The sequence below is a fragment of the Myxocyprinus asiaticus genome, chromosome 3 (assembly GCF_019703515.2).
Source record: "Myxocyprinus asiaticus isolate MX2 ecotype Aquarium Trade chromosome 3, UBuf_Myxa_2, whole genome shotgun sequence".
NCBI classification, from domain to species: domain Eukaryota; kingdom Metazoa; phylum Chordata; class Actinopteri; order Cypriniformes; family Catostomidae; genus Myxocyprinus; species Myxocyprinus asiaticus.
Window position 1 is genome coordinate 6,293,666 of NC_059346.1, and position 72,089 is coordinate 6,365,754.

At 38.7% G+C, this 72,089-nt stretch overlaps 3 protein-coding genes and 1 long non-coding RNA gene across 14 annotated transcripts in view; 2 read left to right on the plus strand and 2 right to left on the minus strand.

The window, feature by feature from the left end:
- Nucleotides 1-6,322, plus strand: part of LOC127430572 (RING finger and CHY zinc finger domain-containing protein 1-like) — a 13,504-nt gene extending 7,182 nt beyond the window's left edge. The window contains exons 6-8 of one of the 2 annotated variants that reach the window (XM_051680420.1): nt 3,498-3,527; nt 3,792-3,927; nt 5,407-6,322. In XM_051680420.1, coding sequence (XP_051536380.1) covers nt 3,498-3,527; nt 3,792-3,927; nt 5,407-5,592 — 352 coding nt within the window. In that variant the 3' untranslated portion in view covers nt 5,593-6,322. The remainder of the gene's footprint in view (nt 1-3,497; nt 3,528-3,791; nt 3,928-5,406) is intronic. The other variant, XM_051680429.1, reaches the window with a different exon arrangement.
- A 5,654-nt stretch (nt 6,323-11,976) lies between these two features.
- LOC127430711 (uncharacterized) lies at nt 11,977-13,348 on the minus strand. The gene is made up of 3 exons (XR_007895480.1): nt 13,265-13,348; nt 13,095-13,167; nt 11,977-12,572 (listed from the first exon to the last, which is right to left on the minus strand). It is a non-coding gene; the product is annotated as an uncharacterized LOC127430711 (long non-coding RNA).
- Nucleotides 13,349-13,668: 320 nt separating this feature from the next.
- On the minus strand, nt 13,669-46,490 carry LOC127431073 (low-density lipoprotein receptor-related protein 2-like). The gene is made up of 21 exons (XM_051681314.1): nt 46,361-46,490; nt 45,708-45,881; nt 44,253-44,465; nt 41,668-41,886; nt 40,135-40,347; nt 34,853-35,082; nt 34,621-34,750; nt 33,168-33,355; nt 30,096-30,279; nt 29,731-29,943; nt 26,640-26,823; nt 26,286-26,487; nt 24,331-24,495; nt 19,556-19,756; nt 18,769-19,312; nt 18,548-18,667; nt 17,127-17,234; nt 16,593-16,826; nt 14,341-14,665; nt 14,110-14,218; nt 13,669-13,867 (listed from the first exon to the last, which is right to left on the minus strand). The coding sequence occupies exons 1-21, from the start codon at nt 46,488-46,490 to the stop codon at nt 13,841-13,843; spliced, it is 4,113 nt and encodes a 1,370-aa protein (XP_051537274.1). The 3' UTR covers nt 13,669-13,840.
- Nucleotides 46,491-65,884: 19,394 nt separating this feature from the next.
- LOC127430142 (sushi domain-containing protein 1-like) overlaps nt 65,885-72,089 on the plus strand; it is a 23,053-nt gene continuing 16,848 nt past the window's right edge. The window contains exons 1-6 of one of the 10 annotated variants that reach the window (XM_051679683.1): nt 65,885-66,161; nt 66,273-66,304; nt 66,724-66,887; nt 67,714-67,848; nt 67,949-68,098; nt 71,782-71,958. In XM_051679683.1, the coding sequence (XP_051535643.1) occupies nt 66,806-66,887; nt 67,714-67,848; nt 67,949-68,098; nt 71,782-71,958 (544 nt within the window). In that variant the 5' untranslated portion in view covers nt 65,885-66,161; nt 66,273-66,304; nt 66,724-66,805. Of the gene's footprint in view, nt 66,162-66,272; nt 66,305-66,505; nt 66,888-67,713; nt 67,849-67,948; nt 68,099-71,781; nt 71,959-72,089 lie in introns of those variants that run through there. The other 9 variants (XM_051679674.1, XM_051679716.1, XM_051679706.1 and 6 more) reach the window with 9 other exon arrangements.

The window sequence follows — 72,089 nt, forward strand, 5'->3', positions numbered from 1 at the left end:
GGCCGAGGGTTATGAAAATGACTATACACAAGCAGGGTGTCAACTTGAAGCGGCATATCAGATTTTGTGACAATCGGCCACACGGTGGGGTTATAATTAGCTAATTTGCATTTTTGCTCATAACTCCGGAACTGTATAGGCTACAATACAAATTTGTAGCTTCTCTGAATCCCCAGTATATGGTCACTTGAATTTCCATTTCCGCAAGAAACTTTTTTTACAATTTCGATTTATTCGAAAAACCTACTTTTTCAAACTCGTCCTAGGCCGTTTGCTCGAGTCTCATGAAACTTGGTATATATCATCTACAGACCCTCCTGACAAAAATGTATCAAAAGAATTTTGATTTGTCGAATCATTCCAAAGATATAAGCAAATATGTTTTGGCCATGGCTTATAATGACTAATTATCCTGTATCTTGTGAGCGCAATTTTCAAACTTAACAAAATTTTTACACATGGGCAAGAGAACACTCTGAGGTAACATGACGAGTTTCATTCATTTTTGATGCTAGGGGGCGCTATACCTTAAGAAAATCCTATTTTTGCAACTGTGCTCAATGCAGGTGAAATGTCACACCAAAATAGCTGTCAACAGCATCCACAGGATCTTTTCTGTCAAATTTGATTATTTTGGTCATCTCGCCATATGTGCTTGGCCCCCGACAATAGCCGCTTGCGGCTATATTTATCATTATTCTGTTCAAGGTTTTCGGTATTTTTGGGGTACTTCACATGCATGAAAACACTTGAAATTTTGCCATTAGGGCTGGGCAAAGTTTCAGGGAGGGGCGTGCAGTTCTGTAGCGCCCCCTTTAAAATGGGCATGTAAGACGGCCTCTGTAGCACCCCCATTTTCACCTACAGTCACCAAAATTGGTACATATATAGTTCTCATCAAGCCGGACAACTTTCATAATTATAGTTATTAGCTCCGCCCAACAGGAAGTCGGACATTTTAGATTTTTTTGAATATTGCAGTCTCTGAATTTTTAAATGTTCCTCCTAGGGGATTCATGAGACTGTCACCACATTTAGACAACATTATGCCAAGACATTGAAGATGCTAAATTGTAGACAGATTTTTGATATATCGAATGGTGTTGCCATGATGAGGCATTAAATTAATAATGAAATATGGGAAACAGGAAGTGTCTCATATCTGTGTACAATGTGTGATTTAGTTAAAAATTGAGATGTATGTTTAGTCTTGGGAGCTAATCACATGGATGTGACTATTTTGGGCCACGGTCATAGCGCCACCACTTGGCAGCAGGAAGTGTGGCTTTTACAACAGACTTTAAAATAGTCCTCTTATATTTACCCAAATTGCTTCAAAATTGTTTAGAATAATGTCAAATGCCAAATGCATGTGTCCACCTTGCATTGTTTTCTGAAACCCACCAGGTGGAAATGGACCCATGGTGCTTGGGCCCGTCATCTCTGCTTGCAGCTATATTTATCTTTGTTTCTCAAGTTCTCCGTGTGTCTGAAGATGTTGGTCATGTAAGAAGATGCCAGAAAAAAGACACACTTTACAAATTATGGACGGATGCATGTTTTTCTCAAGCATTTAAAGCAATTAAGTACACCAGCATGTAATTTTGTGATTTGAACAGAGTGAAGGGGAGAAGTTGTGTTTTTATGTGTTGTTCGGACACTGCAGCCTCTCGTTTTGGAACATATTTTCGGAAAGGTCATAAAGAAAATACATAATGTGAATGGATTGTCCATATTTTTAATTCAAGAGTTTAATATAGGATTACAGGCTCACTAATGTCACCAGTTGTGTTGTATTTAGTTAGGTATTGGTGTTCAAATCAGTTTTTTCTAATAATCCCATATCAACTACAGCATATGTTCAATTTTAATATTTCTTGTTAATTAATCAGCACAGCTATACATTTTCTGATAGGTTATTTACGTGTGATTTCAGTGTGTAAATGCAGCGAGTTTACGCACCCATCTCTGGGATCTCTACAGACATCCCTTATCCTGTGCGAATTGAAAGTAAACATTACAGAGGTCCGCAGTAATAATTAAGCTACAGTCAGACATTTGTCCAGAAAACTAAACACATCCAAATAAGGCTTTACTTAAAAGCATCATCTACTGTAACTGTTGGATATGTATACATTCAGTCTCATTAGAAACAGATAAAATGTATCCCCTCCAGAGATAAAAAATTAATGGCCAGAAGGGGGGATATCAAAAGCAGAGGCAGGGGAATCCCCCACATCCCGGCAAATCGCACCCTGCATACGACTCCACTGGTTAAATTAATGTCTTCTAAATTGAAATGATTGCTTTTGGTGCGAAAAAGATCAATATTTAAGTACTGTTTAACTATAAATCATCGTCAGCAGCAGTACGCGCGTGTGATATAATCGGGTTGGCATGTTCATGCGAGAACAGATGGACGTGCAACACACCTGGAAGAGCAGCACTGTTTACAACTGAGCTGGAGGAACGTTGTACAAAAGCTTAGTTGGTTTTGGTTTAGATGGATTTGGTTTGTGTGCTCATCCTGGATGTCTCAACGGAGAGAAAAACGTGAGATTACGTCTGTAACATGCCAACGCAAATACGTCACATGACAGACTGCGTGAACTCTACTGCTGCTGACCGGAAGCGATGATTTATCGTTAAAAAGTACTTTAATATTGATCTTTTTTGCACCAAAAGCAATCGTTTCACTTTAGAAGACATTCATTTAACCAGTGGAGTCGTATGGATGACGTTTATGCTGACTGTTTGTGATTTTTGGAGCTTCAAAGGTCTGATCACCATCCACTTGCATTTTTAGGAGCTTAGATATTTTTCTATTTTTCTTCAAATGTGTTCTGCAGAAGAAAGAAAGTTATACACATCTGGGATGGCATGAGGGTGAGTAAAATAATTTTTATTTCTGGGTGAACTATCTGTTTAAATACACAATCCAGAAATTATGATAGCCACAATATGTAGAAGGGTTGGCACTCCTAAGAACATGTAATATTTAATTTGTATTCTTTCTCGTTCTTATGTTAATATGACAAAAACGCCATAAATAGACGTGACAGTTGTGAAAACGACACTTACCTATAGACTACATGATGGGGGAAACCATCCAAAACTCTTTGAAACCAGCAGATTTTGACTTCTGAGATATCGGTATGATATCCATTAATTCTGCATGATTGATTGAATTAAGACTGAAATCGCAATATGGCCTTGCGTGACTGCTAAACTTTTTTTTTTTTTACGTTTGTGCTTCAGTCAGCGCTGTGTGAGCAAGCAGCGCCCTCTAGTGGTCTTGACGGCATTATTCATTAACTATTATACCAATATCTGTTATACCATACTTCAAAGACTTTTCTTTGCAAATAATCAACATTTCCATTAAAAAAAGTCTAGTCTAGTTGTCTAGTAAGTCCGTCAGCTTTGACCGCTGTGATTTTACACATTGTAAAATTACACCTTTTTTGTTGTTGTTTTTTTTCCTTTCTTACTTGCAGAACATGCCTTGAAGATTTGTTCCAAACTGGGTAAGGGTCAGCTTTTTTGTTACAAGTTTTTTGTTTCTTCAGTTGGCATTGTTGAATTTTTGCTCATGTCTACATAGATTCAAACAGACATTTTGAATATTAAGACCCTACACTCCTATGATTGTACAATGACAGCACCTCTATGCTACATTAAAATGTCTCATACCTTTGGATGTTCCTGAACCAGTTTAAAGCTTAAATAACAATGTAATTTTCCATATGTGAGAAAGGTACTCAGAGTACAACAGTGTTAATATTTAGTAGTTTTCTGTTCTGCAGTGCTTACCGCTGTCCACTGTGTAAGCACTCGGCCTTGGACATGGAGCAGCACTGGGAACAGATGGATAACGATATTGCCCAGTCATCCATGCCCACAGAGTACCAGGACTCAACAGTTAAGGTAATGCAGCAAAGAAAAGACACCTAACATTTACATTTAGCTGATGCTTTCATCCAAATTGACCAAAATGACAAATGAGGAACTATACAAATGTGAACATTTGTTTGAGAGTCTGTAAGATTGTAAAATGTAACCTTAGTTTTAAAATGCTAAATGTTCAACGCAGATATTTTAGGTCATTAACAGGATATGTCAACATTTATATATGAACTTACTGTTTTTCCTGCTATTTATAGCATGAATATCATGTCAGTATCATATTTCACCTAATATATAAATATATTACAGTATATAAATTTATTCTAAACTTAAAATACAAAACATCTTAATGGTCCTCAAAATAGGCTTAATTTTCTTTATATATATATATATATATATATATATATATATATATATATATATATATATATATATATATAATTAAGCTGTCTATCTATCTACTGTATCTACAGAACTTACAAAACTCATTTAAACTCATTTATATGTGAACTGTTTTTTCTGCTATTTATGGTTTGAATATCATATTTGACCTATATACACACACACACACACACACACACACACACACACACATATATATATATATATATATTACATATATATATTATAACATATTCTTACTGTTGTAATGCAAAAAATGTCATTTTTTTATTATTATTTAAAAAAAATTATTATCCCCTTTTCTCCCATTTTGAATGCCCAATTCCCACTACTCAGTAGGTCCTCATGGTGGCACAGTTACTCACCCCAATCCGGGTGGCGGAGGACATGTCCCAGTTGCCTCTGCTTCTGAGACTGTCAATCCGCGCATCTTTACACGTGGCTTGTTGTGCATGACACCGTGGAGACTCACAGCATGTGGATGCTCATGCTACTCTCTGTGATCCACGCACAATTTACCATGCGCCCCATTGAGAGCGAGAACCACTAATTGTGACCACGAGGAGGTTACCCTATGTGACTCTACCCTCCCTAGCAACCGGGCCAATTTGGTTGCTTAGGAGACCTGGCTGGAGTCACTCAGCACACCCTGGATTCAAACTCACGACTCCAGGGCTGGTAGTCAACGTCAATACTCGCTGAGCTACCCAGGCCCCCCAAAAAATGTCATTCTAATTACTGTAATGATATATAAATAATGATATTTAAATTGTAACAAAGTATTTAATTGTGGTACTATTTGAGGTTCCACCTTGAATGTATGCCTATTTTAAAAAAGCAATGAGAGTCTAGTGAGATTGAGAATAATGTCTAATAGTCTAAGGACTATTGAGAATTCATTGTCATGAGAAATGCCATAATGCAAATAATCTTAATGTTCCTAAAATAATCTTTATTTTCTTTATGCAAATATAATTTATTTTGATTAGGGATGAAATATGACCAGGATATGTTTTTGTGAGATTCACCTTAAGTAATTTATGCCAAAAGGGCAGGTTAAATAATCTCTTTTTTTGTGTGTGGTTGTAATTTTTGCAGATAATATGCAATGACTGCCAGGCTCATTGTACTGTCGCCTTCCATGTGTTGGGGATGAAATGCAGCAGCTGTGGCTCCTATAACACCACCCAGGACGGGGGGCTGATCATGCCTCCTGTTGTAGACACACAACATACTGCAGAACAGCCAACTGAAGAAGAGCATGATGCTGAGCAACATGAGTGACGTTAAGACTCTAATAACTAATTTAATAAAAGCTTTCATCTATCTACCATGTCTATACAACAATTCTGTGTTATTGCTTCATTAAAATGAATGAGAAATTGAGAACATTTGGGTTGAGGCTTCTTTAATCAGATGATGGACACTGTCAGATCTTCTCTTGATTCCCTAGTCAGACCTCTAATTGTCTGGGACACGCATGACAAAAATTTCCATATTCACTTTCTCATAAAGAATGACCGCATTTGGTTGCACATCATTTTCTGATTAAGGTCTATATTCGAGTGGTGGTGGCGTAGTGGGCTAAAGCACATAATTTGTAATCAGAAGGTTGCTGGTTCGATCCCTACAGCCACCACCATTGTGTCCTTGAGCAAGGCACTCCAGATTGCTCCAGGGGGATTGTCCCTGTAATAAGTGCACTGCAAGTTGCTTTGGATAAAAGTGTCTGCCAAATGCATAAATGTAAGTATTCTGGTTAAGCTTTTATTCTAAATAAAAGTTTACTTGCTTAACAGTTGGTAGAATATTCTTGTTTATGAAAACCCCTTTATTCATTGATTTTTCTTGTAACACCATTTTTGGGCAGTTCAAGTTTGTGGAAAAAATCTCATATTAAACTGGCAACTCTTTTAAATGTTATTTATTGTTCTAGTAAACCAGAAACACTGTTATATAAAAGCAAAATATTAAATATGATTACATGAATATAAGATGATCATATTATGTATTATAGTACTATCATTTAATTTTAAAATGAGAGTTTCCTCAATGTAGGTTGTTAATGTATTTGATGCAAGATCAGTACAGTCAGTCACATGATTAAAGGATGTTTCTCAATAATACTGTCATTTTTTATGTCTTGCATTCATATAATTTTGCAGATGTTCTTAACTAAAGTCATCTTTTCGGAATTCCCTGGGAATTGAACCCTAGCGTTGCTGGCACCTTGTTGTTGGACAGGAACTATATCCAATGTTCATGTTGTACTTTTTTTTTCTTTTCAGTTTTGTGACCCCAGATGCATCTTTGTACGACTGAAGGAGCCTGATATAATCAGAGACAGACTTTTTAGATTTTTATAAGGACATATTTTTTACCTTGCTTTATGAAATATTTCATTCTGATTTGTCATTTTGTTGATCATGCTGACAAGTATTTCACCAAATGTCCACTAAACATACCAGTCCTACATTCATGCCTCTCATGCCTCTCATTCGTACCAACGCAAGTTTGAACGGCTCATTGGATGTAGTAAAAACAATTTCAGAAGACATCAGTAATCATTTTATGGTGAGCAGAAACATTTTGATAGTTGGCTTGAAGCTCAAGAGTCCCTGTATTTTGTTTTAGGAGCAAGAAAAGGAAAACATTGCTCGGAAGAACAAGGAACAACTGCTAAGTGGCAAAGAGGCGAAGACAGTGTGGCTAAATATGTCAGCAGTCTAGTCCATAGAGAAGTAACTTGGCTTGAAAATTAACAGACTAATATTTTGATTTATTTTGCCTGCTTACATAGCCATTTAGCTGATTGTTTTTATCCAAATATTTGTATCTGAAGTGACTAATACACTCATTGAAAAATGCCTCTGAGGTGGAGTGACCTGAGGTGTATCTTGCTCATAGTAACAGTGGTGATACTAGTTCATAGAACATCCCCTGCAGGGTTCTGGTTACCACCTTGTCTGCACCACCCCGTTGAGGTTTGCCATCTTCTGACTTTTCCAGGGAGTGGTGCGGTTGTGCTTGTGGATTGTTTGTGATCTCTGCATGTGTTTGGTCTTTTGTTTTGCCAAGAGCAGTGAATGGTGAGGGCAGGAGCCCGTAGAGGACAAAGCGGGAATTTTTTCGGAAATAGTTTTGTGTGCCCTCGCAACAGAGATAGTTCACCCCAAAAATGAAAATTCTCTCATTTACTCCATTACTTTATGCCATCCCAGATGTGTATGACTTTTTGTCTTCTGCAGAACACAAACGGAGAATATTTCAGCTCTCTGGGTCCATACAAAAACAAGTCAATGGGTACCACAATTTTGAAGCTCCAAAAAGCACATAAAGGCAGCATAAAATTAATCAGTTTAACTACAGTGGTTAAATCCATGTCTTCAGAAGTGACATGATAGGTGTGGGTGAGAAATAGATCAATATTTAAGACTTTTTTACTATACATTCTCCTCCCTGCTCAGTAGTTGGCGATATGTATGAAGAATGTGAATCATCAAAAAAAAAAATTGTGAAAGTGGAGATTTATAGTAAAAAAGGACTTAAATATTTATCTTTTCTCACCCACACCCATCATATCTCTTCAAAAGATATGGATTTAACCACTGGAATGGTATGCATTACTTTTATGCTGACTTTGTGCCTTTGGAGCTTCAAAATTATGGTCACCATTCACTCGCATTGTATGGACCTACAGAGCTGAAATACTCTTCTAAAAATCTGTGTTCAGCAGAAGACAAAGTCATACACATCTGGGATGGCATGAGGGCGAGTAAATTTACATTTTTCGGTGAACTAGTGAAACAAGTTTTGTGTTCCCTCACAATCAATTTACCATGGTTTTACTATAGTAACCATATTTTAACCTTGTTATTCATAGTAAAACCATAGTAAAAATACAGGAAAATAAATTATGGCTATAAAAATAATTTTGGTTATTACAGTTTTACTACAAATAACATTAGTACCCCATTTCACTGAATTTTGGTGCTTACGTAATTCAGATGCCCTAACAAGATGTCTATTTTCTCTCAGGATTTTTTATGGTCCTTGAGGTTACTTTGATGCTTAATTTACAGAGCTGTTGTTCTCAATTGAATGCAATTTAAAATCTCTGAAAACAGAACTTGTGTCTCTTTTGTATTGTGGTGAGGTAGGTGGCCAAAACAAAAGTGAACAGCAGATAGACTAATGTAAAGTCATTGTAAATGTTTCCAGTAAAACGAGAGATGCAGTACGTTTAAATGAACTTTTCAACATATACTGTTCATTTCTCACAAGGCTTTAGTCATATATAAATGTATATATGTCAGGACATTTAATCTCCGGGCGAAGAAAAACAAAATTGCTTCACTTCGCTTTGTCGCTGCGCGATTTGTTGCGAATTTTCACTCCAGGTAAGAATGGTTTCCTAACAAGCCATTGTTTTGATTCAAAATGTTGCCTGCAGCGAGAAATCGCGGTGAAAATTCGCATTCGGTTTGCAAAGGCCTTTGCCTCAGAACTTGTCAATGGTAGAATGAAGTCTGAAGTTCATTGTATAATCAGTCCTATTTTTATTTGTGGTTTGTTTGAATAAACAGAAGTTACATGTAACATTACTTGCAATAATGTTAACAATGGTGTACAAGAAAACAATGCCAACTTCCCACACAAATTGATCACTGTCTTTTACATGAACATAACCAATCCCGTGCTTTATGTAACGTTATTACAAATTCCATTTTCAAACTTAAAATTCAGCTAGTTTTTTTTTTTTTTTTTTTTTTTTTTTTTAAAAAAGAAATGTTTATCAAGTTTACTTCTAGGCTAAATATAGTCAAAAGTTCAAGTGAATAAAAAGCCTTCTACTCAAATTTACCACAGTCAAGGACAGACAGGATAGGCCAACCCATCATCAAGGTAACTATCACAAACACAAATACATTTACTGAAACGTGTAACTTGTAAAATTGAGTGTTTGTAGATTGTCGCTAGTGTATTGGGTAATTAAATGTTATCTCCTCTGGCAGGTTCTGGCTGAGGATTGGTGAACAGCACCGTGAAACACTGTGGTTCCCGGGTGATAACATCTGGAACTGTAGCCTTTGGAGTTTCAGCATCTGGTTTACCAGTTACTGCAACCTCTACTGGTAGAGGACCAGGGCTTGCCGTCATGTCTACCTCTACAACAGTTTTCTCCGTGATGGTAGGATGAGATGTAGTTTGCTCAAGGACAGGATGTGGACTTTGGTCAGTGGGTTGGTGCAGGTTGTTCTCTGTGCCCTGTGATAATGATTCCTCAATGTTCGGTTGCATGGTGTCCAGCTCAATTGGTTGTGCTGTTGTTTTCATTAAAGTGACCTCCTCAGAAGACTCGCTGGACTCCGATGATTCAGAACTGGATAATGCCTGCTGGTTGTGATACAAGCTGACCTGTCAGGAAAATGATGGACACACACACACACACACACACACACACACACACACACACACACAAACCATTTAACTGATAATGACCATGACATGAATAACTTTTGAGCAAGACAAGTTCTATTTAAAGCACATTTCATACACAGTGGTATTTGAACGTGTTTTACATAACCAGCTGAAAACAGCTTAAACCAGCCCAATTTATTTATTTTATTTTTTTGCAGAAAATGCCAGTTTTAATTGGTCTTCCAGTCTGACTGGCTGAAAGGGTCTGCATCCACAAAACCATTTTAAAACTAGCAACCAGGCTGGGAGACCAGCTAGGACCAGCAAACAAGGCTGGTTTAATTATCGGTTTCTTTCCATAGGGGAGGCTTAAAAAAAAAAAAAGAGACATAAAATTCTACTTTACACAGTTACTTAAATTAAAAATGATCAAGGACAGAAAATTAATAAATGGTGATTAAATATGGATTAAAATGTGCAAATAAAAGGACAAACTGAATGAAATCGCATGCAAAGATGTTAAAATGCAGCACAGCACTTCATTTGAGAAAGCACAGGTAAACATGTTTTTAGTCTGGAATTAAATAAGATGCAATATACTTACTGGCTTAGACACTGTTAATGTCACTAAAAAGAATCCAAATAGTGCTGGTCCCAAACTGTCCATCTTTTATTAAATGTCTCTCCCCGTGAGAAAGTGAAAATGGTCCTTAAAATAAATAAAAATACATAAAATAGCTTGTTAACGTGAAAAACACAGCTTTAAAAATGCATATTTTATGATATAAACTGGAAAAACATTACCTTTTCAGCGGCCTCCTAAAGTAACGAAAAATAAGTATTTAACATGTTGAAAAACATACAGCCTTAGAGTGGAACAAAACGGTGCCTATTTATTTGAGAGTCAACTTTTCACACATGTACAAATTAATGTTTAGTGGTATGTTTTATGTTCCCTTTCTCTGTAATATAGTTCGACCTACCAGCTCAAGTTTTAAATGATGTAAATCAGTGCTGAAGTTACACAGACCACCACTGAAGCTCGCTATAAAAGATCCTATGATAAAAAAACAACCTCAAAAAAAAAAAGTTTACTTGTTAATTTCACGGTTGTGTTTTAAGCAATAAAACCATGTCTCTGTGGCTGCTCATCTTAAAGTGTAAACACAAGGACAGAAGCCATCTTTTTATAGACCAGCAGTTTAACTCATAGTGAAAATGGATTAATCTAAAAACCCGTCATAACACATCAATCATGGTCGTTGCGAAAACATGAATAAACCAGCCACAGCGTGGCAGAAACAGCCTCCAGCTTAGTTTCCAGTCAAAGGATAAAATCACACAAAAAACAACAAAGTAATTAGTCTTCAAGAGTCGGAAATAAAACCACAAACAAGAGCCATAACTCTAATTCTCTAACGTCTCTACATTTTTGGGTCTGGCAAGTCTTTCAACCCAGTTTGGAAGAAGCCGATTATGTAAGAAAGCGATTAATTTTGGTAAGTTTTGCTGATTGTTGACCACTAATCTGAATTGTTGCATAGGAAAAGAAATTTCCCATATGTAATTGAGAAAACTCCCTTTAGAACTGAAGGGATAGTTTATTAAAAAAAATGATAATTTTAGCATTTACACTCACTCATGCTGTTCCAAAGCTACACTGATCAGCCACAACATTAAAACCCACCTGCCTAATATTGTGAAGGTCCCCCTCGTGCTGCCAAAACAGCGCCAACCCGCATCTCAGAATAGTATTCTGAGATTATATTCTTATCACCAACAATCATGCCACGATTGGCTGATTAGATAATCACATGGATGATTGTTGGTGCCAGATGGGCTGGTTTGAGTATTTCTGTAACTACTGATCTCCTGGGATATTCACACAACAGTCTCTAGAATTTACTCCATATGGTGCCAAAAACAAAAAACATCCAGTGAGCGGCAGTTCTGTGGACAGAAACGCCTTGTTGATGAGAGAGGTCAGAGAATGGCTAGACTGGATAGAACTGACAAAGTCTATGGTAACTCAGATAACTGCTCTGTACAATTGTGGTGAGAAGAATATCATCATATCAGAATGCTATTCTGAGATGCAGGTTGACGCTGTTTTGGTGGCACGAGCGGGACCTACACAATATTAGGCAGGTGATTTTAATGTTGTGGCTGATCGGCATATATGACTTTGTCTTCCATGGAACACGAATGGAGATATTAGAATGTTACTTTTGTTTAGCATGGAATCAAGTCAGTCAAGGGGATTTTAAACATCAGTGTTGATTCAAACATCAGAATTATGATTTTTGGGTGATCTATCTTTTAAATGTTAATTTAACAACCTTTCTGTTTCCTGTCAGATTCAGAAGCCTTCAAAGCCCCCACAGCTTTGAGCTCATCAATATTTTGCGATGGAATTTGGGGAACTTGGCTGCTCTCAGATGCAGGGTGGAACACACCAGGTATGAGGACAAAAGCTGGCTGAAGAACATTGGATCCAGGTTGACCAATAGCAGATGTGTCCACACCCATCGAGCTCCAGTCTTTGGGGTCAGCGTAGAAGAAAATGGGAAGAGGGTAGGTTTTTACATCACCTCTGGATGGAGGACAGGGGTCATCGGTCTGGGAGCCATCGAAAGTGACTGACCGCACCATTGAGGTAGTGGTTGGCCTGGGGTGACTGGTTTGGGAGCAGGTGGCCTGGGAATAGAAGGTTTTGGGGGATCGCGGATGTATATTTCAGGAATGAAGACGTCCTGATGATCAGGCTGAAGGAATGGATGATAGAATGGATAAGCGTGCATGTGTCCATAACCAAAACCCAGCTGACATCTTCGCCTCTCTCTCTACATCATATTTAAGAAAAAAAAAAAAAAAACAGGTTGAAATTCAATTAGATTACAGTTTAAGGAGATTTTTTTTTGATAGGACAGAAAATACAATTCTTTAAATCCAATTTTAAAACTAATAAATATTATAAATTAAAATTAATAGAAAAGTAAAAATATTATTAAATTAAATACACAAGTACGATTAGAACATATTTTTGTATTATATATATATATATATATATGTGTGTGTGTGTGTGTGTGTGTGTGTGGTTTTCTGTGACAATACAAGTTCATTAAATCAAACCTAAAATCCTAATAAATATTTCAGAAATGTAATGCATAATCCAAATAAAATAAAGTAAAATTACATTACAGAAAATAAAATATAATTAAAAATAAATATATACAAATAAAATCATTAAAATGATATAAATACACTTAAATCAAATATAAAATTTTATAAATTAAGAAAAAAGTATAAAGATCTCATGAGAAACACGGGAGAGGACAGGCAACTATCTATAACATGAAACTCACCTTATCTAATGGTGGCCCCACAGGGAAGCCAAGGGTGATGCTTAACAGACCCAGAAAAATTATCAGCTTCATCCTGTTTGAAAAAAACTCATTTTAGTTGACAATTTTTGCACTTAATTTGTAATATCTGCATCACAAAATGTTTAAGAGGTCAAACTATGAATTGTTACCTTGAGATGTCACAGATGTTCTCATGATATACCTTTCTTTGCAGTCTTTAAATTGCACTTTAAAATATGCATCAAACCTCTTTGCTTTACTGAAGTAATATTGTGGGTTTAGCCAAAGTTTTCCAAGCAGCCCTGCGCTTTAACTTCCCTCCCAAACCTTTGTATGCAAGAGGATAATTTTACAACCGTTTCCTTTAAAATCAACTTTAATCAATCATTTTGACATGCAAACAAGTCTTGGCAATTCATAATTTATGAGGCTGTGGCAAAACATTAATATCTGCTTTACCTATGTGGTAAACCAAGATATCAACATCATAAGTTTCACCACAGTTATTTTCATTTTAATTTGTGTTCTTATACAATAAGTCTAATCAAATGCAAACTATAGTGATGTGGTAAAAATTAACAAGGTAAGTTCAAAGTCCTCAGAGAAGGATAGTTATTAAACATTTAGTTATGATTACAGGTTGCTAAGTTAATTGGAGAAACTAGACTGTGAATTTAAGTTGAGTTTTCAAAATGCAACGTGACTTTCATAGAAACCAAGATGCTACAGTCAGCATGGTGATGAAGCTAGTCCACAGATGTTGCCCCATTATCCTGAAAAACAGACCATTTAAAAGTCTTAGAAATGTTGAACATCCAAAATTCAAAATCCAAACTTTCACCTTCAAGGCATTAAAAAGTCACATGGGTCTGGAACAACGTAAATATCGGTGTGTGCATACTTACAAATGTGAATTTCACTCAAAATTACTTTGTCATTACTCTAAACGCAATGTCTAAATTATTTTCTAACTTGTATTCCTTTAATATTAGCTTCCTAGACCTAGCTTTCATACCTCTGAGCACTCGGTGTCTTTCCCGTTTGGTTTTGCAGAAGATGGCTCATGTCTTCTCTCAATTTCCTTCATACCAGTTTCCTGAGCAACCACACCCTGTGCTGCTTGCCTAAACACAAACAAATAACTTTAATTGACTGAAAGGTGTGTTTTGCTTGAGCTAGATCACCAGATAGATCAACAGTGTTTCAATGAGTAAATACTGTAAATGCAAAGTAGATAACCGCATACCTCCTCTGATTTGCTGCTTTTGTCTTCTGAATTATTCCAATGGTTACCCCCAGAACAACTACAGCGGTACACATTCCAACTGCTCCATACACAACAGGTCCCTGTGTAAGCCCACCCAGCGGTTCCTGGCAATGTTCTCCACCATAACCCACCTCACACACACACACTGTCTCTCCATTCTCAGTCACGCATTTTCCGTTCCCGTTACAGAGGTTTACGGCACATGCCTCAGACTCCACGTTCTCTCGTATGACATTCTCGCTCAAGCCTGGAGCAAACGCTTTGGGTCTGACCCGAATGTTTGTATCTTGTGCATCTTGGAGACCTGCAAAGTAAAATCAGAGGAAAAAAGTTGAATGTTTCCAATGTTAGATCAGCATTTGGTGACAACCAGACCTGACCAGCTGTGTGAAACGTGTGTGATTTGAATGGATCCATTTAATAATCTGTCAATCTCATGAAAACTGGATCATATTTCACCACAGAATCTAGGAGGACAAAAAACTAAATTATATATTGTATAAATAAAATGAAGCCTATTTTAGGTCCATCAGATTGGTTTGTAAAATTTTCATGACAATTAAGCACATTTTCAACCCAAATACTCATCCAAATGTTTACTTTGGTGATTTTTAGAATTCTCATTATTCTTAAGGAAAATTCTGATTAGCTTCTCAATAATGTAATATTAATTTGTACTGTATTCTCCTCATGGTCACTATAATGTGGTTCGCTCTCGGTGGGGCACGTGGTGAATTGTGCGTGGATGCCGCGGAGAATAACGTGAAGCCTCCACACGCGCTATGTCTCCGCGGTAACGCGCTCAAGCCACGTGATAAATGTGCGGATTGACCGTCTCGGACGTGGAGGCAACTGAGATTCGTCCTCCGCCACCTGGATTGAGTCACTACACCATCACGAGGACTTGGGAGCGCATTGGGAAAATTGGGGAGAAAAGAGGAAAGAGGTAGCCATGAAAAATTATTCAATTGCTATTTTCCACGTATTATGGCCCACATACGTTTTTTTTTTTTTTTTCCTCAAAAATGTTGCTTTTATTTTAAATTTTACAGCTTGTAGAAATCATGGAAATAACATGGAAAAGATAGGAACACTTCCCTCGCTGTCAGCTGCCTTCTCAAAAAAAAAAATGCTGCCATGTTTTAAATAAAGATTGTGAGCTGATGTCTTTATACAAAGTCACACATCCTCAGTATTTACAGGGACCCCTTTTAACACACATTTTGCAGACTCAATGCTCCTCTCCTTAGCCTCTTAAAGGGATATTCACCCCAAAAATAAAACTTCTCTCATTTACTCTCCCTCATGCCAGCCCAGATGTGTATGTCTGTCTTCTGCTGAACACAAAATAAATTTTTTAGAATATTTAGGTCCATGTAATGCATGTCAACAGGGTCCAAAACTTTGAAGCTCAAAAAGCACATAAAGGCAGCATAAAAGTAATTCATACGACTCCAGTGGTTAAATCCATGTCTTCAGAAGTGATGATAGGTGTGGGTGAGAAAACAGATCAATATAGAAGTCCTTTTTCTCCTCCATTCTCCTTCCTGCACAGTAGGTGGCGAAATGAGAATGAGAATAGCCACAAGTGTAGATTTATAGTAAAAAAGGACTTAAACATTGATCTGTTTCTCACCCACACCTATCATATCACTTCTGAAGACATGGATTAAACCACTGGAGTAGTATGAATTACTTTTATGCTGCCTTTGTGCTTTTTTGACCTTCAAAGTTCTGACCACCATTCACTTGCATTGTATGGAACAACAGAGCTGAAATATTCTCCTAAAAATCTTGTTCTGCAGAAGAAAGTCAAACATCTGGGATGGCATGAGGGTGAGTAAATAATGAGAATTTTCATTTTTGGGGTAAACTTTTTTTTTAAATATTTGCATCCCCCAGGATATAAAAACCTTTTTAGGGGTTAATGATCCTAAAAACAGGCTTCATTTTCTTTAAGGAAAATGTAATTACCTTTTTTACTTATCCTTTTGATTTTGGTGTGAATTATGATCCAGGGATATTCTTGTTAGGTTTCGTAAGCTTTATCAGTGTACATTATAAAATTTTTTCCTATTTAATGACAACTACCTGCAGAAAATCTAGAGTGCACTGCATATTGTCAACATTATATAATTTTGTAGGTAATAAAGTAAACTTTTTCTTCCATACAATAAGCAGATTTCAGGAATGTAAACAAAAATTCAGATTGGTTTGGGCAGTTCTCTCACAGTTCTCATCCGAATGATCAGGGCACTCTGCGACACCATTGCAGAACTGCTTCAGGGGTAAACAGATGTCTTCACTCAAGCAAGGTCTTTTGCCTTCAGGGCAGCGGGGATCTGACGTGCAATCTTTGCCGTTAACCAGGCGATGATCATGGCCACAATGGCACGTCATTCCTCCAGGGGCCGCTAGACAGAGATGGCTGCAGCCTCCGTTAGCATTTGAACAGAGGTTAGTGCCTGAAATACAAAGTTGAAAAGACTGAGCTTTAATGCTTGACCATTTTTGTTTTCAATGGCTTTTTATTGGCTTTAATGGACAGGACAGTTGAAAAAGGAAAGTGGTGAAAGGAGAATGGAATCAGAAAATGGCACAGGTTGGACTTAAACCTGCAGCCTGCTGGAGCACAATAATTCCACAAGCATGTGCGCTACCATTGCGCCACAACTCCATCAAACCTTAATAATTGAGCACATTAACTGCAGTTTAAGTGGTAAAGTTACTATAGTTTGCAGTTTGTGGAATTGTTTCTTGCTCACCTTTTTGCCTCGACTTAGTGAACGCTTTCAGACTGACGACCTCTGTGTTTAGTTCAAACCACAGTTTCCCCATCTGCTGATCATCACTGAACCAACACTTAGTGGAATCTAAACAACATCAGACATGTGTATCACCAGGAAGAATGTCTCACTTTTTCAGTAAGTATGCATTTATAAGGAATATTTTAGAGTAAATATTTTTCAAGCCGAAGGGTGCAATTTCTGTTCCACTAATGTCACTAAACTCAATTGTAAAAATCACTGTTCAAAAATATTCCTGAAAACTCATCTTCCATTGGCTGTAGATAGTCCCGCCTCAAGTCATATCATTAGTTAAGCCAGTGTTGGTGGGTCAGGCACTTTTAGGTTAAATCAACCTACAAATAGCTTAGTTACATTGAAAAATTACATGCATCAGCTTTAAGCCCAGCTGGAAAATCCAGATGAAACCATCTTATGGCACTAGCTGGTTTTACATGGTTTCCAGCTGGCCAGGAATGCTAATTTATGGCCATTAGCTGGTTCAAGCTGGTCTAGAGCATTGATCAGCTGGACTACCTGCTGGTGGACCTAGTTTAAGACTGGTAGATCTTCTTGGTCTAGGTGATTGAAGATGGTAGACCACCTTGGACCAGCAAAAACACAAAACAAAAATGAAAAGTCTCATCATTTACTCCCCTTCATGCCATGCCAGATGTGTGACTTTCTTCTGCAGAAGAGAAACAGATTTTTAGGAGAATTTCAGCTCTGTAGGTCCATACAATTTAAGTGAATGGTGACCAGAACTTTGAAGCTCCAAAAAGCACATAAAGGCAGCATAAAAGTAATCTATATGACTCCATTGGTTTAATCCATGTGTTCTGAAGCGATGTAATCGATTTTGGGTGAGAACAGACCAAAATGTAACTCCCTATTCATTGTACAAATTGCCATTGCACATCTTGCCACTGCAGTCTCTAGGCACAATCATGACTTGATGCTTGATTAAACTTCCTCATTTTTGGCACATGCGTAGAACACTAGATGGCGCTAGGAAGTATAATAGAGCTTGAAATCATGATTGCCAAGGAGACTGCTGATGTCTAGATTTATAGTGAAAAAGTAGTTATATCTTGGTCATTTCTTCCCATAACGATTTCATTGCATCAGAAGAGATGGATTAAACCACAGGAGTCTTATGGATTCATTCTATCCTGTCTTTGTTATTTTTGGAGCCTGAAAATTTGGTCAACATTCACTCACTCACATTGTATGGACAAACAGACATATCTTCATTAAAATATCTTTGTGTTCTGCAGAACAAAGTCATACTTGTTTGAGGTGACATAAGGGTGAGTAAATGAGAGAATTATCATTTTCCATTAAGAATATTGGAAAGACTTCCAACAGGTATACACAAACTTGCCCATACAAATGTTTACCCCTTTTTGTAATCCAGATAAGCACTTTGTTAACCAAGGCAAAAACCCTCAAGCCTTCCTCTGTCTTAATTTCTTTGTATCCAGAACCATCTATGCCAACCGAAGCAATAACTGCAAGACCTAGGGGAAAACATTTCCAGTCGCATTACTCTGTATTAATGAATATAGATCATTGTAAAAGAATAAACAAAAAAACAAAACCAACATAAAACTAAAAATACCTGTGTCAGCCCAGTTGAGTTTATTTCCTTCATCGGTCAAGAGCAGTGAAGTTGGTCGGACCGAGTTACTCCACACCACTGTCCTATTCTGCCCATTCATGTGTGCACACTCTACCCTGGTCATTTGGGCTTCCTGGACTTTGTTTGAAAAGCAGAGGCGTCCACTGAGCGGGTGCAAAGCAATAGATTCAATAGCTCCAACACCATCTTGGATTAACACACTAGTGTGCTTGCCATCTGACGAGGTGACCTGCAGGCCAGGCAGCTTCTCGCTGCTCCAATATACATTTAGGGTGATCCAGTCCACTGAAAACGCACTCATAGAGTCCTTATGTAGTCTGAGCAGCTTCTCACCAGGCACCAACACAGTGTCCTTCATCTTGAACAGCCCCAAAATGGGCTGGCTGGCATCGGACACATACAAGGTGAGGTCACGCAGCACCAAGTCAAACATTGCTGGCTTGATCATGTTTGGGAGGGCGAATTGGCGGTGTTCAGGCCATTGTTGTAAGCCAGTGCCACTGTGTCTGTTCTGCAAATATATCTGTGAAAAACAGAGAGGGAAAAGCCGTTAAATCTTAATTTCTGTCCAGGTGTGTCACCAAATGGAATTGCAAAAAGAAATACTTTCATGGAGAGTTTTACTATTATTAATACTTGGGATACAATAAGACTCATGTGCTTTAGCAAGCACAACTGAATTACAAAAACTGCACGAATAAGAATACTCAACACAACAGAAATGATTACTTTGGTAGAACATGTAGTGAGGCCAGTGGTTGTTTACCTGTGTGATGGCAGTAGGAGAGAGAAACAGTAGAAAGGATGAGTCTTTGGGTTTTGAGCAGGCGAGTTCATCTTCATCCAACAGAAGCCGAGATGGACACTTGCAGACACCCTTCAGCCCTGGTGCTAAAACACACAGGTGAGAGCAGCGCTTGGATGCACAGGGGTTAGAGACATTCACTTGCAACAGAGGGTGAATAACCTGCAAACACACATAAGCACCTGTCATTGAAGAAATACATGATCTCTTGTACCAGTTTCATTTACCTGACTTGGCTAAATACGCATCGTGCACCTGAGTAGCATCAAACAGAATTGCAGAAACAAAGGCCGAGTTTCATGCAAAATACAAAGTATTGTTACGCTCAGTCAAGCTTGTATAACTTCAGATGCATGAAGTGTGCGGACAGCAATTTCAGACTAGAAAGGTCCGGCAAAAAGACTTTATATTTTTAAATGTGCAAAGTGAAAAGTTGAAATGTGAGCACTGAAGAAAGCTTTATACTAAAATGTTTGCTTGTGTAGGCCTGACTTTTCATTCAGTGCATCCCAGGGAAGAAGAAATGTCAAAGAGTGTCTTGGGCATCAAAAAAGCCAACGCCAGTGGACACGGAGTTTCAAGGAGACAATAATCGACATTTCTTCTAAAGTACTGTCTGATGATCAGATCCAAGTTGTCAAAAGGACTATCATTTGTTCCTACATGTGGCGTAAATGCTTTTGGCCTTAAAGTAGACTTGTTCAAATGTTTCAGGCAAATTAAATTGACATTTCAAAATGTTTTTCAACCAGGGCCGTAACCACCATAGACAGTGAGGACCATGTCTTCCCCCCGTCCATATTCATAATAGTGGTCTACAGATGTTTTTTTTTTTTTCCCCATGGTTGATTATTAAATTACATTTGGTCCACCCAATCCTGAATATGTGGTTACATCCTTGGTTTCAACTAATGTTTTCCAACCTACCACACCTTTTAGACCTAAAAGCAAATTTTTTCCAAATGTCTCTAACCATTCCATTTGTACTTTGTCAAATGGTGGAACAAGATGTCATGAAAACACCTTAACATTCTAAAAAAAAAAATCTGACGAATGACCCCGATATCGATTTTATTAAACCTGCGGATAAAAATGTGCACTAAACCATTATCTTTCTGGCCGAGATGTGATTCCACCTTCATAATTTCTAATAAATTTGGCTTCACATGTTTTGAAATATAGTTCTGATGATTTTTTTTTTTACAACTGAATGAGACGGTAATGGGATTGATTTTTGCCCCTAATTATGCTAATTTGTTTTTGGTTTTTTTATTGTATTTTTTAGCATTGTTGTGGGTATAACAGCAATGTTAATCCTTTCCTTTCATACATCTTGAAATGGTATAGATACATTGATGTATTTTGTATTTTTGTGGGGGATCTTACTAAAAGTTCATTATTTTGTAAAACTTCTAAATGGTTTTGTGGAGAATTTGGAATTCAATTTGGAAGCGAGTTCGGTACGTGTCCATTTTCTTGACATGTGGGTTGAGAAAAATGAAGGGAGTCTCATTACTATTTTATTTACAAAAGACACTGACCGGAATACTCTTTTGCTTGCTTCCAGTTTTCACCCTACTCCCCTGCAAAAGGGTCTCCCTAAAAGTCAGTTTTAAAGATTGAGGAGGATATGTCACTCTGATTCAGATTTTAGTGATAAGTTCAAGATAATGAAAAATAAATTTCTTCAACAGGGTTACCCGCCTGATTGGATTGAAGAAGTGTTTAGGAAACACGTTCTGGCATTTTCTAACATCTGTTCAAGAGCTAAATGCTTTATTCCAGCACCCTTCTCTTATTGTGTTTAAGTGGGCTAAAAATGTAAAAGATCGTTTAGTCCATGCCCAATTCCACATTAAGGTTTCCACACTGTCTCAGAGACTCCGCTTTGCGTTTTTGTGGCATCGAGAATGTTAAGATGCCACCAAGTAACATTGAATTGATTTGACAGATGTGAGATTTATAGGATCTACACATTTCAAACCCTTTAATGTGATGCTGTAGATATACTGTATGTATAATTAGAGTTATATATATGAAAGAAAAGATATGCATATAATGTCGTAAGTCAGTTGTAATTTATTATATGTATATATGCGATGTATACATTTCTCTTTTCTGTATTTATAGGTGTTTTCTAGAGGTCCTCTATTTAACTGATTGTCATTGTTTATGCTACGTCACGGTCATCAGATGCTTCGTTTTCAATTTCCGGTCTCCAGTGTTATCACTGGCGTCGGCATATATTCTTTGCGGTAATGTAATCTAAGGTATTACATTTGTAAAAATGGTCAAAAAACATGTGGCTGTATAGTGCCAATACTTTAGAGTCAAGATGACCGTCTTTAATGACACACCTGAGTGTGAAGATTTCATGAAGCGAGTGTCCGAGGTTAGTTACGTTGATTGATATTGATTACTTTGAGTTATTACAGCCAACAATTGCACAAATACATTTTTGCTTCACAAAAACTTAAATTGTTGTTGTTCTTCGTCTGGATAGCTTGTTTTGATAGTTTATAAAGTGCGTCTTGAGACTAGAAACCGAAAACTGGCATCTAAAATCATGGCGCCACTCAGTAGTTGCTCAGGAAAATGTCTCCGGTTACTCTTGTAACCTCTGTTCCCTAAGATGAAGGGAATGAGACATTGCTGAATGCTTAGAAGAAATTCCTAGTTGGTGTTTGAGCCCCGCCCTTTAAGGCGTGCATTTGCCCTATATAAGCGGGCACTCACACAAAATTCTGACTGAGGACAAGAACGCATCACTCGTACCTCGAAACTCTGTAGTAATAGTGCGGCCAAGTTTGCAAATGTCTCGTTCCCTTCATCTCAGGGAACCGAGGTTACAAGTGTAACCGGAGACGTTCCCTATGGATTCAGTTCACGAGACATTGCTGAAAGCTTTGGGAAATGAGTCCCATCATGCTGTGTTACGTAACACCCTTGGATGCACCAGGGTATAAAACACGTAGAACATGTATATACAGTAGGTTGACTTCTGCTTTGCCGAACAGTTCCCAAATCCTCATAACCGTTCGACGATGAAGTCTCCATTCCCCTTCCATCTGCCCCTGCCGTGACAGCATGTCCGCTCCGCAGTTCAAACGGCCTGGGACATATGTCGCACGCAGGGAGAGATGGTGCACGCTCCACATGAGGCAGCGTTGCACCAGGCTCAACATTGGTTGATTCGCACAATTCAAGCGTCTCAGATTTAGGATCGGCCAAAGCCCACCATATTTCTTTGGAAAGAAAGGGTAGCAGCTGTAAAACCCTTTGCGTTTAAACTGACTCATTCACAGCAAGAATAGTGGAGAAGGGCGAGTCAAAACATATGCATGAGTTCTAGATTCCTATAAACGCTATACTTCCAGGGGGATTCTTCCTGCTGGGGACTGAAAGCACTATTTGCGTCACAGTACAAAGATGCTGAAATATGCCTAAGGATGGCAGCCCCTCTGATCTGGGCACACTCCATGTGAACCTCAGGGAAGAATGACACTGCTTTCCGAACCATGGTCTTTTGACGGCGGAGGGTGTGCAGGAATAATTCATTCAGACGAGAATTTTCCGGCTTGACAGGAGGCGACCCCTCATGGCCAAGCTCCTTGACCGCCCGCGCAATGACACGAAGTAGCTCATATCAATGGCCAGTGCACGCTCCTCACCTTCGTTGGGGGGAGGGGCTGCAGCATCCTCCATGGACCATTCTTCCGATGCTGCGAGGGACACGCATCATCATCGTCAACGCCGTGCTCATTCATAGAGGGCCAGAGGTCAACATGTGCGTACTGACGCAAAGACGCTGCGTGGGAAGATCGAGGGGCTCGTGGGGCTTGTGCTGGCGTGAGATCCTTCTCCGTTTCTTCCAGCTCTACCTCGCAGGGAGGGCACGAGGCGGAATCGACCCTCAGAACGAGGGCGACCCTAGAGCGGAGCGTCTCGAGACTCATGTCCTCACAGTGAGGGCAGTCTGTCCCTATGAGAGCTGCTTCGGCGTGGGTGGCCCCGACAGCGAACGCAACTCATGTTGGTCTGACGGAACGATGCGTAGCTCACAGGAACACTTGCGATACGACATCTTTAAAAAGACACGTACACACATGCGGCTCTTATGAGTTTTTATATGTCACTTGGATGCAATATTACAAAATATTATATATATGAAAGGCTACATCTCCTGCCTGGATGCTGTGGGAAGCGGGTAGATGTCTCGCTGAGCGAAGAACCCGATCCGGCGGCGAGGCGGAAAAGGAATTTCCCCAAAGTGTTCAGCAATGTCTCATGAACAGAATCGATAGGGAACTGCGGATTGCACTCCCTGTTTGTAAATGCCTGATTTTGTAATACTCTTTGCAAGCTAAGATAGTGTGCAGGATTTTTTCTTTATTAACTTTGCTACCGCTTGTGTCCTACGCCCCTATCTATTACTTTTCAGGTGTGCGAGCTTAGTTGTTCACTATGCAAATGTAAAAATAAAATAAAAATTTGCCAAACACCCCCTCTGTCTTCTATTGTATGGGATAAACGTTGTTGCAACGTTTTACGTCCATATGTCCAAACGTCTTATTGTCATGCAAACAGATTGCAATAGTGTTTGCTGCCACTAGTGGTGATAGTTGTATATTTCATCTAACAGTTGCATGCGTTAAAACCATGTACTGTAAACATACACTAAATAAAAGTCTGCTGGCATTAACATGATTTTTAATTACAACGTTCAGAACACTTGCTTTCAAACCAAATGGCTGTCCAGGACGCTTTAGCAGGACCTGGTGCTTTTTGCCAGTCATTTTGTGAGCTCTTTGAATAGTTCCTCTTTTGGTGTCAGACCAGTACACCATATCATTGAATACAGATACTGAGAATGGACTGGGAGTCTCCATCAGCTGCAAGATCTAGGGAACAATGAAAAATGTGGGGAAAAGTAATTGAACAACATTATTAAAAGATCTAGATCAAGGCTATTCAATGTCATAGACAAGTGGGCCAGATGGGAAAAAAAAAATCTTAAAAGGCATGCAGGCCAAGCCAGAATATTTTGTTAACTAAAAGCTTCTATCGGATATTGTGTTACAGTAGGCCTATAATTTTTATCCACTATATCAATAAAACAAGAGAAAAATGTCCAGTAAGGAAAAAAAAGTGCAATAAAATTGGTCCATAACTGAGAAAGTAAATCAGATTGCTACTAAAAATTTTACTGAACAATAAAATTTGTCAGTCGTCCATGATTTTAGTTAATCTTCCCAATTTGTCAGAATTATGGATAATGGGCCCTGGCTAGCTCAGCGAGTATTGACGCTGACTACCAGCCCTGGAGTCACGAGTTCGAATCCAGGGTGAGTGCTGAGTGACTCCAGCCAGATCTCCCAAGCAACCAAATTGGCCCGGTTGCTAAGGAGGGTAGTGTCACATGGGGTAACCTCCTCGTGGTCACGATGTGGTTCTCACTCTCAGCGGGGCATGTGGCAAGTTGTGCGTGGATCGCGGAGAGTAGCATGAGCCTCCACATGCTGGGAGTCTCCGCAGTGTCATGCACAACGAGCCATGTGATAAGATGCGCAAATTGACTGTCTCAGAAGCGGAGGCAACCAAGACTTGTCTTCCGCCACCTGGATTGAGGTGAGTAACTGCGCCGTCACAAGGACCTACTAAGTAGTGGGAATTGGGCATTCCAAACTGGGGGGGAAAGGGTCCAAAAAAAAAAAATCAATAAAATTATGGATCATTATTATTTGCAGCGCAACCTCTTACTGACTAAAAGCACTGCACTCCTACACGAGACACTGTAAAAACATCGGGACCTGGCATGACTTCTGTCCAACGCAAGTTTACATAGGAAAACAATTGAGCGATCAGACACAAAATGCATTTGGTGTGAACAGCCCCTTAGACAACGGACAGCCTCAAGCGGGCCACTGAAAATTTTTAATTGGGCCAGATTTAGCCCAAGTGCTGCCAGTTGAATAGGCCTGATCTAGATGATCAGTTTTCAGCTCTCCTATTAAACAGTAGACTGTGTAAACTATGACTATTATTGTTCAAGGCCCAAACCCAGCCCTAAGCCTAACCTGAGCATCTGATTTGTTGATAGGAATGTTTTTCCATTGATCCAGGAACACGTTCTATTTGGAGAATTCAAGGTAAACAGCTGCAAACTTTTCCAAATTGTAGACCACAATGGATAGAATGTATGTTAGAAGTGTTGTCATTGGCAATTTCTTTCCCCCTCCCCAATTTGGCATGCCCAATTCCCAATGTGCTCCAAATCCTTGTGGTGGCGTAGTGACTCGCCTCAATCCAGGCGGCAGAGGACTAATCTCAGTTGCCTCTGGGTCTGAGACAGTCAATCCATGCATCTCATTACCTGGCTTGAGCACGTTACCATGGAGATATAGCATGTGTGGAGGCTCACGCTATTCTCCGCAGCATCTACACACAACTCACCACGTGCCCCACCGAGAGCGAGAACCACATTATAGCAACCAAGAGGTTAACCCAACGTGACTCTACCCACCCTAGCAACCGGGCCAATTGGTTGCTTAGGAAGTGGCGAGAATTAAAAGATATAGTTCTTCTTTGACCTTCTGCAGGTTGTTTCCAACTACCTGCTGGACTGTAGCTTCTCGGACTTTGTTTGAATTTTGTCCCAAGCACCTCTCCAGTGAGTGAACATATCAACTACCTTAATGTCTCCTCCATCAAGATTGGCAGATCCAATGCACTTGAGTTTCTCATCTGTCCAGTAGATTCTGTTATGAATGGAGTCCACGGTCAGACTGACCGGCCAGCGGAGAGACTGACTGACCAACACTCGTCTGTCTGATCCATCCATTCCTGCACATTCTATCTGAGCATCATCCCCTGTTTCTGACCAGAACATTAGACTGAAAAGAGAAACAGAATAAGCAATGACTGCAGCTCAGATTTATTTTTACTTGTCCAGAAGAATCATAAATGCACAGCTTCAAGCAGATCCTTGTTAACATTGAGATAAATGTTCTACAAAACCTCTAGACAAAGAAATTATTATTCTAACCCTTTTTGTGGCAGCAGAGCCAAGGAACGAAGCTGTCCCAGGTCTTTGTCCAGAATCACCACATGATCTACAGTTTTGGTTGTATTGCTGTCCAGTCCTACAGCATTGATCTGGCTGTTCACACTATCAGCCCAGTAGAGGTTCTTCGCCACCCAGTCTACAGCCAGGCTGTCTGCATTTATACCTTTGACAAAGAGATGTACATACTTGAATACTTGCTTTTCACACACACTTAACCTTGTTTTGTCATTACTAGTGGTTAAACCAATATAGGTTTCTCAATGGGCAATGCTGATATCCAAGAACACAACTTTTTATATAATATTTACAAAAAAATAGGAAGCAGGGACCTCATGTATAGAACTTGGTGTAGATTTCATCCTATAAGTGTGCGTACGTACATAAATCAGATTTTGCGTGTGCACAATTTTACAGATTAATAAAAACCAAACGTATGCCAGTACCTGTGCAAAGTTCCCTTTATAAATCCCAGTTTGCGGAAGATTGTGCATACATGCACATGCTTTATTCCCCACCCTGTCTCCTCCGCAAAATAACCATATATGGAGCTTACACGCCTGTTTGTACTATGCATAACCTCATCTGCGTATAACCATATGCATATTGCCATCCAGACACGTGATATTACCGCGTTTAATGGTAGCAAGAAGCGACAGAAGATAATACACACTGAAGCCTACATGTTGCATGTGAATAGACACTGCTCCTAAAAATGTTAGTGTATCTATACATCCAATAAACAAGACCAAATTATCTAAGAAGCATAATTATATATTAAGACTTGTTTACAGAGAATATATTTTATAGGCCTAAGTGTCTTAGGGCCCTATTTTAAAAGTGCAAGCATTAAGCACAGCGCAATGCCTTAAGTCATAAGCGCAAAGTCTGTGGGAATGGCCATTAAGTTTTTGTATTTTCGTGCAAACGTGATGAGTCTTGGCGCAAAAGGGTTTTTGGCGAAATCACGCGAGCAACGTATGCAATGAATTAAAAGAATTTATAGATAGTCTTACGTTCTTTTGAATGCCAGGCATATTTCTTTGACAGTGACATGCTCCTTTTATATGCATAGAAAATGTGATTCTCATCAGAATTTGGATGCATGATCCATTAAATTATATAGAATCTAATTATGTTAATCATTTTCATCTACTGACGGACAAATCATGACTAATATTAACAGCGATTGTATCGGAATGCACTTCACTTCTACGGGTCAATTTTGAAAAAATCAAAATTCATTTATTGAAACATGAAAAAATTAAACCAAATATATTCCTAAATTCAAATTACATTTCAAACAAAACTAAAATATAATAAAAATAATAAACTGGTAAAAAAAAAAAAAATCCAAACATTTTACTCTGCTTCCACCGGCCCCTTTTGTAGTGATTTAAAAATCACTCTACAACAACAGGTGGAAAATTAAGTCAAATTTAAAATCAAATACTATTGTAAATATAAACATTATGATAACTGAAAAATAAGCCATGACCTTTAGATAGTTTAACACAATCTAAAAAAAATTCTCAAAACAGCTACAAGAGTGATTATCAGGGACTTAATTTAATGTTCCACTATATTTTAAGAGTTTGGACATGAACTTAATTACCAACTGCTGGTGGAATCTCCAAACTGCAAATGCAGGAACTGAGTTTAGACTTTGTGCTAAGATAAGGTGGTACTGAAATGTCTTGGCGCAACAACCAATTTCTCAGGAATATAGCAAATTGCACTTTGTGCCACTTCATTTAAATACAAGACACCCACAGTAGCGCAAACACTCCCACCCACTCCCACTGGCACTAAAATTACACTTAGAATTCACGCACACGAAAACTGGATAAGATGTTGCGCACTGTCGTAGCGTGTAGCTACTCACAAAAACAGCCCGTATTCCTACAATATTGGGAAATTATTTTTGATTGTATTAAGCATAAACCTAACTTATGCAATTTTGCTTCAGGTAATGTATTAAAATTGTTCTTAAGATGTTTTTATAGATCCTTAAGTTAGATTTTTTTTTCTGAAAGCAAAACAAAAATAGTGATTAAAGAAAAATAATTTAGCAGTGTAAAAAACTGATATTAGATTGAAGCTTTTTTTAAAAAAAATATATAAATAAATATATTATATATATATATATATATATATATATATATATATATATTATATATATATATATAATATATATATATATATATATATATATATATAAATAAAGGAGCAATGTGTAAGCTTATCTTGATGTTTGGAATCAATGTCACAAGCCAAGAAATCCTCGCCGTCATTAAATGTACGTTCCCTCAGTATAATGCCAGGGAAAAGTCTTCCAAAAGCAGCACATCCATTACTATTATTTTCTTTAAACAGCCTAGATTTTAAGAACTATTACTTCTAAATCAAGTGCTTTATGCAAAAGTACATTTTTTATAAATCCCGATGTGTGCAGTAGTAATTGCTCACGTACATTTCAATGCTCATTTTGCACGTACGCAATATTTAAACATCAGGCCCCAGGTGTTTAAGCAGTGACAAGACGGGAGCTAGTATTTTTTATTGGACAACGGTGATTTCAAACTGGCCAATATCAGCCAATTAAAGGTGCTGTAAGCGATGTTTTTCATGGAAAAGTATGCAAAAAAAAAAAGTTCCTACTCCCTGAAAAATATTAATAAAATAAGTGTCGTGAGAAATCTCACCGGTCTCTGACATCTCTAGACTTTGTAAACGGCAAATGAAAATGTGTCCGCGGGCCACGTTCTGACACTTTTTGCCTGTCAATCATTTGCGCGTTCTCATAATATTGTAGTTGCAGCAAATTGAGGCTTAATGCCATTTTTATGCCATGTTATTCATAACAGTTGCCGGTTGAGGGCGCCATTTTGCTGCCTTTTTTTTTTTACATCCGTTTCTGCATGATGCCGGTCTCAAAGCTCATTTGGTATCTTTGGAGTGCGGGGTTTTGGAAAGAGGGGCGTGGCTAATTCAGCGGCTCAGGTCTCGTGGAAGTAGAATGGCTAAAATCACTTAAAGCACCTTTAATAGATCAAATACTAGTCCTGCTCACCTTTAATGATGGTTCCTTTGCTTTTCTGATCCAGTGACAGCCATTTTATGTTGTCAGTGTTGAGGTTGATCCAGTACACTCTCTCTTTCTGCCAGTCATAGTCAAGTGAGAGGACAAACTGTTTCTCTGCCGAGACAAGAACGTCCATACTGGAGCTCCTCAGGCCCAGCAGGAAGACCTCAGATTGCACAGATGCCAGCAGGTATGGCTCACCTGTGACGGGTACAGATTTTTTGACAAGGACTCAAAGAAAATGTAAAAACAGTAACTTGAGGTCCATACAAAAAAAAAAAAAAAAAAAAAAAAAAAAAAAAACCCAACAGGATTACAAAAATATATAATTATGAACTTTTGATTGGAGATACCTGTAATTTTGCAGGAGCGGCCATCGGGTTCCAGCACATAACCGTGGCTACAAGAGCACTCATATGAGCCTTGAGTGTTGTTACAGTAGTGTGAACAGATGGCTGGACTGTCCAAACACTCATCAACATCAACACACACTAGACCGTCATCTACAGGCTTGTAGCCAATCCTGCACCAACAGTGCTGTAGGAAGACAAGAAAAATAAAAATAAAAAAAAAAATTCAGCAATGAATGAAAGTAAAATCACAAGAGAGTAAAAGCCTCAAAGTAGTCATTAGGGGCCAAGCACCAAAAGTGCATAAGCCCCTGTATTTGTTAGTGCTGTTCTTCTTCTTGCTGAGAGTCTATTGCAGCCCATAATGTGATATTTGGCACACTGACTGGTGAGGGTCCAAATGGACCAATTTTGGGGTCAGGGCCCAGTTGCAAGAAGCCCAGTTAAGAAAACCCTTTGTTATGTTGGCTTGACAAAGCTTCTACAAACTTTCAGTTTTTTTTTTTCAAAACCTTTATACAAAGACCAACATTTCTAGTACTAACTCCTCCTAGAGCTTTGAAGCCACATTCACCAAACTTGGTACAAACGTGGACCATCAGACTGTTCTGGAATAGTGTGTGAAGTCTTTTCTAACTGATCGTACTAACACTCTGTCTACACCGGAAGCGAGCATCCAGTTCCATTTTGCGCTACGTGTGCTGGCGCTACTACTGCCAAAAACACAAATAAATGGTTTGGAACTTTGCGTCGGTGTAGAAAGGATGTAATGTTTTTTTGCACAGAGGATGATCAAAAAATGGGAAAAATACCATAGACTTATATTGACGGAATGCTCGTTAATTCAAACTCCAACTATCAAAAATTCTAAATGTAAACAAACCCACAAAGGGCCTTTAATCTGCTTCAAATTAATATTCCAGATTCAATTGACGTCTTTTTCATTTCAGTGACGTCACTTTATCCACAGCCGCCATATTTGTGACCATCAATGGGAGAAAACAATGGCGATGAATGGAAAAACACCCATAAAACGCTAACAAGAAAAACCTCAAAAAGTGCTTTTGATCCATGCCAAGCCCCAGGAAAGGTGTATACAGGTCTGTGGTCAGCACAAATATTGCCAAATTTGAATTTTGCAGACATTTAAATATTTTATAATATCACAATACATCTGTGATGGTCCCGTCTGTATGAATGTAAGAGCTGCTTTTAACTCGTGAAGAATACACAGAAAGCAACCAAGGCTTAGTGAATAAGACTAATACAGTATGTTTACATTGTAGTCTGGTGGTGTGAATAAAGTCTGCGCTTCATGATCTTGTGTGTTATTGACTAACATTAGTATATACACATTAAATATACTATATATATTCACATTATAGCACTTTATTATAGCATGTTACAATTATCGCATACCTTTATATAGTCTGGGTGTTATGAAAAACATTGTCCTATTTGCATTTCCAGTTTAATTGTATCCGAATCGATGGTGTTATAAATATAACTGACACGTATACAGATAACTGACATGTCTGAATAAATGAGCAAAAGACCCACAAGCGTTTTATCGCTGCTCGACTTTGGGGAAAATGAAGCTGTGTCACTTAAAAGATAAAACTTAATTGAAAGAAAAATTACATTTTGGTTCTGGTAATTAAACAGCATTATCACCTTTTCAAGATTTATAAATAGAAACACAAATTTCGCTGACTTTTACCACATCCCACAGCACAAAGAAGAAATATGGAATTTTGGTCACAAACATGGTGGCGCGGTCATACAGTGACGTCACATGAAACGGGTCAAAACAAGTTAAGCTCAATCGACAGCATATGTGGCATAATGTTGATTACCACAAAAATGTATTTCGACTCGTCCCTCTCACTGGGTTAAAGTGAGGCACTTATAAAGGAAGTGAATGGGGCCAGTTTTGAAGGGTTTTAAGGCAGAAATGTGAAGCTTACTTTATAAAAGCACTTACATTAATTCTTTTGTTAAAACTCATGTATTATGAGCTGTAAAGTTGTTTAAAACTTTATTTTGATGGCTGTTTCAGCATTTGTGTTTACGCCGTTAAGTCGTCATGGCAAAGTTGTAAAATTGGATACAACTTTACACAGAAAAGGTTAGTACGCAATTTCACACTAAAATCACGTGATCTCGTTTATCTTGTGGCTATACTTTTGAAACAGTGAATATTTTAACATTTATGGATTGGCCCCCATTCACTTCCATTGCAAGTGCCTCAATGTGACCCAGAGTTTTGCTTTTTTTTTTTTTTTTTTTTAAAAAGGAGGGACAAATCAAAATACATTTTTTAGTAATCAATATTATGCCACAAATGCTGTCGATTGAGCTTAATTTGTATTGAACCTGGAATATTCCTTTAAGTTCTCTGTCTGACAGTTTTTCTGACTATGTGACAGTCTATCTAGCTATCTGGATGTTTGTCTTACTGTAATGTCCGTTTAACCATAAACCTTAAAACTATTGTAGTTTAAACTTTCAGACAAGGCTTGTCAAGCCAGCATAAAAGTTTGTCTTGACAAACTATCTATTTTGAACTAAGGCTTTTGTCATTAAGGGTTTTCATAATTTATAACCAAGGCTAATAATTTATCAGATTAATTAGACACATAAAATGGCCTCAAAATTGAAGTTTTGGTGGTATCATATTCTTCGAGTCATGTTTAAGTTGGTTGTGTGTGCTAATGCTGACATGCTTTGCTTTATAATTGATGCTTGCAGCCATTTTTCAGCATGTGCTTTTGACCAAAGTGACAATGCTTTTAATACAGGTTCAGTCCCCCTGGAATAACCTAGTGTCTTGAAGGCACAAAGGTCATATTTTCAAGGATTGCCTCTTGTGATGTTCCATCTACAAACATTCATTTACCATCCCAGATTTTTTAAACACTGCACCCTAACACAATTAATTACATTTGTACGCTGCAAAAATTAAAATATCCAAGAATCAAAAGACCAGGAAACTAATCCTCCATATATTATCCATGAGGCCAGTAGCTCTAATTTTCAAAGCAGATATTTGTTAAAAGGAGGGAGAAGCCATACTGTCCCTGTAGGTGTGCTGTGGCAATCCTGTGCACACTTTGACTTTTCAGAACATTTATCTATCTGACAGGCTCCACCCTCATCAGAACCGTCCAGACAGTTAGTGACTCCATTACAGAGCTGAGACAGATCCACACACTCAGAACTCCCACACTGGAACTGATGAGGAGGACAGGACACACGTGGGCCTGTTAAAACACAAATGACATACCCAGGTACTGTAGAGATTTCAAGAAAAGGCAATCTTGGTCAAACTACCATTAGAGTATTACTTTTGCATTTTAAGCGGTAAACATGACTTGTACTATAATCAAAGAAAGGCAAAAAATTGTCAAGTCAGCAAAGAACACCGATCAATTCAGATATCTATTCAGTTTGTTTTAATTTCAAATAAAACTATGGAAATTGTGCTGCGGTGTGACTATTCAACATGAACTGTAATTATAAAAACAAATATCAAATTTAACAATGTCATAGGTACAATTTAAATACAGTGGCATTATCTAACTGGGGTGTATATATATATATATATATTTATTTATATTATATATTTATTTTATTTATTTTTTTAAATGACTAGTAATGAATTAAAGGAATAGTTCATCCAAAAATAAAAAATAAAAATTCTCTCATTTACTTATCCTCATGTCATATCAGATGTGTGACACAAAACAAAAGATTTTTAGAAGAATATCTGAGCTCTGTTGGTCCTTACAATGCAAGTGAATGGTGACCAGACCTTTGAAGCTCCTTAAAGACTTAAATATTGATCTGTTTCTCACCCATACTTGTCATATCACTTCAGTAGACATATATTAAACCATTGTAGTCATATGGGTTACTTTTATGTGGCCTTTGTGTGATTTTTGGAGCTTCAAAAGGTCTGGTCACCATTCACTTGCATTGTAAGGACCAACACAGTGGAGATATTCTTCTAAACACATCTAGGATGGCATGAGGGCGAGTACACCATGAGAATTTTAATTTTTGGGTGAACTATTCCTTGATTTTGTCATCAATTATCAAGACCTGTGGAGTGACTCAGAAAATCCATTTCTAAACAGGCAATCTCTTGGGATCCTTGAAAGTGTTGCTAATCAGCTCCCCGACAGGATATAAAGACGACATTTAAGCTAGAAAGTTTAAGTCAATATGAAATGCTATTCGCACCCCCCCCCCCCTTTACCACCATAATGTGACCCATTTCTGAGTGAAAAATACAGGATGGAACTTCATTTTATCCATCGCAAATTGATAGGATCTTAAAGTGGTCACTTTGACAAATGGTTGCAGGAAAGGGGTTGAAAATTAAGAGTGCTTGTTGACCACAGCCGAAATAGATTTTTTTTTTTCCCCCAGAAGCAGAGCAAGCTGGATTAAAACTCTGTTCATATCGTGCAATGTTTCTAACACCTGGGTTCAGTCCAAGTCTGAAGAATCAATGTAAACTCACAGCCAGACTCATCGCTTCCTTCCTTGCAGTCTTCAGTGCCATCACAGCGCCAGGCTTGTGGAACACACAAAGTCTTTGAGGAGCACTGCCACTGGAACTCACCGCACTGCACAGGAGACTCCTTACAGTTCTGTCTCATTTGAAACACATGACCAATGAAGCTTCACCACACATTCATTTATCAAATTTTTAGTAATTTGAAACATGGTAAACAGACTACAAAACAGCACACTTTCTCATCAGTTCCATCTTTGCAGTCAGTCTCTCCATCACATATCCACTCCTCTATCAGACACTCGTGGCTTTGCGGACAGTGGCGTTGCGTGCTGCAGGGTGGGGGTTCAGCACAGTCCTCCTCATCTGAATGATCTCTGCAGTCTGCGAGACCATCGCAGCGCATGCTGGCGGAAACGCACTGACCACTGCTGCAACGCCATTCTGCACTGCTGCAGCTCTCCGCATCTACCACAGGAAAACACAAAACATACACCTTAAGATGGTTTAAATACAGGGTTTCTACAACTTTTAAACCCATGGTACTCAACAGGTGTCAGGACCGCAAACCGTCTTTTTGTGGCCCCCGTGATGCTATCACATAAAATTATTGAATGTGTATGAATTTGGAGGTGTCAATTTTCTAGAGGGCCTTTATGGTAAATCTCAGTATTGATAAAGTGCTGAACCGCTATAGAGGAAAAGAAACAGCAAACAGATAAAAAAATAATGAAGTAAACAACAAATCCCAGAATAAAAATCTTATAATAAGACACATTATATAATATGAGTGCAGGGTCAGTCTGCACATGCACATTGATAACAATTTGTGCACGCTCAGTCACTTTAAACGTGCTCGTTACTGCCATAGTGCGAATCAGAGCATCTGGGGACAAACCAACTCAACAGGAAAAAAAAAAAAATAATAATAGTTCCGCAATAACGGAGTTGAGAGCTTATAGAGTTAGTATTGGATATAAATGTCTTGTTTTGAGGGCACTAAGTGGCCAGTGTGTCATGACGATCTTTGACAGTGACAACAGAACAGATCATCTTTCTATATATGCTAAAACATTCAAACATCTCAATTTACATTTTAATTGTACATTGTATGTGGTCTACTTGTAAAAGTGTGGAACTTTTAAAACAAACAAACAAAAACATATTGGCCTATATATGATCATTATATCACAGTTTTTATTTTTTAAAAGAACCACACTTTTACAAGAATTTTACTATACATCTATATGTAATGTTTTATTTTACTTGTTAATTACGTGTGTCCATGATGTATTAAATAGCATATAGCTTAGTCCGCTCACCTTATTAATATTACTAATTAAAATGCATTTTTATAAATAAAATAAAAAGTTGTGTACCCCTGTTTTAAACAATCAATTTCCACTTAATTACTTAAATTAACACTTAATAATTGCACTCACAAACAGGTTAAGATAACTAGAAATATTTGTGCTACAGAAATGTCCATCGCCTTTTGCAATTTTATTAATTTCTTTGCCTTTCCAGGCCTGAAAATCACCATTATCAAAATCACAAGTTCCTTGATATTTTTAGGTTCCCCCCCCAAGACAAACTCCCAGATTTACATAATATATTTTGTGAATCCATAAAAGTTGATATTATAGCTCTGAACTGATCTATGGTTCCCCCATACTTTTTGTATAATGTATCTGAATGATTATACTTTCAGTGTACAAGTCTCTAAAAACATCCTAAAAAGACAGACTGATGTTTCACACATGGCTTGTGGGTGAGTTTTACATAGGATACAATAGGGCTAAAGGCACACCTTGAGGAAATGTAACTTTTTCTGGTCACAAAATGCATCAACATCAAAAATTTTATTTGAGTATTGATGGAGAAACAATGTGTGAAAAGAAATAACAGGTTGTTTTGATTAAAATGTTTTAAAAAAAAGGTGAATTTTTAAGTGTTATTTTTAAGGTAAATTTCACTAAATTTAATAGTAACATTTTTCATTACTTATTTAATTTCACTTCTTAAAAATTTAGTTATGGCAGTGTGCCTGAAAGAACAACTCGTTCGGATGTATTACGATTTACACACGGTCGGAAGCAGGTGTAAATTTTGTTCGTACCAACTAACGTTTTGAACATTCGAAAACTTTCATGAATCTGAGAATTTACGTCAGAACGGCTTTACGAATTATGTACGCAAATTCATTGTTTCATGAGTGAGGCCCAGAGACTTAAATGTCAAGTGACGTAGCCAAGTAAAAAGGTATTAAAATGCTTTTCTTGCACCTTGAATACATGAGTATACACAACAAAACTCAGTTTTATACAACATCTTTAAGGTAATTTTTTTTATTTATTTTTTTTTTTATAAATAGCCTATAAATTTGAGACAAATATGAAGAAGTTTTCTTAGGGTTACTCCATCTGACCTGAACAAAATGTGCCTTTTCATACAAACAAAATGGTCAAAATATCTGATTTTAGGGTCTAACAGGGTCCTCTCTGTTTTATGGTTGTCTTGTAACATGACAACAGAATAGCTACCTGCATGTTGGTTAAACCACCTAACTTTGGTTTGGTGGACAAGTTTTTCAAATATTTTAACTCTAAGCTCAGATGGGCCAAAAGTCAAAATACCAACTACAGTCTTGACCAAAGCTTAGAAGCTCTACAGTCCAGTGCATGCAAGCGTTATGACCAAAGCTGAACAAGTACTTTGAAACTTAGACAAGTCAGAAGTGCTCCATTTTGATTATAGAAAAAGTTGCACTGTACATTTTATTGCAATCAGTATAAATATCAAACTCCTCAAATAGCCATGTGTCATATGTTGTTGGAAAGCTCACTTCACACACACACACACACAAAAAAATATATATATATATATTTAAAACTTTTAGATGGTGATTTTCAAATGAGCCCCCACACAAGGTAATCAAATGCAGAAATCATTAGATAATCCACACGAAGCACAATGTTACATACGGCCACCAGGAGATGGTGCCAAGTAAATGACTCCGAATCAAATGGCACTCATTCAGTGAAATCTCATTACTAAAATCATGTCTGCATTCTATGCAAACCTTTAGTCATTGTGTTTGGATGTGTAATTAGTTCTTATGTACAGTTATGTTTTTGTTTGGAGAGGCTTTTGGACACATGGAGATGTTTTAGGACACTATGATCAATTATTTTTGTAATGCTATACGTTTTGATTGCTTTTTTGTATCAACAATTTTTTTCAGATACAGTTGACATGACTGGGAACAAAACCAAAGCAGTTTTTCAGTGCCACCTTGTTTACGCCCAGAGATATATAATGTCAAATATGAAAACTACATTTTTGGCTCAATTGTTTGATTTTTCATCAGTTTCTTAGGCTGAGAGTCTCAGAAATGTATCATAAGCTATATAATTACAAAAACTGAAAAGTTTTCTTTACAATGATACCAAACACTTGACCCTCCTTGTTTTTTGTCAAGTTTTAAGCCTTTAATTTTGGGTACGTCACTAAAACAGGAAATCTTTAAAAAGCACCTTCAGAACTTAAAGGGTTAAATATAATTTTCAATTATATTTTTATTTAGTTAGTTTTAACGCCATTTCAGCAACTAGGCTATTCACATGGCAAACAAAGGTTCATCAATAAATATTTACAATATTAAATAATTTATACAAGATAAACTGTAAAATCTGTTCAGATTGTGCTTTTAAAAAATATCTATTAAACGAGTCTCTGCATAAAAGCGATGTCTGATAGTTCCAAAAGTTTTATAGTTCAGTAAAATGTGCTTGATTGTCATATGGGCTTGGCAAGGTATACATAAGGGAGGATCTTCACCAGTCGGTAAAAATGCATGTGTTAATCTTGAATGGCCCAGTCGGCATCTGGTAAACACTATTTGGTCGTGCCTAGATTTAACATTGAGAGTAGTTGCCTTGGACCCTGGAGTTTATTTTGTATAGTTTATTGCTGTCGCACTCATTCCATTCTGATTGCCACTTATTGGTGACATACGAGTTTATTAATGGCCTGAGGTCAGAGGGTGGTATCAGACATTCTGAGATCTCCAAGTTTAATGCCTCTTTTGCAGCTGTATCTGCTTTTTCATTTCCTGCCAGACCGATGTGTCCCGGCACCCAACAGAAGATAACGTTGAAATCCTCCTTCTCTAATTGATGTATTTTAGTCAAAATGTTTATGATTATGGGGTGATCAGTCTCCATGGATTCAAATGCTTGAAGGCAAGACTTTGAGTCTGTAGCGATTAAAGTTTCATTCTCGGCCCTGCTCAATGTTTTTCCAGTGCCAGTAGCAGCGCTCGGGCCTCAGCTGTGAAGATAGAGCTCTGTTCTGGAATACGTATGCCATATTGTTGATCTCCAATCACTACTGCTGCTGACACACTTATCCATTTTGTATCCATCCGTGAATACTGTACTATGGAGTGGGAGACTACATTTCAGTACCAAGAATTCCTGTTGATACACGTTGGGGAGAGTTTCTGCCTTTTTTAAGTTGTGCCAATGCCATAGAAATAGTTGGTTTAAGGTCCAGGGGGGGACAGGCCAAAAATGATACTGTTTTACGTTGTCCAGATTGGTGTTCAAGTTCTCCAAGTATGGTTTAATCCATATTCCAAAAGGTTTGATCGCTTTAGGTCTAGCTTCATACAGATGAGAACATTCTGGTTGGAACACTGGTATAGAGGCTGGATAACTTGTATTTGCTTTGAGTTTGACTGCGTATTGTAAGGCCAGTTTCAGACACCTATTCTGGAGGGAAGGTTCACCGGCTTCTGTATAAAGGCTTTGAATGGGACTTGTTCTGAAGTCTAGCTCTTGGAGCCGTATTCTCTGGTGGTGTATTGTGTCAAGCGTTCGAATGTATGACTTCCTTGCCTGACCATACACAGTACTCCCGTAATCCAGTCGGGATCTAATTAACATTCTGTAGAGACGTAAAAGATAGCATCCGCACCCCATTTTGTATTGGCAAGGACTTTTAAAATATTGTTTTAAAAAAAATTTCTCAACATCTTCACATGTGGGATAAAGGTGAATTTATTATCACAGACAAGGCCTAAGAATTTGAAGTCATTCACTACTTTGAAGGGTTCTCCCTCCATACTCAACTCTGGGTCGGGATGCAAGTATTGGAGAAGGCAAAAATGCATACATACTGACTTTTTGGAAAATCTGAATCCGTTCTTTATTGACCAGTTGTTTATTTTATTTATGCATAGTTGTAGCTGTCGTAGAATTATATTCATATTTTACCCCCATACCATATGCATAGGTCATCAATGTATAGGCTCTGAAAAATGTGGGGGTCTCAATTATATTAAGAAATAATAGATTCCAAACCATTTATACCAACATTTTTTTTCAAGAATTTCAGCTTTTAATTAGTCTCCAGATGGTTATACCACTTAAAGTTTTTTGACTATGCAACCCCCACCCCAGACAATCATCTTATGTGTCACCAAAACTTGCTGCCAAGACTGAATTCAAAACTTGCCACAGTTGTCCTCATCGCTGCCGTCAGCACAGTCTGCTTCTCCATCACAGATGAAGGATTCTGGGATGCAACGTTTTTTGTCACAGCGATGAGCACAGCCCTCCTCTGACTTGAAGCAGTCCACTTCATCAGAGCGATCCTGACACTGAGCCACACCGTCACAAAACTGCCTTCGCTCAATACACTTCTTACCATGTGCACACTGAAACTGACCTGAGAACAGATTGGAAGAAACATTACCATGTGAACAGTTATCAAGGAAGAGGAACATACTGTAGTTATACAAACTAGATTTTTGCATTTGCATGCACCGCCATGACACCAGAGTGTTGCTATGAGGTTGCTATGGTATTCGGAGTGTTTTTGTAGTCCATTGCTATGCAGTTGCTAGGGTGTTTCAGATGGTTGCTAGGGCATTCCTACAGTAGGTGGCTGTTTTCTGGCTCAAGTCAAAATAGCCCACCGCCAATACTATGATATTTTTGGCCCGATTGCAATAAACCCCTTAAAGGGATAGTTCACCCAAAAATAAAAACTCTCTCATTTAATCATCCTCATGCCATCTCAGATGTGTATGACTTTCTTTCGCAGAACAAAGAATTTTGGAAGAATTTCTCAGCTCTGTTGGTGAATGAGTGCCAAATTTTTGAAGCTCCAAAAAGCACATAAAGGCAGCATAAAGGTAATCCATACGACTCCAGTGGATTAATGTCTTCTGAAGCGAAACACTTGGTAGGTGTGTGTAAAGAATATATCAATATTTAAAACTTTTTTTTTTTACTAAAACTTCGAGGGTCAAAGTCATGCAGCCTTTCGCTTGACTTAAGCATGTTGGCAAGTTTATGCGAGAACTGATGTGTGAAATACGTAAAAATACGTAACAGTGTTAAGATGAGGATAAATATTCATACATAGATGCCTCATTTGGCTTGTTTAGATACATCAACTGCAGCGCCATCCTGGAACGGTCAACAAGGAGAGCGTCATTGTCATATTGTGGATACAAAGATGGATAGGAGTGGATACAGGACGCCCAGGACGGAGAGATGCGGCTTTGAGTGGGGTGGTCATATTGTGAATACAAAACGGAGACGGAGAGGTGTGGCTTTGAGTGGGGTGGTCATACTGTAGATACAAAAATGGACAGGAGTGGATACAGGATGCCCGTTTTATCGTATACCAGGCATAAATTAGTCATAAGTCTAATTGCTTAGAAAAGTAATAGCACAGCACTTCAACAAACAATGAGGTATTATGCATGTCCATAACACAATGGTAAGGGACATGTTACACCCAAAGTTTAACAGGTTAGGGGTTTGTTCATAAATTTGTAATGCCATACTAGCTTCTACGGTTATTTTAATGGAAAAGTCTAGGTAAATATATAAAAATAGAATTAAAAAATGAGCAATAGTAATTAAAATTCAAGGAATACCCTGTTATAGAACACAATACACTACATTCTGTAAGAAAATGATTGAGAAAACTGGGAAAATGTGTGCCTGAACAAACATTCTAGCATAATTTCCTTACTGGGTTCACACTCGACAGAACATTCATCCTCATCGGATCCATCCTTACAGTCCTGCTCTCCGTCACACAAGTGATTGTACAGAACACAGTCAGTTCCATCTCTGCATAACTTGGAGCCAAGAGAACAGCGCAGAGGTCCTTTAGTTACAGAACTGTCCTCTGAGATATCCTCTCTCTTCTCCTCTTCACTATCTTCATCACCATCATCAGGGTTAACATCTGTGAAGATAACGAGAGAGTAAATGAAGACTACATGTACGTGTTTTGATATTGCAAATAAAACCTTCAGTGACAATTTGCTGTATACCTGGAGCTTAAAGGGATAGTTCTCCCAAAAATGAAAATCCTCTCATTATTTACTCACCCTCAGTGACTTACTTTCTTTTGCTGAACACAAACAAAGATTTCTAGAGAAATATCTCAGCTCTGTAGGTCCATACAATGCAAGTGAATGTTGGCCAGAACTTTGAAGGTCCAAAAAGCATATGAAGGCAGCATAAAAGTAATCAATTTCACTCCAGTGGTTAAATCCATGTCTTCAGAAGTGATATGATGGGTGTAGGTAAGAAACAGATCAATATTTAAGTCCTTTTTTTACTATAAATTCTCCTCCCTGCCCAGTAGGTGGCGATATGCACAAAGAATGCAAATCACCAAAAACAAAAGTATGTGAAAATGAAAGTGAAGATTTATAGTAAAAAAAAAAAAGGACTTAAATATTTCTCTGTTTCTCACCCACACCTATCATATCAGTTCTGAAGACATGGATTTAACCACTGGAGTGAAATGGATTACTTTTATGCTGCCTTCATATGCTTTTTGGACCTTCAAAGTTCTGGTCACCATTTACTTGCATTGTATGGACCTACAGAGCCGAGATATTCTTCTAAATTCTTCTAAATCTTGTGTTCTGCAGAAAACAAAAGTTATACACATCTGGGATGGCATGAGGCTAAGTTAATGAGAGAATTATCATTTTTGGGTGAACTATCACTTTAAATGTGCTGTAAGCAATTTCTTCTTATTTTTTTTAATACCACATAAAATGTTCCTACTGCCTGACAGATGTCACTCAAATAGGTGCTCTGAGAAATCAAACCTGTCTCTTGGACAGCCCTAGGCTCTGTAAACATCAAACAACAAGTGTGCCAGGTGAGAAGCCCACACCTTTTTAGCCAATCAGGAAACTAGCCAATTCAAAACACTCTGTCCATGAATTGTTGTGCGCGTTCGGGCTTGCTAACATATTTTTGGTGAGAGGGCGTGTGGTTGAAGATAGCAAAATTGTTGAATTTAAACCATGTTGACGTTTTTAGTATAAAATAAAGGTCGACCGATAGTGGATTTTGCAGACACCGATAACTAAGGTGGTGGAAAGGCAGTTAACCGGTTAAACGGCTGATTTTTATTTTATTTTATAAAATTCCAACAATTTCTTAGTCTTTCCTTACTATAACGGGCACATACATCAGTCCAAAATACATGTACAAGAGTCAAAAATGAATAAAATCACAAACAGTTTGTTCAAACAAAATTCCAATAATAACCAGGAATTTTTTTTATTTTTTTTTTGAAGATTTGGTGCATAATGCAGGACTTTTAACAATAAACAAACCCAAATCACACCTGGCACTCACTGCTACACAATGTATGTGCTGATGGGCCATGTTTCTATATAGTCACCTATTTGTTTGCATGCCCTTGCTTCAATTTAGAGCACTTGATTACACTAATCAAATGACAAAATATGCATTTAAGTGAGGATAAAAATATTAATTAATATTGGCAACGATGACAGATTTAGATATAGTCAATCCCCACATATTCATTATTGTTTTACCTCTAGAGGCCGCTGTTATTTGTAGAACTAAAGGCTTAGTCACATTTACCTTTGCACAGCGAAATTCCACGGGTGAAGGCGGCGTGGGTGGATGAAGTGTGTGAAACCAGCACAAAACTAATTGCCAGGCAGCCTCTTTTTAATGCTGCACTTTATACTCTGGTAGAGTGAAGTTAAAAAGAAACTCACTGCTAAAATGATATCCTTGTCCATTGTGAATATATTTAGTGTAGCAGTGTATGAAGCACCGCCTACACAGAGGTCAATGCCAAATCAAGTAACTTCCTATTGGTCAATGCAGTGAATTCGCCTATCAAAATTTACCAAACTTAAACTCAAAATCTGCAAAGGTACATTTTTCGGCACCGGAAGTCCATCGCATGAAATTCAAGATTGCATGAATTCCAACTGAAAGCACTGTATTTTGCCCTCAAAATTTTGCCGTGTGAAGGTAAATGTTACCTCGCCTTAATTTTTTATAACTGTAAAATCCTCTAGCGCAGTCCAGAGAGGAACATGGAGGAATAAAAATGGGCAAAGATGTTTGCTGATGGTTCCAAAAAGCAACTTGGGGCACCAATTAATCTGTAAAACCGATATATCGGGCTACCTCTATTTCGAAAGTCTTCGTTTTCGGTGGAGGAAAATGCCATCAATGCGCTTTCATGCAAAAACAAAGTAGTGTACACTTCCTGTAGCCCAGTTACAATCCAGTAATGTTATTTTAAAATCTTAAAACTCTTACCACAGTTGTCCTCATCGCTGCCGTCCGCACAGTCTGCATCTCCATCACAGATGAAGGATTCTGGGATGCAGCGGTTTTCATCACAGCGATGAGCACAGCCCTCTTCTGACTTGAAGCAGTCCACTTCATCAGAGCGATCCTGACACTGAGCCACTCCGTCACAAAACTGCCTTCGCTCAATACACTTCTTACCATGTGCACACTGAAACTGACCTGAGAACAGAATAAAGTGAATCCAGCAAGTTGACTGATAAATGGACCCAACCAGAAAAAAAAAAAAAAAAAAAATCTGATTTTAATAAGTTTTCATCGCAAATTGTATTACTTCAGACTTTTGGACCCCACTGTATGTTTTCTCTCATCATATATTTTTCCATCTACTCTCTGGCGCAATACATCCAGTAGTATATGGAATAGATTAATCCGTACTAATTTGGTAAAACTAAATAGTTTATTCTGGACTAAAATGCACCATTGCAAAACGGCACTGCCTTCCAAATTAAAAAAAGCGATTAGACATACCATTAAAACCACCTGCCTAATATTGTGTAGGTCGCCCTCATGCTGCCAAAACAGCGGCAACCCGCATCTCAGAATAGAGATGTTATTCTTCTCACCACAACTGTACAGCGCAGTTTTCTGAGTTACCGTAGACTTTGTCAGTTCGGACCAATCTAGCCAATCTCTGTTGACCTCTCTCATCAACAAGGCATTTCCATCCACAGAACTGCCCCTCACTGGATGTTTTTTGCTTTTGGCACCATTTGGAATAAATTCTAGAGACTGTTGGGCATGCAAATCCCAGGAGATCAGCAGTTACAGAAATACTCAAATCAGCCCTTCTGGCACCAACAACCATCCATGCGATTATGTAATCAGCCAATCGTGTGGCATCAAATCATGCAGATACGGGTCAGGAGCTTCAGTTAATTTTCACATCAACCATCAGAATAGGGAAAACATGTGATCTCAGTGATTTGGACCGTGGCATGAGTATTTCTGTAACTGCTTATCTCCGGGGATTTTCACACACAACAGCCTCTAGAATTTACTCCGAATGGTGCTAAAAACAAAAAACATCCAACATGAGCAGCAGTTCTGTGGATGGAAATGCCTTGTTGATGAGAGAGGTCAACAGAGAATGGCCAGACAAAGTCTAAGGTAACTCAGATAACCGCTCTGTACAATTGTGGTGAGAAGAATGTTTTGGCAGCACGAGGGGGACCTACACAATATTAGGCAGGTGGTTTTAATGTTGTGGCTGATCGGTGTAATTACCCCATTAATCGCAGCTCAGCAAATATGCTCCAACAATGTTAAATGTGGGGTCTAACTTATATTAACATCTGATATATTCTGTTGGTCTATAGTTGGGAAATATAGGTGCCCCTGGAAGTTAATTTCAGACCCTGATAAGAACACCTTTGAATGAAACTGAGCTAAAGTTAAACGTACCTACGCTGCAGACAGAGGCACACTCATCTTCATCAGAGCCATCAGGACAGTCGTTCTCCCCGTCACACACATGACTGTACAGCACACACTCTGATCCATCATTACAGGGTTTGAAACCCAATCTGCAGCGTAAGGGAACTGGCTCAGATGCAGCTTCAGCCAGCACACATTCAGCTACAGAAGAACACACCAATGCATTAGATAACTACAAATTACAGCAAAGCAGTTCTTTAATGTATGCGAGAACATTCATTTTATACATCCATTAACTTTTTCAGTATGTGCATTATTTGAAGTGCAACAATTGAGTTAATACCAAAGTGTCTAAAAGATCTCAGTGTGATTATGCAAATCAGAAGACAAAATACTAAACCAGGAAGGGAGCAAAATAAGGCAATGCTTCCAAGAATTTAAATATCATCAAAGTACTATCCTTAAGATGCATAGAATCATTTAACTGAGAAAACAAGAAGTTGCAGTGTGTAGTGTTTAAAAATAAAATGTCTTTAGTCTTATAGGATAAATAGCCTTAAATTAGTTTGACTTCTGAATGATTTATCTGCCACAATCATGGTTAGCAACTACAGCAACACTTTATTTAATGTATACCATTACAAATAATTAAGGAATATATAACACTGAAGTTTAATCACCTCTCAGAAGCAGTAAGATCCCCCATGATGCAACATTTAGTAGCACAAATATGCACATGACTGCAGAAACGCGCGGGTCAAACCAGCTCAATTCGTGCTCTGGTGCTTTAATCACATCAACAGCTGACATCAATGCATCTTAATTGATCAGATGACAGAGGATTGATTGACTGACAATCAAATTAATACTAAGCTTCTTTATTAATTAAAATGATCACATATACTTTATTAAATTAAAAAGTAGTTTAAGTTAATCAACTAATATTTATTATTAATACTTGATTGTAATATAAATTTATATATATATATATAAAGCAATAACTTAATTAGTAACAACATTTTATAATTAAATTCAATTATATAATTTAAAGTTAATAATCATACTTAAAATAATTATTTATTATTATTTAAGTGAATACTTAATAAAAGTGTAAACTATTACAAAAAAAATTAAATAATAATTGTATTAATTTGATTATAAATAAATAAAGAGGTATGGTAGGAGGTAGATTATGTTTAAAGTTTAAAAGGTCTGTACTGTTGGATGTAGAATTGAATTGAGTATTTAATTGCCAAATGACAATATACACTTTATTTAATTTCAATAATATAATGTATTTTATTAGCTAGTTAATACAAGACTTTCCTCCTTTGAACACAAAAGGAGATATTAGGCATTATGTTTGTCCCAGTCACCATTCACTTTTTAATGTATCCTTTTTTCCTTAGACAGAGGCTGTCATTCTGCTTAAATTCTCCTTTTGTATTTCATGGAAGAAAGAAAGACGTTTGGGTTTGGAACAACACAAGGGTGAGTAACTGATGACATATTTTTCATTTTTTGGGTGAACTGTCTCTCTAAGGATAAGGTAAATATTATTTGGGAGTTTGCTTTTCCACACAAGAGTAATTATAAAATTGTATTATTATGTCTGGTGATACACAAATAAAAGTACCATGGGTTAATAGGATATATGTTAAAACTGTAAAAGGGCTACTTGTACTGTTGGGAAGGTTATTGAATTTAGTGTTTATAGTCAAGATGACAATAAAATTGCCTATTTTAAATTTTTACTTTGCAGTGCCCTTAACTGTGAACTCAGTATTCATTGTCCTGTTGGTGTTATTTGGCTGAAAAGACATGGACACTACACTGAGTGACCCCGCAACTATGTAATTTTCACAACTGTGTCAGGTGTAATTATGATTTACCTCTTCCATTCACTCTTTTACACCTCTCACACATTATTTAAAACACAAAGGTTTTTGACTCCAAAAGATCTCTGCCAAGTTCTGTTTATCTTATGACCAGATACATTTATGAATCTTTATTCAAAAAACGAGGAAAAAGACACAAACAACGAGCTTGTTTTCACTTTAATTAACTGTAGGTAAGTTGACTTATACTTTAATTGAATTTACAGTTGAAGTCAGAAGTTTACATACACCTTTGCCAAATACATTTAAACTCAGTTTTTCACAATTCCTGACATTTCATCATAGAAAACATTCCCTGTCTTAGGTCAGTTAGGATCATTACTTTATTTTAAGAATGTGAAATGTCAGAATAATAGTAGAGAGAATAATTTATTTCAGCTTTTATTTCTTTCATCACATTCCCAGTGGGTCAGAAGTCTACATACACTTTGTTAGTATTTGGTAGCATTGCCTTTAATTTGGGTCAAACTTTTTGGGTAGCCTTCCACAAGCTTCTCACAATAAGTTGCTGGAATTTTGGCCCATTCCTTCAGACAGAACTGGTGTAACTGAGTCAGCTTTGTAGGCCTCCTTGCTTGCACATGCTTTTTCAGTTCTGTCCACAAATTTTCTATCAGATTGAGGTCAAAGCTTTGTGATGGCCACTCCAATACCTTGATTTTGTTGTCCTTAAGCCATTTTGCCACAACTTTGGAGTATGCTTGGGGTCATTGTCCATTTGGAAGACCCATTTGTGACCGAGCTTTAACTTCCTGAGATGTTGCTTCAATATATCCACATAATTTTCCTTCCTCATGATGCCATCTATTTTGTGAAGTGCACCAGTCCCTCCTGCAACAAAGCACCCCCACAACATGATGCTGCCACCCCCATGCTTCACAGTTGGGATGGTGTTCTTCAGCTTGCAAGCCTCACCCTTTTTCCTCCAAACATAATGATGGTCATTATGGCCAAACAGTTAAATTTTTTTGTTTCATTAGACCAGAGGACAATTTCTCCAAAAAGTAAGATCTTTGTCCCCATGTGCACTTGCAAACTGTAGTCTGGCTTTTTTATGGCGGTTTTAGAGCAGTGGCTTCTTCCAAGCTGAGCAGCCTTTCAGGTTACGTCGATATAGGACTCGTTTTACTGTGGATATAGATACTTATCTACCTGTTTCCTCCAGCATCTTCACAAGGTCCTTTGCTGTTGTTCTGGGATTGATTTGCACTTTTCATACCAAACTATGTTTCATCTCTAGGAGACAGAATGTGTCTCCTTCCTGAGTGGTATGATGGCTGCATGGTCCCGTGGTGTTTGTACTTGCATACTATTGATTGTACAGATGAACGTGGTACCTTCAGGAGTTTGGAAATTGCTCCCAAGGATGAACCAGACTTGTGGAGGTCCACAATTTTTTTTTCTGAGGTTCTTTTGATATTCCCGTGATGTCAAGCAAAGAGTCACTGCGTTTGAAGGTAGGCCTTAAAATAAATCCACAGGTACACCTCCAATTCAGCACAGTTCCTATCAGAAGCTAATTGTGTAAAGGCTTGACATCATTTTCTGGAATTTTCCAAGCTGCTTAAAGGCACAGTTCCCGTCAGACTGCGCCTCGTTCCCTCATGGGACCTCTCTGTAGTTCTTCAGAGCCCCCTGTGAGCCCCTGCAGTCAGCTAAGCTTAAGGCACTCTCTTTGAAGACTGCCCTCCTGACTGCGCTCACTTCCATCAAGAGGATAGGAGACCTGCAAGCGTTCTCTGTCAGCGAAACGTGCCTGGAGTTCAGTCCAGGCTACTCTCACATGATCCTGAGACCCCGACCGGGCTATGTGCCCAAGGTTCACGACCCCTTTTAGAGACCAGGTGGTGAACCTGCAAGCGCTGGCCCAGGAGGAGGCAGACCCAGCCCTGACTTTGCTGTGTCCGGTGCACGCTTTACGCATCTATTTAGATCGAACACAGAGCTTTAGGGTCTCTGAGCAGCTCTTTGTCTGCTTTGGTGAACAGCAGAAAGGAAGCGCTGTCTCCAAGCAGAGGATCACCCACTGGCTCATTGACGCCATAACAATGGCATATCACGCCCAGGACGTGCCGCCCCCAGCAGGGCTATGAGCCCATTCTACCAGGAGTGTAGCGGCCTCCTGGGCCTTGACCAGTGGTGCCTCTCTAATAGACATTTGCAGAGCAGCAGGCTGGGTAAAACACCCAACACCTTTGCGAGGTTCTGCAATCTCCGGGTGGAACCGGTTTCGTCCCGTGTAGTGGCAGGCACAAGCAGGTAAGTCCGGGACAGCTGGCCGAGTGTATCGCTTGTGCATAGCACCTTTCACCTCCCCTGAGCTGAAGATGTGCGCTGTTGACTCCCAGTAGTATTCACAAACTGTGGAATCCTGGATGATTTCCTCCGAGCCCTGTGGCAGATGAGTTTGCGGAGAAACTCGCTGCCGGCTCAGTACACGTGCTAACTAAGCTCTGTACTGGGGTAGGTGCTCCGCATATGGTGGTTCCCCGTAGGTAACCCCATGCGATGTATATCTTCCGCTAATTCGTTTCCCTTTTGGTAAACTGTATCTTCCTTGGGCAGAGGCCCCTCTTAGGGTAGGACCTACCATGGGACTTCTCCACATGACATACTTCTGACAAAGCTCGGCAAGACCATGTGAAGTATTTCCACAGTTAGTGTATGTAAACTTCTGACCCACTGGAATTGTGACGTAGTCAATTATAAGTGAAACAATCTGTAAACAATTGTTGGAAAAATTGCTCGTGTCATGCACAAAGTAGATGTCCTAAACGACTTGCCAAAACTATAGTTTGCCTATATTAAATCTGTGGAGTTGTTAAAAAATTTTTTAATGACTTCAACCTAAGTGCATTTAAACTTCTGACTTCAACTGTATATGGTTAATTTACATCTATTTATTGCTTACATTTATATTAATTAAAGGAATATTCGGGGTTCAGTACAAGTTAAGCTCAATCGACAGCATTTGGCATAATGTTGATTACCACAAATCATTTTGATTTGTCCTTCCTTTTCTTAAAAAAAAAAAAAAAAAAAAATCAAGGTTACAGTGAGGCAGTGGAAGTGAATGGGGCCAGTTTTTGAAGGGTTTAAAGGCAGAAATGTGATGCTTATAATTTTATAAAAGCACTTACATTTATTCTTCTGTTAAAACTCATGTATTATTTGAGCTGTAAACCTAATTTTTACATTATTATTTTAATGGTTGTTTTAAGGTTTACCAGCGTTACGTCATCATAGCAACGAAGTTGTAAAATTAGATGTAACATTACATAGAAAAGGTTAGTAAGGGATTTTATCACACTAAAATCATGTTAACAATATTGTTTACATCTAGTGTCTATACTTCTAAAACAGAGAATATTTTAACGTTTACGGATTGGCCCCCATTCACTTCCATTGTAAGTGGCTCACTATAACCCAGAATTTTGCTTTTTTTAAAGAAAAGGTGGGATGAGTCTAAAGTAATTTTTGTGGTAAACATTATTTTGCCACAAATGTTGTTGACTGAGCTCAACTTGTATTGAACCCAGAATATTCCTTTAAGTCAGTTTCAGCATCCAAACTGGTAGTATATGAAAATGTAACATACTAATATAATGTACTAATGTTTATGTTGTTAATGAAACATGGACGTTAGCAATTGCCATTTTGTCAACATGTATACACTCATGTGATTATTTTGTGTAGGTATGGTGCTGTGTATATATATATACAGCTCTGGAAACAAATTTAGAGACCACTGCAAAATTATCAGTTACTCTGGATCAGTTACAATTTATAGGTATGTGTTTGAGTAAAATGAACATTTTTGTTTTATTCTATAAAGTACTGACAGCATTTCTCCCAAATTCCAAATAAAAATATTGTCATTTACAGCAGTGTTGCAGTGGTCTTTTAATTTTTTTCCAGAGCTGTATGCATATATATATATATATATATATATACAGGTGCATCTCAATAAATTAGAATGTCGTGGAAAAGTTCATTTATTTCAGTAATTCAGCTCAAATTGTGAAACTCGTGTATTAAATAAATTCAGTGCACACAGACTGAAGTAGTTTAAGTCTTTGGTTCTTTTAATTGTGATGATTTTGGCTCACATTTAACAAAAACCCACCAATTCACTATCTCAAAAAATTAGAATATGGTGACATGCCAATCAGCTAATCAACTCAAAACACCTGCAAAGGTTTCCTGAGCCTTCAAAATGGTCTCTCAGTTTGGTTCACTAGGCTACACAATCATGGGGAAGACTGCTGATCTGACAGTTGTCCAGAAGACAATAACTGACACCCTTCACAAGGAGGGTAAGCCACAAACATTCATTGCCAAAGAAGCTGGCTGTTCACAGAGTGCTGTATCCAAGCATGTTAACAGAAAATTGAGTGGAAGGAAAAAGTGTGGAAGAAAAAGATGCACAACCAACCGAGAGAACCGCAGCCTTATGATTGTCAAGCAAAATCGATTCAAGAATTTGGGTGAACTTCACAAGGAATGGACTGAGGCTGGGGTCAAGGCATCAAGAGCCACCACTCACAGACGTGTCAAGGAATTTGGATATAGTTGTCGTGTTTCTCTTGTTAAGCCACTCCTGGACCACAGACAACGTCAGAGGTGTCTTACCTGGGCTAAGGAGAAGAAGAACTGGACTGTTGCCCAGTGTTCCAAAGTCCTCTTTTCAGATGAGAGCAAGTTTTGTATTTCATTTGGAAACCAAGGTCCTAGAGTCTGGAGGAAGGGTGGAGAAGCTCATAGCCCAAGTTGCTTGAAGTCCAGTGTTAAGTTTCCACAGTCTGTGATGATTTGGGTTGCAATGTCATCTGCTGGTGTTGGTCCATTGTGTTTTTTGAAAACCAAAGTCACTGCACCCGTTTACCAAGAAATTTTGGAGCACTTCATGCTTCCTTCTGCTGACCAGCTTTTTAAAGATGCTGATTTCATTTTCCAGCAGGATTTGGCACCTGCCCACACTGCCAAAAGCACCAAAAGTTGGTTAAATGACCATGGTGTTGGTGTGCTTGACTGGCCAGCAAACTCACCAGACATGAACCCCATAGAGAATCTATGGGGTATTGTCAAGAGGAAAATGAGAAACAAGAGACCAAAAAATGCAGATGAGCTGAAGGCCACTGTCAAAGAATCCTGGGCTTCATACCACCTCAGCAGTGCCACAAACTGATCACCTCCATGCCACGCCGAATTGAGGCAGTAATTAAAGCAAAAGGAGCCCCTACCAAGTATTGAGTACATATACAGTAAATGAACATACTTTCCAGAAGGCCAACAATTCACTAAAAATGTTTTTTTTTTATTGGTCTTATGATGTATTCTAATTTGTTGAGATAGTGAATTGGTGGGTTTTTGTTAAATGTGAGCCAAAATCATCACAATTAAAAGAACCAAAGACTTAAACTACTTCAGTCTGTGTGCACTGAATTTATTTAATACACGAGTTTCACAATTTGAGTTGAATTACTGAAATAAATGAACTTTTCCACGACATTCTAATTTATTGAGATGCACCTGTATATATATATATATATATATATATATATATATATACACCGATCTGCCACAACATTAAAACAACCTGCCTAATATTGTGTAGCTCCCCCTCAGACAAGCCCATCTGGCACCAACAAACGTTCATGCGATTATCTAATCAGCCAATCATGTGGCAGCAGTGCAGTGCATAAAATCATGCAGATACGGGTCAGGAGCTTCAGTTAATGTTCACATCAACCATCAGAATGGGGAAAAATGTTATCTCAGTGATTTGGACCGTGGCATGATTGTTGGTGCCAGATGGGCTGGTTTGAGTATTTCTGTAACTGCTAATCTCCTGGGATTTTCACACACAACAGTCTCTAGAATTTACTCCGAATGGTGCCAAAAACCAGTGAATGGCAGTTCTGTGGACGGAAATGCCTTGTTGATGAGAGAGGTCAACAGAGAATGGCCAGACTCGAAGTGACAAAGTCTACGGTAACTCAGATAACCACTCTATACAATTGTGATGAGAAGATTATCATGCGGGTTGGCGCTGTTTTGGCGTTGGCACTGTTTTTTGTTTATACCGTATATATATATATATATATATATATATATACACACACACACACACACAGTGTAAACATGTAATGTAATGGTTATGTAAATTTGTTTTACTTTTGATTTGATCAGAAAAACCTGTAAACCAGAAAAAAAAATAAAAAATAAATAGTACTATAATTTAGCTGCCCTTATACATGATTTGTGCCTTCTATTGGTATTTTTTTAAAGCAAAGCTATATCTATCTATCTATCTATCTATCTATATATATATATATATATAAATCTTTCTCTCTCTCTCTCTCTCTCACTCTCTCTCTCCCTGTCTCACCTTTCCTCTCTTTTTACTTACCAGCTTTTACTTAAGACCACTTAACTTGGGAAACGTTATAATATGGTTATAACAGTCTTCATCATGCAACATAAGATAAGATAATGTATACATTTATTAGTGTAATAAGGTTGCTGATAAACTGTGTTTGATTTTTCAGATATTTTTGGTTTGGTTTGATGTGGAGAGTTTAAAAAGTATTTACAGTATAATGTTATTTTAGTGTATTTGGGTTCGAGGTTTGTTATTTCAATTGCTTGCTGAAACACAAGCAGTACAGTGTAAATTATATATTATTTATATGCATATAAAAAGTCTTATGTAGGACTGTTGTGTAGAGAACTATTGACTGTAGCCTAATAGATATCATTAATTTATAAAGCCCTGATTCTGTCATGTGTAGTGTGCAGTCGTGTGTAATCAGTGTGTTTGGAGCATTTGGAACAGAATTGCTGCTGTGATCAAAGGAGGAATTAATGTGTAAGTTCAATATTGCTTATTTGAAGATTTAATATTACATTTTTAAGAGAAGTAGGCTATATTGTGTAATTTATTGAATAGTTTGTGCCAAAATCCTTTAAATCCATCCATCCATCCATATGTGCTTGTTCTGTGTTCCTCACAAGTGCCGGCTGAGCGCCAGATACTGTAGAATGTGTTTCTTCCTCTGAAAATGTCTCTTGGGGATTTGGAGTTATTTTTGTTGCTTTTAAAGGATTCATGTCTTTATTCATCCAGTGGAGAGCAAAAACTGACCACCCCCTATTTATTTTCCCTTATCCAATGCGGTTTATCGTCTTTCTGTTCATAAAGTGTCTCAGGTTTAGTGCCTGTGTGTCTGGACATTTTGCATTACTTCCTTACAGATGTCAAAGAAGTCAGGCTTTGCATGCAATATCTGGAGCATTAATGTGCTGGGCACTATAATTAAAAGGATTTTGAGATGTTAGTCTTGTAGCTGAGAGGCAGAAGTTTAATTCCTTTGGCATAATCCTGAATCCTTAGGGGATTTAGAGGAGATTTTGTTTCTTTTAGTTTTATCTACAGTCCAGATGTGACCTGTGTCTTGAATCAGGTGTGCTAGGACTTGCCATGGTCTCCAAAGACAACGCTAACTCTGGTGAGTATGAATGGATCTGATACTTTAAATAAACAACAAAAAGTTTAAACAAAAACTAAAATGTAAGTGTTATCAAATGTTATCAATGGAAGAAACGTATTAGTATTGAGCTTGTGCTGTAGCAATAACAATGGTTACTTTTTATATTCAGATTGTAAAATACATTCTTAAACACATTCTACAGTAATTGTATGTAATGTATTTACTTTTACTATTGCTCATACATAGGGTGAGGGATTTGAACAAACCCTTAACCCTAAAGTATTAAAGTTTGGCAAATAACTCACATTTTCAACAGAAAATGTAAAAATCTACATAATAATAAATTAGCTGCTTTTATTGCCATATGCATCCTTTTTTTTGACTCTGCTAGGCTCTGGTGGCAAGTCAACCTGTGTAAAGAAACAAAAGTGTATGATGAACAATTCTCAAAAGGCTGGGAAGCTTTACAGGGATGAACAGCAGACCATATTTGAACCAGAACTGATGTTAGAGGAACATACAAACCTCCAGAAACACACTGATATTGGAAGAAAAACAAATCCAACAGAGGTCGCAGCCATTGGTATAATAGAGACAGCTACGAATGAACACACATGTAACATATGAAGTGTTTCCAATGTCCAAAATCTTAAAGAAATGCAATCTCTGCACCACAAGGCTGAGGACAGTCTTATAGATGCATCATTGGACATGGACAAGTCTTCTCTCATGGGTTTTATTGACTCCAGTAAACTGGAGAGCTCGGAGGATGTTCTGACCGTTCCGTGCATCCAGGTAGACGTTAGGACAGATGTGGTGCTAATTGATGAGGATGATGATGATATGTCCCTAAGGGAACGGACAGTGACAGATGTTTCTACTATGGATGGGACCGCAGCCGAGCTTGTGTGTGGGAGACTCCAGTCCATCTCCTCAGGCTCCTCCCACTCTTTGTGTAAAGGGCAGGGCTCAGTCATGGACACGCCTCAAGCGGTGCAGGAGTCGCTCAAAAAACACAAACGTTCCTGCTGCCTCTGTGTTATTATTTGAGGTGTCTCTGAAAAGACTTTAAATGGGAGAGATTCTACAATTTCATGGCTTTTTTTCTCCTAAAGTCTACTTAAAATGTTAGTTTTGGTTCATGATCATTTTCAACCTGGTCTCATAGAAACACATTACTATACCTACATTTTTGCCAAATGATCAAAATTATTTTTACGTGGTTGTTGAATATATTGCAGCAGTTTCCTGAAATGAACACTAGTGGCGCTATGACAATAATGACTTTTGTTCACTTTCAAACAAATCACGAGTAAAACTGCAGATAATCAGTTCATAAACGCTTTTCATCCTGTTCCTCGCACTATGCTAATGACATCAACACACTTTTACTATAGCGTGTGACTTGGAAGGTGTTTTGAAATGCATTTTAACATCTGCATTACATAAACAACTACATTTAGAATCTTATGCGATCATATGTGATCAAATTGCGGGGTAGCTCAACTGATAAAGCTTTGCACTTACGATGCAAAGGACCAGGGGTACGAGTCCTGAAGAGCATACAGGATCACACAAGTTGAAAGTGTCATAGAAGCACCACAAAATGACATGGTTTCTACAGCAATTGCATTTTTCATCTCATATTTGCTTTTTATGACACTATGGGATAATTTTAAGGTTTAGGTTGGGGAGAAAGTTTTGTTGATTAAAAACTCAAAAGAGTCTGTTCTGAATGAGGTTTACCTCTCTTTTAGCGCCACTCAGTGGACGTTTCACATCGGAACTGTCACAATATGTGTAATGAACCACATAATATTTTTTCAGAAATGTCGCCATAGTCATGTGATAGTAGTCATGTGATAGTAAAAAGGTCTTTAGAATAACGTGCACTTAAGAAGGGCTCAAAATCAACAGCATGTTACAAATGCTACAGATTCAGATGCTATAATAACACTTAACATGTTTTAAACCCAGAACATTTCTTCAAGCTTTAAAGTATTTAACTTCTTCAGTTTTATAATACTTGCTCCTTAACCAGCTTAATATGCAGAGACAGCAAAAAGTAAGCTATTCTTAGGTTATTTTTCTTGAAAACTAAACACTGTGTCTCTGTGGTGCTATAAAAATTCCTGTGTTTGTTTTGAGCGACTCTGACCCATCTAATGGCATGAGTTAGGGGCAAGACTATCTGTTTGTTTGTTTAATGGAAGAAGGGGGGTGTATTCAGAAATCTGTTTTGAAAACAGTGTTTATTTCTGCAATTCTGTTTGGTGGCGCTAGTGGCGTAGAAATTGCATCAACTTTAAAGGGAGATTAAATTCTGCATGCACACAATCACAGTAAGGACTTTTTTTTTTTTTACTCTTCACTTATCTATTAATCCACAATAATCAGAAACACTAAGTTTTTAGATGCTGGTGCTTACAGCCAGAGAGCAAATAAAGGCCTAATCAGGTTTTTATATTTTACATTTGATGTCTGACATTGTAGGACTATTTTTCCCATGTGTCATTTTTGACCGTTGCGCATCGTCTCTCGCAGTAGTGTCATGTTTTTCAGACATTATGGCTGTTTCTCAATCTACATTCTTAAGTGTTATTACGTTCTTGTGGACTCATCTGACGTCATCATCCACTGCCGTACTTCAATTCCAATACTCAAGAATGCAAGTACAGAGAATGCATACAATTGCCCAGATGTGTTTTTGATCAGGCCAAATATCAAGGATGCATCAGATGGTGACTGTTGAGCAAGAACCCATTTGACGCACCAGAAGTCATAGTGGAACTACTGTGGTAGACAAAGGACTTTTACCGTTGTGTTTTCCCTCAAGAGTTTCCCGGTGTAAGCTTGCGAAAGTCTGACGACTTGTGAAAGTCGTCATACTCTGTCAACATTTATTGTTTTGTTGGGCATAATTTTAATAAAGTAATAAACACATGGAGGAAACGAGTGTAACAGACTTTTTTCTTTCAACGTGTCACACCTGCAAAACCTCACTGGCATGATGATAATAATGATGTCACTACCGGAATCAAATGTGCTGAGATGGTCAATTGCACAACAGGAATATCGCAGCACATCTCAAAGCTTGCAATAGATGCGTTCTATGTATCCTGTACTTCCGAGTTCATTCTTCCAAGATGGCTTGGCAAGACGTGTCTTCATAAGAACACAAGTCCTTTTTCTGCATTTTTAGCATTGAGAAATACCCTATGTCAAGTTAAAGTCTTTTAAACACTTTTAAAATGTTTTTTAAAGTATTTTAAACATGTCTTGAGACATCTGTATTCTTATATATTTGTTGCATTGCAACCAACTTTTTTAGTGCAACAATGCGTTCGGTCTGAACGGCTTACAATCTTTAGAACTGCATACTACCATATTACTCTTAACCTTCTTGTAATGTTTAATGTGTGTGTTCATGTATTTCATGTCTTTTATTTTGAAAAGTTTAGTTCCTGTTTCATGTCATATGATTCCTGTTTTCCCTCCATGTTCATGTGTCTTGTTTTCATTGGTTTATTGTTTAATTATCTTGTTTAGAGTTCTGTTTGTTCATTGGTTTGTTCTCCCATGTCCATGTATTTAAACCCTCATGTTTTCCATTGTCCTTTGTGAAGTATTGTGTGTCCTTTGTGAAGTATTGTGTGTTTGGTACGTTGCCATGCCAAGTTTATGTCAAGTCGTTTATGTTTATTATGTTTTGGATGCATGTTTTGGATTTCACGTATGTAAATAAATTGCATTTGTGTTCATTTTTATCACGTCTTCGTCATTGCCAGTGCCAGCCATCGTTACAGAAATACTTCACCGACAATGAACCCAGCAATCCAGCTCCTCTGCCTACGTCAGGGGAATCGTCCCCTGGAGGATTACGTTGAGGACTTTTGCGCTCTGGCCTGCCAGGTGGACTTTAATGAGGTTGCCCTCAAAGACTGTTTCCGATTTGGACTAAATGAGCTCCTCCACTTTTATGCCTGGCGGTTGTAGTTCCCTCAGCCTCGCTCAGTATATCGACCTTGCCCTGCAGATCACTGGTTCTACGTTCACTGTGGCCAGAGTTCCACGACATGGCCGCCGAGCCAGCGTTCCATGACATGGCCGCCGAGCCAGTGTTCCTCGTCATGGTCACTGAGCTAGTGCCATCTTTTGCCCCAATCCCTCAGCCTGCTCCATGCCACGTCACAGCAACGCCTCAGCCTGCTCCATGCCACATCAAAGCAACGCCTCAGCCTGCTCCATTCCACGTCACAGCCACGCCTGAGCCTGCTCCATGCCACATCACAGCCACACCTGAGCCTGCTCCATGCCACGTCACAGCCACGCCTGAGTCTGTTCCACACCATGTCATGGCCACATCTGAGCAGTTGGACCTGGAAATGGTCCCCACCCTTCTACACACCCTTTGTTCTCCTGAGCAGGCAAGGGGAACTTTCAACCCTCCGACCCCACCTGGACCCTCCGAGCCCTAGACTCCACCTTGGCCTGTCGGTCCCTCGACATTGCTTCGGCTCTGCGTCCCCTCGGCTTCACTGCGGTCCTTCAGCCTGTCGGCTTTGCCGGGCTCCCTCATCCCTCCGGCTCCTCCTTGGTCTGTCGGTCACCTGGCTCCGCCTTGGCTCTCCAATCCTCTGGCTGCACCTCATCCCTCTGATCTGTCAGCTCCACCAGGGACCTCCTTCCCTACGGCTCCACCTTGGTCCTCAGTCCCACCGGCTCCGCCTCAGTCTTCCAATCTCCCAGCTCCACCTTGCTCCTCCGAGCCTCCGGCGCCGCCTTGGTCCTCCCTGCCACCGGCTCTACCCTGGCCCTTCGAGTCTTCGGCTACACTCCGGGTATCCAGTTCTCCATGGCTCCGCCCCTCAAGTCTCTCATGGCTCCACCTTCCATGGCTCCGCCCCTCAAGCCTCTCATGGCTCCACCCCCATAGCTCCCTACAGAACTTTGAAATGATGTAATGTTTAATGTGTGTGTCCATGTTTTGGGGTGTCGGGAGCCGCCCCTAATGGGGGGGATATGTAATGTTTAATGTGTGTGTTCATGTATTTCATGTCTTTTATTTTGAAAAGTTTAGTTCCTGTTTCATGTCATGTGATTCCTGTTTTCCCTCCATGTTCATGTGTCTTGTTTTCATTGGTTTATTATTTAATTATCTTGTTTAGAGTTCTGTTAGTTCATTGGTTTGTTCTCCCATGTCCATGTATTTAAACCCTCATGTTTTCCATTGTCCTTTGTGAAGTATTGTGTGTTTGGTACGATGTCATGCCATGTCAAGTTTATGTCAAGTCGTTTATGTTTATTATGTTTCGGATTCACATTTTGGATTTCACATATGTAAATAAATTGCACTTGGGTTCATCTTTATCACGTCTTCATCGTCATTGCCAGTGCCAGCCATTTTTACACTCCTGATACCCAAACGTGACTGCTGTGTGCATTTTCCATTCCCCTTTTTGATTTGTGACTAGTAGCCACTAAGAAACATGAAAAAAAAAAAATATATATATATATATATATATATATATATTTTTTTTTTTTTAGACCAAAGAGTTTTCCTAATATGTGGACAGTGGGACTAAGTTATGAAATTCTAAATAATACCAAGCTATAGAAAGTCTTAGAATTGCTTATTATGTTTCCAGGAGTGTTGGTTATTCAGGTTTTTGAGACGTTACAGACATTACATCATAAATTAGCATAAATAATTCTGATTCAAAGTAATGGACAGCATCATCCAATCACTGCCAACCATGTTAAAATAAAATTATACATTATAAATTCTGAATCTATGTACTGTCCATTGTTCCATGACTGCCAAACATGTTGAGTGGTCCAAAGATCATCTGCAGCCTGAAACTGAACTTTTGATCAGTTGTTAGGAGTGAAAGCACTTGACTGCACAGGAAAGTTGTAGGATATTCCCTTCCCTAATTAGGGAATGACTTAACCTCCACTGTCTGTCTACTGTGGTTTCAGAACAGTCTGAAATGCACCTTATTTTCATCCTAACTCCGTATACAGCAACATTCTCTCCTCTGAAAGCAACTTTTCTAGCTTTTGGATGCATCCATTGATTCTCAGTGTGATAATGCATAGTGAATATAGGATATTTTAAGGAAAATGAGCCTATAGTCCATGTACATGGTCATTGTTTAACAGCGTGCCATTTTGTGATAAATCGCTGACATTTTTAAAATGGCATATCAGATGAATCTAGAGACTACTCTTTTGACTCAAACAAGTTTTAATGTAAAAACTTAATGAGGTTTTTACCAGATGTAGTTTTGTTGCCATTTCTCCCAAAGACAAACACAGCTGAGATCGGTGTCATGTTGTTATGTCACATGACTCGGTGCATTGAAAGTTTAATCCTTTAATGACAGCCTAGATTCTCCTGAACTGAGATCAGTCAGTTTAAATTAAATTAAATTATGCATAGCCTATAGTGAAGCCAAATCGTAATGTCCACACATGTGGACACAGGGACTCAAGAGTTTAATATTTATGCAGGATAGTCTAATTTGCACAATATGCACATTTTCCGTATGCATACCTGGATGACCTATATTTGCCAAAACGTACAGTATACAACCAGAGCACACTGCATCCCACAATGCGTTGCACTCAACTTGACCTTCCATTTCCAGTGTGAGGAATGAACAAGTAGTAATTTTCCTGTGATTTTTTTACATCTTTGTCTTTGCTCCTTTTTTGATCTTACTGCCAAAAACTAGAGCTGTCAGAATTAACGCGTTAATGCATGCGATTAATTTAAGACGTTTAGTGCGTAAATTTTTCTTAATCGTGATTAATGCATTTATCGTTAATACAGCATAAACAATGGTGTGAAGGGCTTTGTAATGTGTCCACCTGGATTCATTACAAGGACATGCACGCCACAGCACCAGAGCCCTTCTACCAAGCCCTTTTTTTGCTTAGCATAAAATAGCATAACGCAGCATTCCCATAGACATTCTATGGGCGGTACTGTCGTAACATGCTAGTTGGCTGTTACGCTCTCTCCTATGAGCCGAGGAGGTTGTTATCTCAGTAAATAAAAGAATGTCTGACAGGGCTTCCCTGTCAGTGATAAAATGATGGAGAAAGGACCTCTTATCACTATTTGTTGTACAAAACAAGCCCGGATGGGACTTCTGACAAAAATCAGGTATTTTTTCAGCCAATGTAAGGCACGTTTTAATTACCACAGAAGCACACCAAATCTTACCTATCACCAAAACGTAGAATGAGACGTTTTTGTTTGCAAGCACTTTTCATTGTGAGTTCAAAGCGGCACACAATACTGGCATTAACGCCTTGACACGAATCATGAACACAGCTTCACGATTGCTATAACAAAGCGGATAGCTACAGTCTACCGGAAAATTTATATTGTGGATGCATATGAGACCGCTTCAGCACTGGCTTCAGACTCGAGTCCCGAGATGGGCATGGCGCCGCGGGACACATCGTGTGGTCGTCACGGCGATCTGTCACCGCCTCTTCAGCCCTTGGACTGACCTTGCATTTCTACGGCCAGGGGTTCCCCTAGAGCAGGTCTCCAGGCGCGTCGTGGTTATGACGGATGCCTCCAAGACAGGCTGGGTCGCCGTATGCAACGGTCACACAGCCGCCAGGCTCCTGTACTGGCCCGCGGCTGCGTTGGCACATCAACTGCCTAGAGTTGTTGGCAGTACTGCTCGCCCTGTGGAGGTTCCGGCCATTGATCCAGGGCAAGCATGTGTTGGTCCGGACGGACAACACAGCAACGGTAGCGTACATCAACTGTCAAGGTGGTCTACGCTCCCGCTGCATGTCACAACTTGCCCGCCGTCTCCTCCTCTGGAATCAGCAGCGCCTCAAATCGCTGTGAGACACTCACATCCTGGGCGACCTCAACACCGTGGCGGATGCGCTGTCACGACAGGCTACGCTCAGGGGAGAATGGAGACTCCACCACCAGGTGGCCCAGCTGATTTGGAGTCGATTCGGACGAGCGTAGGTAGACCTGTTTGCTTCCCCGGAATCCTCCCACTGTCCACTTTGGTACGCCCTGACCGAGGCACCCTTCGGTCTAGACGTGCTGGCACATAGCTGGCCCCCAGGATTACGCAAATATGCGTTTCCCCCAGTGAGCCTACTTGTACAGACCCTATGCAAGGTCAGGGAGGACAAGGAGAAGGTCATCCTAGTAGCACCCTACTGGCCCACCCGGACGTGGTTCTCGGACCTCACGCTCCTCGCGACAGTGAATTCCCCTGAGGAAGGACCTTCTTTCTCAGGGATGGGGCACCATCTGGCACCCGTGACCAGACCTCTGGAATCTCCATGTCTGGCCCTTGGATGGGACGCAGAAGACCTAAGTGGCCTACCACCCTCGGTGGTAGACATGATCACTCAGGCTAGGGCTCCCTCTACGAGGCTCCTGTATGCCTTGAAGTGGCATCTGTTCGCTAAGTGGTGTTCTTCCCGACGTGAAGACCCCCAGAGATGCACAGTCGGATCGGTGCTTTCCTTCCTGCAGGAGAGGCTGGAGGGGCGGCTGTCCCACTCCACCTTGAAGGTGTATGTAGCCACCATTTCGGCACATCACGATGCAGTGGATGGTAGGAATCACGACTTGATCATCAGGTTCCTGAGAGGCACTAGGAGGTTGAATCCCTCCAGACCGCGCCTCATCCCCTCGTGGGACCTCTCTGTAGACCCCTTTTAGGCATCAGGTGGTGAACCTGCAAGCGCTGCCCCAGGAGGAGGCAGACCCAGCCTTGGCGTTGCTGTGTCCGGTGCGTGCTTTACGCATCTATTTGGATAGCACGCAGAGCTTTAGAAGCTCCGAGCAGCTCTTTGTCTGCTTTGGTGGACAGTGGAGAGGAAGCGCTGTCTCCAAACAGAGGATCGCCCCTGGGTCGTTGACGCCATCATGATGGCAAATCACGCTCAGGACGTGCCGCCCCCCGTGGGGTTATGAGCCAACTCTACTAGGAGTGTAGCGACCTCCTGGGCCCTGACCAGTGGTGCCTCTTTGGCAGACATCTGCAGAGCAGTGGGCTGGGCAACACCCAACACCTTTGCGAGGTACTACAATCTCTGGTTGAGCCGGTTTCGTCCCGTGTATTGTCAGGTATGAGCAGGTAAGTTCCGGGACAGCTGGCCGGGTGTACTGCTTGCGCATAGTGCCCTTCCCCTCCCTTGAGGTGAAGACGTGTGCTTTTGACTCCCAGTCGTGTTCACAAGCTTTCCTCCTTTATCCCTGTGGCAGACGAGTTTGCAGAAAAACTCGCTGTTGGCCCAGTACATGTGCTAATTAGGCCCTGTACTGGGGTAGGTGCTCCACATGTGCTGGTTCCCCGTAGGTGACCCCATGTAATATCTTCCGCTAAATAATTTCCCTGATGGTAAACTGCGTCTTCCTTGGGCAGAGGCCCCTCTGCCCCCGGTCACCATGTTGTAGAAACTCCTCCCCCCTTGGGTAGGACCTACCATGCGACTTCTCCACATGACATACTTCCGACAAGACTCAGTAAGACCATGTGATGTATTTCCACTCAAAATACCCCCCCCCACCCACTCTGGGCGGGGTCTCCACGGTGTCTTCCCCTTGGGAGTGATACCCACCCGATGTAGACATTTATGGCCCCCAGTCGGTTAACAGATTCCACTCTTTTTGGGGAGAAAAAAGAGGAAAAGATGCTATGGCTGGGCTAGCCTGTCCCTTTTTGTTGGGCAGTCGACTTGTTCCCGAAGGACCGTTCGATGGTCATAAAAGTGTTGGGGGAGGTTACGTGACGGCCTGGTGCGTTGGCTACGAGGCACACAGCGGTCTGCCCGTTTCGCACCACCAGACCACGTAACACAGTTCAGCTAGTTGTGGCGTTTTTTTATAGGGATCCCTAGTGTCACTACATCGACACAACGTTGAGAGAGTGACAGATAGGGAATGTCCTGGTTACTTTGTAACCTCCGTTCCCTGATGGAGGGAACGAGACGTTGTGTCCCTCTTGCCACAACACTGAACTACTCGCTGAAATGGCCGGGACCTTGTCTCGGCTCCTCAGCACAAAACCTGAATGAGTGATTGCATACCAGCTCCTTTTATACCCGTATGTCCGAGGGAGTGGCTTGCAAATTCCACTCGCCAATTCCCATTGGTCTTTTTTCAAAAAGCAGAAGTGTTTGGGGCTCCCAAGAGTGACCCCTAGTGTCACTACATCGACACAACGTCTCGTTCCCTCCATCAGGGAATGGAGGTTACGAAAGTAACCAGGAAGTTTTCTTTCCTAAGATGGAAATAAATGAATTTTAACCAGAAAAGAAGTATATATAGTGTAAAATTTAAACACTTTTAAAATCTGCTATTAATTGTGATTAACAAAAAAAAATATTATGCGATTAATCGCGAATAAAAAGAATTCGCGACTGACAGCACTACCAAAAACTAGTGTATTTTTACCCAAAATTTTATTAAAAATGTAAAAATTACCTTTTTGGATAACCTAGAAAGCTTTTATACGGCCCAGTATGCAGTACACGAGTATTTCATTTGGAACATACCCAAACATGGCAGTGTTCTCCCATTTCATGTGTTTTCTGTAATGTTACAGAAAATATAGCAGTGTCTTTTTTAAAAATATTTGAATGAAGCAGTGCATATGTTCACAGCAACATATTCAACAACACAGCAACTCTTGTTTCTCTGCTGTAATTTGGGTCACATGTGCAGGTAGGTCAGATGAAGGAAGTGATATCACATCTCAGTGTAAGTTTCCGAATGAGTTAAGTGAGGGTGTATGTTTTGTTTTGCAAGGGGTTGCAGTGCATGTGGGTGTGTGTGGAGCGGGTGACAGGGCAGAAATCTCTTATCTATCACTCACAAACTGGGTAAACTCACCACCCACCAAAACTTGTACACGCTTGTACACTCATATACAAATATGTATATTTGCTATGTCCTTTAGTTTAATTTGCAAAGGATATGATGTCACCCTGTTGTTACTGAGAACAATTGTAATGTGACATTTTTAAAACAGCTTTTTCATAATACGTTTTTGTATCAGACATAAGAAGATCAACTACACGTCTAAAAGGTAAGACATTGAATTGAATTTAAAAGAAATTCTGAAAGAAATTCAAACTTTTAGAGCAACATTAACGTGACTAAAAAATATTAATTAAAATGTTATTCTTTTGTACTTCAGAAATATGTAGACCAGAACTACTCCTCTGAAAAGTAAGACACTGAATTCAATCTACGACAAATCCTAATTAAAATTTGAACGCAAGATCAGTTTGAAGCAAACTTTAAACAATGTGACATTTAGATAACATGAAGGTTTTTCAGAGATAGTACATCAGCGGAAGTTAACCATGGGTGTATTCACAGAGCAGTTTGGCAGCTTTATATATATAGCAGCCAAAAATAGCCATAATCAGCGTGTGGCCAGTGATGGTGCAATTTCTGTGGTGTAAGAATGAACAGCTGTAGTAGGTTCCTTCTTACACAGAGTGACATTTAACTGAATATTGTCAAAACTGACGATGATATAGACATTCAATACAAACCACACAGACCACTAAGTCCTTCAGAAAGCTGGAGAAATGCTTGATCTTAACTAACCGTTCTGTGCTCTGCTCATTCATTGCTATCAGCAGAGTTCAGAATGGAGTAGGAGGGACCTTAAGGGGAAATAAGGAGAAAAGTGGATGAGAAACGTTGTGATATTGTGAGTTTATGGGAACAGAAGAGAGAAAAACAGCAATGACAGACATAAGAGTGGCATGGTGCTTCTTTCTGATTCAAAGTGCTTTTGAAGGTGAGTATCAAATATCTGCAGGGTAATATTAGGGAAAATTTGACAAAAAACATGGTAACATTTCACAGCAAAATCAGTATAGTATATAGAAAATGAAGTGTATTTTTAGAATTCTTTTATATAAAAAATGTTACAATTATGCACATTTACCCCCCAAAGTGTCATTACCATAATGTTTCCAGATATTTCACTTTAAAGTTTTCATTTGTATTTTTATTTAATTTTTTTGTCAATTCCCAGAATTCACAATTGCTGTTCTTATTTTTGTTCTTTACTCAAAAATGTTTTAGATAATTTTGTGACTTTTTTGTTGTTGTTTGTTTTACTGTATTACAGTGCTTTTTACTGATTTGTTTTCAATTTAAATAAGCTATAATTAAAGGCAGAACAAGAAATACTTTCATGATGTATAAATACCTTACAAATTAATCAATTTATTATTTTTGCATAACAGTGATGAGAATTAGATTTTTTTCAGTATGGTAATTAGAATGAGATTTTTTTTTTTTTTTTTTTTTTTTTTTTTTGCATTACGGTAATGCAAATTGTCGAATAAAGAATTGTGAGAATTCACAATAGTTAATTTTCAAAATAATAATAATAATAATAATAACAATGCCACAATGCAAAAAATACTAATGGTTCAAAAATACTTCAAAACATAATTTCAAATTTTACATATTTTTATTTTGGTGTGATAAGTGATGGATGATATTAAATATTTTCTTTATTTTGAGGATATTTACAGTAAATCCAAATTAAGCTTGTCTGTATGATTTATTTAAGAATATGACAATATAATCAAAGTTTTCTCTGTTCACCTCAGTTATAACAGACACAGTGGATGTATGCGGCTCTTGCCATCAAAATGCAACCTGTGATGATAAAACTGATGGATCAGGGGGGAAAGTGTGCAACTGCATTTATGGATTTGTAGGCAATGGGAGGACTTACTGTGAAGGTTTGATGAACCTTAATTGAATACTATCCAATCTGGATATCCAGGGATTTTCGAATGACTATTTTTAAGATTCTTTTTTTATTTTGACCTGGTGTTACAGATAAAGATGAGTGTCAACTGGGTTATATCTGTGGAGATCATACTCGATGTCACAATACATACGGCAGCTATTACTGTACCTGTCTTAAAGGGTACAGCCCGTCCAATCACATGGCTACATTCATACCCAATGATGGAACATACTGCCATGGTGAGTTTTCATTTGATTGGACAAAAATCTGTGTAGTGCAGGATAAGTTATCAGTATTTTTGGTCCGTATTCTCAAAATGGAAATATTGTCATTTTTAAATGTGTAAATATTCTAAACATTTAGAAGTTATTTTTTTTGCAGAGCTAAAAGAAATGATAAATGTTAAGAATTTTGATTATTTATTGATTTAGTAATTACTTAGTAATTACTTGCCGATTGGCAAAATAGAGCAGTGGTTTTCACACACAGAGGAGTGGACATGTTGCAAAATAGATGTAAACTGTGTGGCAAGTTAAACATCCTAAATAACAACAAAATTTAGTAAGCAATTGTTGCTCAACAATGTCAAAAGTGACTTGTGGTAATTGAATGTGGTGAAACACACAGAAAAACACTGGTTAACAACACCTTAGCACCCGCCTAATATCATCATGACAATCACCAAGAGCGCTCTTCAACCACTTAGCAATGTCCTAGCAACCACTCAAAACACCTTAGCAACTGCTTGGTAATGCCCAAACAACCAACCAGGACACCTTAAGTTGGCGTCACATTAGCCGACTCCAAAAAACTAGCATTTGTTCTATTACAGTATAACAAAATGAAAGTAATTTAGCACTAATTACAAAAATCACAATGTATGTTGGGGAAAAAGCACATGATCCCTAGAATGAAACCTTTTATAGTTTTTATGTCTGTGGGCATCTATGGGCTTTCTAATTAAAGATGCACTCAATAACTTTTGTCTTTGTTTCATCTTGGACTTACACTGACACCTAGCGGCTTGGATGCAGCATCATTTAAAATCAATAGTTTTCAGTTTCAGATGCCATTGTAGAAATGTAGTATTCACAGTCAGTCATGATTACTTTAATCAATGAGTGAAAGTGTCAAATAACAGGATGGTTACTGAGATTAAGGGAGTAGTATACGGCTGGTCATGTGATTCTAACATGGCAGCCCCCATGTGTGGACCCTCTCCATGTAGAATAAAACAGCTTTTATAAGCTTACTAATATGACTGGAGTCTTCATTTTAATGTGAATGGTAGTGATTTTCTACATATATTTCAAAATCACAATTTATGTCTTTAGGAGGAGAAAAAATGACTGAGTGCACCTTTAAAGACCCCATTAAATGGTTTGGCGTATGCAGTTTTCTGTGCTGTGTTGACATATTTTTTTTTAAGACTTGGCGGGACATATCAAAGGGCACATTAGACAAAAAAATTGTGTAGTGCAGGATGAGTCATCAATATTTTTTTTATCTGCTAAACGTTATTGCTTATTCTGTGCTAAAAGTTAAGTTACTGACACCTAGGGGCATGGATGTAGTATCATTCAGAGGTAAAATATTTCAGTTACCTGTGCTATTGTAGAAATCCACTATTCACTGTCAGTCATGTTTTATTTAATCCATGAGTGAAAGAGTCCAATAACGGTGGTTTCTGCGATTAAGAAAATAGTATTTGGCTGGTCATGTGATCCTAACATGGCAGCCCCCATGAGGGGACCCTCTCCATGTAGATTTAACTAGCTTTTATACGGTTGCTGATCTGACTCATGTGAGTGCTCAAAATTACTATTAATTTCTTAATGAGGAGAAAAGACTTAGTGCACCTTTAAGAAATGCTAAAAGTTAAAGGGGTCCTGTCATGCTTTTTTTATTATTTATTTGGTAATTTCCTTGAGGTTCACTTATAATGTTAGTAAAGTGTTTTTTGTGCAAAAAAGTAATAATATAGTATTACACATTACACAGTATTATTTTTATTTACCCTGTCTCTTGTCCTCTGTTTGAAACTCTTGGTTTCTTTGTACTTTTCCTTTAAGACTTCAGCACACACACACTGTGTTATGATTGGCTAACATCTTTGCAGCGCAAACACCCCATACAAGATATGTTGATAAAATAATGCTAGATAAAGCTGACTGCAGTGAAATTAGTCATGAAGGTAGAGTTAAGGCCTGTTCACACCAAGTCCATTTTTCGCTCCTAAAGCTTTTTAACGGGAACAATGTGATCCGATGGCGCTATTCATACCGATTCCGACAAATCATCCGCTGACAATCTGGAAGTTTATTTTACGGAGAGTGGTCCATTTTGCTTTCTTCAGACTGCGATGAAAATGTATTAACAAAGAGCTAAGAGTTTTTTGTCATTTTTCCAGAGTCGCTGCAGCTGCTCAATCCAGCGCGTTAAGTGGCGTTAATCAACTGCCAAACACCTGCATTGATGTGCAGCTGGTACACTCCCCGAAAATTTAATATTTTTTTATCCCCATTTCTCCCCAATTTGATATGCCCAATTCCCAATGCACTATGATTTCTCATGGTGGCGTAGTTACTCACCTCAATCCGGGTGACGAATTTCAGTTGCCTCTGCTTCTGAGACAGTCAGCCCGTGCATCTTATCACGTGGCTTGCTGAGCGTGTTACCGCGGAGACCTAGCTCGTGTGGAGGCTCACGCTATTCACCGCAGCATCCACGCACAACTTCACGCACCTCACCAAGAATGAGAACCACCTTATAGCAACCATGCGGAAGTTAACTCACGTGACTCTACCCACCCTATCAACCAGGCCAATTGGTTGCTTTGGAAGCCTGTTTGGAGTCGCTCAGCAACCCTGATTTCGAACTCGCAATTCCAGGGTTGGTAGTCAGCGTCTTTGCTTTCTGAGCTACCTAGGCCCGGAAATTAAATACTTAAAAGTAAATAGTTGCAGTTCATGAACCCTTTGTACTGCAAACATAAACCCATTCTGCTTATGGTTTTTTATCTTAATGTACATTATTTAATGTTTATCACTGTGCCTGTTATATTCTTATGGCATTAAAAATAGCAGCTGTTCTGCTGTTCTTTGGAATAAGCTCGTAGTAAAATATCCCATAAAAAGATGTTACATGCAGTGTTTTACTGTAGACAAAGAAATTATGGAATCACACTGCTATTTTTATTGTAAGGATAATATAACTAAGTATGGCAATAATTTATATAAAGAAAAGACTGTGAGCCAGTGTTTTCTTTTATATTATTTTTAATATTATGCATCCTTTTTTATACTGTTATTATCCTAATCAGTGGTGGATTTAGGCACCCAGGGCGGCATCTTGTGGGGGGAGCGGCACGAGGCACCTGATCATGGTTTATTTTGCGATAAAATGGCTGATTATACGTTTCCTAGCATACCAAACAAACACAATCAGATGAAACATTCAAATTTAATTTGCAACTCACTGTGTCTAATACAGTCTGCACTGTTCTATCTTTCAATAGCAGTTTCTTTGCAAAGTCTGAATCATAATAGTTCTCAAAAGATTCCATTAAAAATATAGTATTGTACCACATTGATTCACGTTCAGGAACATTTTTTGAATAAGCCACTTATTCCTAATGTTGGGATCCTTCGGATCAGAGTGTACAAGATAACTGCTCTGTTTGGACTGGAGAAGAAGTTTTGAGTTCTGAAACTTACTGTGTTTTTATAGTTTAATGACCTCTTAAATGTTAAAATATCAAGGAAAATGTAATTCCTCATGACGTGCCCCTTTGAAGAAATAATTTTTTGAAGTGCTAAATGTTAAGAATGTTAAGAACCCCCTGCAATAGATACTTTGACAGTGATTTCAGTAGGTTCAACAGGCAGTCGGTTTTCTCACTCTATGACGCTGTTGTTTTCAGATATAGATGAGTGCAATGTTCAGGGCGTCTGTGGTGAAGGAGCTCTCTGTCAGAACACAGATGGAGATTTTACCTGCTCCTGTCAGACGGGTTACACAGTCCACAATGGATCAGAACCATTTAATCCAAACCGGGATGCAGCTTTCTGCAAAGGTATGAATGGAGCAATTGCCCATTGTAAGTACAGAATCTATATTTGCTGTTTTGCTTTGCAACTGTTCACAACCTCTTTAGAAGAACACTTTGAACTTTTCATTCACATGTCCTGAATTTTTATAGCTTGCACATTACATCTGCATATTTAAAAA

What these genes read in the sequence shown, in the direction of transcription:
- LOC127431073 (XM_051681314.1), bottom strand. Translation starts at nt 46,490, where the DNA reads ATGTCAGCTGTTGATGTGATTAAAGCACCAGAGCACGAATTGAGCTGG. An exon ending in GATCTTACTGCTTCTGAGAG is followed by an intron (nt 45,882 to 46,360) that starts GTGATTAAACTT and finishes GTTCTTCTGTAG; the next exon opens with CTGAATGTGTGCTGGCTGAA. An exon ending in TTGATGGAGGAGACATTAAG is followed by an intron (nt 24,496 to 26,285) that starts GTAGTTGATATG and finishes ATTGTTCCCTAG; the next exon opens with ATCTTGCAGCTGATGGAGAC.